The sequence below is a fragment of the Anser brachyrhynchus genome, assembly GCF_964034855.1.
Source record: "Anser brachyrhynchus genome assembly, chromosome: 10".
NCBI lineage: Eukaryota > Metazoa > Chordata > Aves > Anseriformes > Anatidae > Anser > Anser brachyrhynchus.
This window is the reverse complement of record NC_137705.1, coordinates 10,356,069-10,428,157: the sequence shown is the minus strand read 5'-3', so window position 1 is coordinate 10,428,157 and position 72,089 is coordinate 10,356,069. Positions and strand designations below refer to the sequence as shown.

At 43.1% G+C, this 72,089-nt stretch overlaps 2 long non-coding RNA genes across 4 annotated transcripts; one reads left to right on the top strand and one right to left on the bottom strand.

Moving 5' to 3' along the window:
* Positions 1-32,616: 32,616 nt before the first annotated feature.
* LOC308200735 lies at positions 32,617-39,505 on the bottom strand. Of its 3 annotated transcripts, XR_013955761.1 has the most exons (4): positions 38,639-39,505; positions 35,292-35,426; positions 34,845-34,959; positions 32,617-33,749 (listed from the first exon to the last, which is right to left on the bottom strand). It is a non-coding gene; the product is annotated as an uncharacterized lncRNA (long non-coding RNA). The 3 variants fall into 3 exon arrangements; XR_013955762.1 differs by lacking the exon at positions 38,639-39,505 and having other exon boundaries at positions 35,292-36,557; XR_013955763.1 differs by lacking the exon at positions 38,639-39,505 and having other exon boundaries at positions 35,353-36,557.
* Positions 39,506-49,636: 10,131 nt separating this feature from the next.
* Positions 49,637-62,079, top strand: LOC308200734. The gene is made up of 2 exons (XR_013955760.1): positions 49,637-53,982; positions 54,505-62,079. It is a non-coding gene; the product is annotated as an uncharacterized lncRNA (long non-coding RNA).
* Positions 62,080-72,089: the final 10,010 nt, after the last annotated feature.

Genomic DNA, 72,089 nt, shown 5'->3' with positions numbered 1-72,089 from the left:
GTCACAGCTGCCCTCTTCACACTTAGCCTGGAGAGACCAGAGTTCACAGGCTGGGAGGCTAAACTTCTCTTGCCACTTTATTTCTGTCTCAGTTCAGGCAGATTCTTGCTGCCAGTGAAAGCTTTTTCTACCAAAAAGGAAGAAAAAAGCCATTTCTCTGTGCTCACCAGTATAAATGAGTGGAACTCATTTCATAGAAATCAGTGAGATTAAGTAAAGCTGACGAGACAGAATACAGGGGTGTAAACTTAGTTACTGAAGTGCTGCATTAAGTACCTGGATTAGGCACGAGAAGGATGTGCCTCTCGTGGGAAAATACTTCTTAGCCTGTCAGTCCTGGTGCTGAGAGTTCTCTAAATGGAGAATTTCTTTGGTGCCTGTGTGAATGAGTGCCACACACCCAAATTTTACTGAGTCACATCTGGACCAACCCCAAAATTTCCAAAGCTGAGCTGAACCAGCCAGCCTTTTCTTAGCTTCTCATCCCAATCCTGTAAAACTGCACTCCTCCCATAATCCCAGCATAGGTTTCCATGAAATCCTAGGTCCCAGCTTGTCTGATGGCGTTGGGCCATGCTCGAACCTTCAGCATGAGATATTGGTCATGTTTTCTGCTGACACGAAAGCCAGATGGAGAGCTCTAGAAGATGTATTTAACTGAACTACTTCAGTTCCTGACTCACTAACAATGCACACAGGCAGGCACTGGATACTCTCACTGTTTGCTTGCATGCATATAAACGATTTATATTAACCTATCTCACAAGGGTTTTGTGAGGATTAGTTAATATTTGCAAGGCATTCATGGACGTGCAGCATATTAAATATTGTGAGCCAGTTCCTACTTAACTTGCATGACCTGATGATTCTGAGAACCTTTGATTCTGGTTTTCCTCTTAAATCTACATATCGTAATCGAGCAACCTTCTCTTTGGCTTCTCATACCTTCAGCTGTTGGACAGGAATGGCAGAGCTTCAACTCTGCTCTTCACAAAGATTTGCCCCTTTTAAAAGAAAGGGAAAGGGAAACCTCTGCAGAAGAAGGTGTGTGATGCTGCTTCGGCTCTGAAATGAGCAGAAAGCTGCTGTACAGAGGAAAGTGGAAACAAGCCTTTTGTCAAAGTGCATTTCTGAGTGTAAATGTAAACCTGAGCAGCTTTCCCAGCCTCTGTGTAATGCTACGTTAGGGGCTTCTGTTTCAGACTGGTAGAAGGGCTGATCTCCTGTAGTTGTCATATAGTTGTTATCATAGAATCCTAGAATCATTAAGGAAAAGACCTCCAAGATCATCCGGTCCAACCATCACCGTACTACCAATGTCACCCACTAAACCATGTCCCTAAGCACCACATCCAACCTTTCCTTGAACACCCCCAGGGACGGTGACTCCACTGCTTCCCTGGGCAACCTGTTCCAATGCCTGACCACTCTTTCTGAGAAGAAATTTCTCCTAATTTCCAACCTGAAATTGTGTTCCTTATAAATCTGTTGCATTTCCAGTATCTCCTGAAATAACTATTTTGATAATGTCACTGAAACTGGGTCACTGAAGAGACCTGCCAGGGAAAACGGCTTGAGCAGGCCTTTTATTTCCTCGTACGCTATGTGATGCAGTGTCAAAGGGTGAACTTGCTCCCCAGTTTTGACCACGATCAATTTGTGCACTGCTGTATAAAGATGTTTACCTCTCCTTGTAATTCTTTCTATATACAAAGTTAAATGCTTCCTCTAATTAAGCTTCTGTTATCGTTCAAAAGCTGGGGTCTAATTTTTTTTTTCCTTCTCGGGAATGGAGTGGATGCCCAGGTCTGAGAGCTGTGGTCAGACCAGTCTCGTAGGACAGGATCCAACAGAATCGGACAAACCAAAGGGTCCTTCCAGCCCTGTGTTCCTGAAACACATAGTGAGTAACAACTATAAAGGGCAAGGGAACTCTGCTAGTTGCAGGCAGGGTAGGTTACTGTTTGTAACGCAGCCTATGAGCTGTGAGAGATATGCCAGACCTTGCCGGTGTAAATTGGCACAAGCTTCAGTGGAGTTGCAGTGGTCTTCATCAGCTGAGGACTTGCTTTTCGGTGCTTAAGAAGTTAGTAATTTTATGCAATGACAACAACAAAAAAATACAGTGATGTTTTTATGGGCCATTAGCTCATTCCTGACTTGTTAGCCATCAGTGTTACTTCACGGGGAATGTAATTCACATCAGCAGTTTTCTATGCTACACCATTTTCTGGATAATACTACCTTCCTTTTTTCCCCTCCCAGACCTTGATTCCTCCTTTTTTTTTTTTTTTTTCTCTCCAGATGAACCCCTTGAACTTTTTTGCAAATTCCTCTTTCATGGTAGTTTTTCTTAGCAAGCTTTTGCCAGCCTTTGTACTCCTCCCCCTTTCCATCTGGTTGTGCCACTCACATTTAGACCCTTATATCTTTCCTTATAAATCCTTAAACCTTTTGGGGTTTCCTTTCAGTCTTTGGGATTTTGGCTGTATTTCTGACCCATAGCATCCTGGGAGTAAATTGACCATAGAGGTGTGTCCTGCCTCTATAACAAGACTTAGTTTCTTTATCCATGCTTTTTTTTAATGCCATATTCTGCTCCAAGCTTTGATCTAACTTTCTACAGTCTATTTAACGTCAACACTTTGCAGTGATTCTGCTATTAAAATATGATTCTGCTATTAAAATATCTTTCATGTTATTCCCCTTTTCCCAAACACTTCTGTTTGCATTCTTAGAGATTTTTTTTCGATTCAGTCCCTAGGTTTATGAACTCCTTTTGAATTGTGTTCTCCCTGCCTTCCCTGGTGTTTGCAGCACCTCCTGATTTAGATTAAACATCTCTGAATTTAATTAGTGTGCTCTCTACTCTCATTCAGATCATTAAATTGGTCCACCAGGAGCAAAGCGAAGGATGAGCCCGGAGCAATATGTGCCTGTGCAGAGGATCAGACAAATGAACAGCAATAAGCATTAATAGAGAAATTGTTAATATCAATACGCTACTTTCCTGGGGAGAGTGTTGATGGGATCTAAAGCCAGGCAAAATGATACATGAATGTTTAGTCTCAGGTGGCATCTTTTGCAGATAAATTTGGATTAAGCTGCAATAAATTCATGGTCCTGCCTGTTAAAGCTGTCAGCAAAGTGCGAGGAGTCCAGCCAAGATGTAACACAAGAATGGATTAGCATCTCTCAGTCTCCCTGGGATAACACAAACTATAATGTAGCTGCATTCCTGGGATAGAAGCAGGACATCTGAATGACGGAATGCAGATGTCACCAAAGCGTAAGCCTCAATTAAAGACAACTCCGAGTCTCTGGAGCAACATACGTGGATGCACCGAAAACCCTCTGAGAATGACAGAAGAGAGAGAACCTGAAACATTTTTAGCTGAGTTTAGTTGTGTATTCTGGTCTCTTGGGCCATGGCCAGATTGCTGCTAAGAGATCTGTGTTTTGATTGAATTCTGTGACAATCAATAGATTACAAGGGCAAATTTTTATGTTCAGCAAAACAGCAAGTACCATTTGGAGATGGATTACCCTGTACCTTCTATCCACATATACCTGGTACATGTTCCATTATTAACATTCTTCACAGATAGATCAATAGACCTATCGATCTACTGAACAGGCTAATTTTTTCTTTATCATAGTAATGAGAGCTCACTGACATCTGAATTTCTTTGTTTTGCTGTGCAATGTTTTTAACTTTAACTTCACTCAAGAGTTAAAACAGTAGCTAATCCAAGCTCATCTGTTTTTCATTTGGAAGTTTTGGGCATCTATTTTGTGAATGAAAGCATATACCCTAACAGATAACCTTATGTGCCTCCTGAGGACTACAGGGAGTTATCTCAAGTGCAGCATGAACACCTAGATGTCAGTAGAATATAAAAATCCAGGCCACAGAGAAACATTAATAGGATGCATATCATGGCCTTGTCCTTCAAACAGACAAAAGCAGCGACTGAGAATATGAGGTCATGCAAGAAAACCCCAGTGCACCGTTCTGGTAGCCACCATCCACTATACCAAAGTCCCTGTTGCTTTGCTTTTTTTTTCTTCTTTTTTTTTTTCCCACCTGCTGTGGCTGAATTCAGATGGTGAGGCAGCAACCCCATGGCTCTGGGTTAGCAAAGGGGGGAAATGACTTGCTCTCTTGTGTGGGGCAGAGGAGTGGTGGCCTTCTGAAGGACCTAGAGGCTTGTCGAGGTAGCCAGTTAAAAAGGGGATTATTCGAGGTAATATCAGAGGTGATGTTATTGATACAAGTGGAAAAAAAATACACAGCCTGATTTAATTTTTTGTCTAGTGGGAATGATTGAGGACTGTTTTGTGTGCTTCTTCATGGAAGGTTGCAGTTAAGAAAACCGCTGAGGGTTGCTGGAGGTTCAAGTGAGGGAAGCAAAGAATTTTTGCACTCTGTGGTTGTGTTGAGGGAAGGATTTGGCAGCAGACTAGCATGCTGTAAAATTGCAAAGTGATGGAGACAGAGCTATAGTGGCAACATAGAATGAGTTGAAAACTTTTCTTTAGGCTCAGACTATAAAAAAAAAAAGGAAAGCAAGTTTGACATTTATGTCTCTTTCATTTTTCCTTTAAAATAGACTGCTTTTTCCTCCAGAGTTTCTGCAGATGTAGGCACAAGTAGCAAATGCTCCAGCTGCAGATTTAGAGTGCAAGCTGTCTAGGCAGACATTATGATTCGTATTCTAGAATCAGCACTACAAAGTACCCACCCTCAGAGAGAAATTGTTAGGTTTCAGCACATCTCGTTTTCTAATTTACTACCAGAGGAAACTTCCCAGGCTGGGAATTCAGTTTGCAGCACAACTGAGGAAGGGACTGAGAGCTAAGGGGGGGAAGTATGACGCGTGTAGACAAGATGAAGCAAGTTGCAGGCTTTCCACCTGCCCATTGTTAGCTTGCATACTTGAGCAAAACCAAACCACTACCAACAGCTAGAGACTTGTATCCTGCAACACTCCTTTTCTGTCTTCCCTAGAGTTTTTGAGAGCCTGCACCTGACCTGTGTATGAGCTGACCCTAGATGTGCCAAGCAAGCAGTTCAGTAACAAGTTAAGTGGAAATAATTATTTTAATTAGTGTAATTGGATTACACCAAAGTATTTGTGGGGACTGCTGTTCTGCTTCAGATAAATTGTTCAAATTGTCCTGGCTATATGTCACTCCTAAACCAACACATTATGGCTTAGGAAGGGAAAGGAGATTGGTTGGAAAAATGCTCGATTTACTTCAGATTTAATAACAGCATGAACACAGGATGGATTGCGATAGGTTTTAATAGGACAGCAGATTTTTTTTTTTGTAAGCTGTCATCACGTGCACCTTGCTTTCTCAGGGAGTCATAAGGTTATAGGTATTTTCTTAACCTTTGTTTCTTGCTTGTCATCAACAGCTGAAGTCCCATCACCATCAACTGTGGGCAAAGCAAAGCTGCCTTTTACAAGGGACCTTACCTTTTAGCAGGAACAAATTGATCATCTGTCTGAAATGCTGAAGGTCCTCAGTCAGCTTAAATTATAAATAGTGGAGATCAGAATGAAACATGCCTGAAAATTTGGGTGTTTTTCTTTTGTAGTTAAATAGTTGCATCTCAGAAGGTATTTGATTGCAAGTGATTACATCTGCTTTCAATTAGCAGAGGAAATAATGAGCAAATGATCAGTGTTGTTTCCCTCCACAGCAGTCTTTTGAGGCAGCTTTCCATAACCTATGTACTTGACAGCATATTGTAGCTCTAATACTTGGTATGACTGTTTCTTCTCCTGCGAGGAAATGTGATTGTCACTAAGGAAACCCACTGTATACAATTAATTAATTTACTGTAGCACGATCTGTTTTACAGATCAGAATTTGCCACTTGTCATTAGTGGCTGAGATCAGTCAGCATCAACTGTGAGCACACCCAAAGAGAATTTCAGCAATGGTTTCGATTCCTTGGCTTCTGTCTGTGCGTTGTTTAAGTTGGGACTGAATTTGACTCTCATGTGTGCTGTCCTTTTGTTCCTGTAAATCCCCTAACTGAGGTTATAATGGGTGACATAGCCAATGCCTCCTGACCTCTGTGATATCATAACAGGTTACTCGAATGCTACCTGAAAGTCTATTTGTGATGGCCAGAGTAAATGTTTGGTGAAGATAAATACCTGGATGGTAAAACTAAATGCCCGTTGGTTATCTAAGGATGTGCAACAGGGAAAACACTGGAGGAGTTGTAAGAATGGTGTATTCACATAGACATACGGTGTTTTATTAAACATGCTAAGTTTGGGGTATGATAGAGCCTTTCTTTTTATTACATCCTTAACAGTCAAGTGAACAGGGTTTTAGAAGAGTGGAATGTTTTAAGCAAACATTGCTGACCTAGATTTTCAAAATGGATGAGCTTGAGGACACTGTCTTCATTTTATGCCTCGTTAACTTAGCCTGTTCTTAGGAGTTTCTATGGAAACTATTTCTTCTTTAGTGATAGACAGAAACTTTTGATGGTTCAAGTAAGAAGACAGTAGCATGAGGCAGTAAGGCAGAGAATGTAGGGCCCTAACGGAAAAAGGCAATGAATGAACTTTGAACATAAACAAAAGAGTGATAGTAGACCATAAATGTCAGTGCACTGACAGCTAAATTGACTCAAGTTACTAACGGATGTGATAGTACAGACTTAACAGAACATGACCCCGTTCTGATGGTTAACGTAGTTAAGTTGGGCTCAGGATGGAATAACAGATCAGTCTGACTTTCTCATTATAGATGAAGAAGTAGGGCTCCAACCCAAAATTTCAAACATTGATGCTGAAGGAGTATTCATGTTGCACCAAGCCTGCTTCTTCTTTATGCGTAAGGCACCTGAATGCATACTTATGTTAAATAAAATGTGTTGTTTTTTTTTCTTACTGATTGTGTAAGCACACACTATTTTTACAGTTTCAGACTAAAACACTTCCAGTTTGCTTTGAGACATTTGGATGCATTCCCTATAGTTTTACATCTTCTTAATGTGATCTCATAGTTTATAGGCCAAAAGTGATATAAAGCATTTAGATGCTTGTCAAAACAAAATATTTCAGCAGAGCCAGACTGAAAATTATGCAGACAGCTGGGCATCAGTTAGAACAGAGTTGTGTAGGTGTGATTCTGGGTTTTACTATCATGGGATTCTGGACAAGCTATCTGATAAATTTCTGAAGCCTGTGTTTTCCAATCTCTAAAGCAATATGATCATATCTAACTTTTTATGCATAGTTCTTCTAAGGTCTGGGAGTTGAAAGGTCTGTATATGCACTGGGGTTTAAGTTTTTATTACTGGCCAAACAGTAGGGCTAACAGCAAGTCAAAGGCCCTTGAATAAGACTACGGGTTAGAAGTAAATTAGCCCTATTCTTTTGCTTTCCATCGTAAGAGCCTTTTATACCCTGAATATAGAACGCATTGCAAACAGAGCTGCATCAGGCTATTGAGAGGGGTGACAGGATGTCAGAGCTTGTCTTTCTGCTCGCAGGTTTAAGTTGTGGTCTTGTAGGTGGTACACGGGAGGTACAGAACAGCAGTGAGTCTGGCACAGCAGCCTCTGGTATACAAGCATCTGTCCCAGGAGGCACAGTTGGTGGCGTGAGGATGTGATGCTCATCCGGTTGAATTAAAAAGCTGGAATGTAAATCTGGCAAGCTTTGGATCGGTGTCCTAGAGTTTAAAAATGGCAACAGCCACCTGTCCCATTATTGCACCCTGGGAACCAGCAAATTGTAAGATGGACTGTAGGGGCTTTTAATGTGGTGCTGGTGGGACTTCGCTTGGAGCTCTTGACTAACGTTATTTAATGGATCATTCAGAGGTCATCTCTGCTTCCAGGGAGCCCTGCCCTCCACTGAAACAAAACCCACAAACCTGGAGGCTACTATGCAAAATGTCAGCAGGGAAGAATTTGGAGCTGGATGCCTGTTCTGCTCTCTTCTGTCAGTACCAGACTGTGAGGTCTTTGCGGGAGCTTGGCAGGTGCCTTCCAAAATCAATAGCCCATTTAGTCAGTTAAGCTGACTGTGGCTAGACTTTGTGCTTGTGCTGGTACATTCGCTTATAAAGTTGTCTGGGGCTTACTGAAAACATACAGTGATGGAACTAGGACCAGTCTGCCTGAGAGAGTGACATGCAAAAAGCATACTCGGGGCTAGCTTGCTTAAGGGAGAAGTTTCTTGCAGCCATTGACAGCTCATCTGGCCTCATATTGCAAGGGTTTTTCCCTCGCTGTTCTTTGATCTAGCGCAGACAGGTTATTTCAGGGGATTCTTGTTATTTTTGAGCTTTCAAAGGATTGTGAGAGCACAGAACAGTACAGAGATAAAAATAACTTCCATTTATTTAATGTTATGGAGTATATAAAACTGCAGTCACCTGGACTGTATGGGAAGGCCTCTGTTCATATTTTCATAATTGTGGGCCTGGTAATTTGTGAAACTCAGTTGCTGTATGCAGCCTCGAGGATCAAATGTTGTTCCTCATTTCCTTAAGCTTAATTAAAATATTGTTAGGCTGATACATGGAAAACATTGCTGAAGCTGCTCTAGTACTGTAGCAACGTGATGTAAAAAGGAGAGACGTGAAGGCCGATAAAGGGGATTGCTGGGCCAGGAGTGCTGCAAATGGCTTGGCAGTTGCTGTGCTCTGTGTATTTGTTGCCACATGTTTTCCCTATGTTCTGAATCAACCTTTCCATATAAAATCACTGAACTTGCTTCTTGTGTTTGAGCCTGAGCACAGCCTTGCCTTGACCGCAGGCCAGCCGGCCTCCTCTGCCTGGTCCTTCACCTTCAGCGTCCTGCAGCTGATTGCACAAGGCAGATGTTCCCGGGGAACATCCTTCTTCACATGGACGGGAACTGCCGTTACGCCGATTTCTTGGAAATCGGGCTTTAGGTGCATGAGGATTGTGAAACCGAGGCTGGAACATACTGTTTTACCAGATCTCCTCCTGTCAGCAGCCCCATCCATAGGCAGAAGAGCTCGTGCTGTGTTCTTCGCCCTCCCAAGTCCCCGTGGGTGGGGACAGTGGGATCTTTCAAGAGCAGGAATTGGTTAGCCCAAATTTCCCCACTTTGCTAGTGGTACAAACATCTACTACCCAAAGGCTATTTAGGAAGAAGCCTGTCATGATAATAAGTGAATATCAAAACCATTTTATGACCAAATATTATGAAACCAGCAGACCACAAGAAAAATAGCTGAAGTTGCTAGGGAAGATTCCTCCTTTGCTTTCATGTGACTGTATCTAATCTACCCTGGCCTGTCAAATTATTTCGAAGGATGTTATTACCTGAGCTCAGGACATAAATATTATAGCACCTCTGTACTTGCTAGCATAGGTACGGTAAGGAAATCGTATACCAACAGGAGACTGGTGCTGGGAATGTAATTCACTGTTATAGCTCTTTAGGGATAGAGCTTGCTGTAATGATCTCGTCTGAATTTTGAGAAGATTAAATTTAGGAAATCTTTAGGAACTAAATAAGGCTTTTAAAAATTATTAGTTCTGAGAAACAAGTACTTGCTATTAATGGGAGCTGCCTAACTTCATTGCATCTGACAAGGAAATAGTACCTGACCTTCTTTGTAAGACACCTAAAGCAGAGATTAGCCTTAATTATCCTTAATATTTGTCCTAGAAATTGTCGTGTTGGAAGCCCCAGGCATGCCCTAGGCTGTGGTGTTGGATGGGGTGCGGGGAGGAGTGCCCTGGAGGCACACTTCCCTTGGGCAGCCCTGGGAGGCAGTGTGTGCCCACGTCAGCTAAGATGCACCGTGGGGTCAAAATCCCTCTTGTGCTTTCCCCTTCTTCCCTGAGATTAGTAATCAAGTGCTGAGCTTTACCACAAATAACCTGTTGCCGTCTTGCTTGGGTCAAGCGCAGGGCAGAGGCCGAGTCCACCCTTCGCTCTCGTGTGCCACAGAGTACAAGGGCCGGTTCCTGCACCCGGCCCAAGGTGGATGAGTAGGGAGGAGAGAGGGAGTGCCAGGTTTCCCTATACCCTATAATACCTACGTGCGTGAGTGGAGAGTCCAAGTTACAACTGAGCAATTGCAGCCACCCCCAGATACCTCACTCCTTCCACAAAGCTCAGACAAAATGATTACATGGTAAGGGCAGAAAATGGGTCAGAAGGAAGAAATAGCAGGGAGAGGGAGGTGTTACCTGCATGTGCCCTTCGCATGGCCCAGTGTAACCCCGCTGATAACAGCGTAAGACAGATAGGCAGGGCCCTTCGAGATCTCAACTTTTGGACTTGGTGTTGTAATTCCCTGTAAGCACACTGAAACTTGCCTTTCTTTTTCAGGTCGTGGTGGTTTTAGAGCAGGGTTGTTCTCATCTGGCACCACCAAGGTTGGACTAGATGACCTTAGAGGTATTTCCCAACCTCAGTGATTCACTGAAATGCTCACTTGGTGCCCAAAGTGTATGGAAGGTGGGGACAGGCAACCCGAAGTGAATGTGTGACCACAGCGTAATGAGTTGTAATCATCAGGGTTATGTCATCATACTGGTTGTTAAGATTACGAAGATACACGGATTTGTTGTCTTCCTAAGTTTTCAGTCACTAAAGAGTCTGGCTTGGTGCATTTAATTTCTCTGAGGTAGTGTCTCACCTGACCACAGAAGTGCCCTGGTTAAACATCTGTCTTCTCATGTTGCTGTAGATGTTTTGGAAATGTTCTCTCATAAGCCTTCATGAAAGCATCTTCTCTTTCATGTCTGGAATTCAGCCCTGTCCTGATCAAGATGAATCCCATTCTCTGGAGCCAAGGAGGAAGAGTTTTATTATGACTTTATGTAACTTGAAATACTGAAAGGCCCTAAAATTGGCAGCGTGGAAAACTTTGCAGCGATATAAACCATCCAGGCTTCAGCACAGAACAATTTATCCTTGTCATATGACTCCGCAGGGCCAGCACACAAGGCACAGCTATTTCAGCTTTTCATGATCTTTCTGGTCAATGTGATGAGTTAATTAAGAAATAAAATATCCTCTCAAAAACCAGGAAGAGGTATTTTAGACCAGCTTTGACACAAACTTAATCAGAGTTTACTGAAAGTCTTTTCAAATAGAATTGTAGGGTAGGGAAAGCGACAGGTGCCACTGCTCTGTAAGCAAACTAAGTTTAACTGAAGTCTGTAATGTCTTAAAATATTCAGGTTGTCCTTTTCAGACCTAGAAATCAAAATCCAGCTGTCAACTTGCGCTTGAACTATAAGCTTTCAAGGGCAGAGGGAATTTCTTTGTCTTCATAAAAGCAATCATCATGTGCACCGAAGCATAATGTTTTTCTTATTGGGCTACTCAATTTTTATTAAGATCTAGTAATTATACCAGACTACACTGTTTTCCTTTTAAAGAGTTTATTGAGCCAAATAAACTTGCTTATACCCGCCAAGCTCACTGGGTAACTTTAATCAAGTTTTTTATGCCAAATTATTTTGCAAATCATCTCTGCATGAAAGATGTCATGAAGTCCACCTCTGCCAGGACACCTAAGAGTTGCCCACAGCTTTAATTTTTGGGAAGAATGTATAGAGTATAGGATTTTTGGAAGAAATGGGGATTGTACAGTTTTGCATTCAGGTATTCTAGGACAAACGGAGCTGAGGCTGGGATCAGGGTCCCACTCTCCTGAGTAGCCACAGGTTATGACATATGTTCTCTAAGTGCGAATGTTAGGAGAAATAAATACCATCTTGTAAGTTTTTTGGGAGGGAGATGAAAGCAAAAGGCCTAAGAAAGATAAATTCTTTTTCTCGTAGTGCAGGGAAATGGCAAGAGGGCCCAAGGACTCTAAGATCTTCTTTCAGGTCACCAGTTGAAATCCATCCCGAAACAGTACTTTATCATAATTTTCCACAAAATAAATCTGTTTACATACTATATTGCTGCGCAGCCCTCAAAAATCTGCTGGTGCTCATCGCTATGAGCTCAAAAGTCCCGTATCGGTGCCTGTTGCCTGTGAGAGCCCACCCCCTCAATGACCCCTCATCAACTGCCTCGTGGATGCCAGAGAACAGCTTCTCCCCATCAGCAGCATTGCTTCAAACTGAATAAATGTGAAGAGGAACGTGAGGGTCAACATGAGGAGTTACTCAGGAACAGGGACCATGCGTTAAATCCTCATTGTCCCTTGCTGTGCATTAGCTAACTCCTGGGACAAACCCCAAGTCCCTTCAGATCAGCCTGACGTGCGTGCGCTGGCAAAGCATCATGGATGCTTAGGCAACTGTTATCAGATCTCTGTTTATAAATATAAGATTTTGAATTTGGCTTGAGTGCTTAAGCTCACTAGCAGGCAGGCTCCCCACCACCACCAAACAAAAGCACAATAACAACCACCACGAACAATCACTGTTTCACCTCTCCCACATTAGCTATTAATAATGTTAATTTACTTCCTTTGAGGGATACCATATGTTCCCCTTCCTGATCCCTCTACAGGCATAAGAAAAAACTAAGGAAATTAGAGAGACTCCATAACACTGATGGCAACATCCAATGTCTTATCAGGCTTCCTGTTGTTGGGAGTATTGTTTTCCTTTAAAGATTAATATTTACAATGGTTACTTAGTTATCTTAGTTCATTTGGTGACCATTAAAGATTCCAGCCCTGAATGCGATGAATGAACCTCCTTTTATTTGTCCTTGATGACTTATTTGTCTTGTGCCTCGTCTGGCTGAAAATCAAGGAAAATAATTATTGGGTTGGGCTTTTACTGCCATTTCATATGAGGGCTCAAAGTGCATGTTTCTGTTTATTTTAGAATGGGAGCCCTTACCCACTGTTTCTGCTGATGTATGCATATTTAGGAATATGTTTTGCGATTAGCAGTAAGGTTAACATGGGTATTTTCCCCAATTTTTTACAAGCTGTATGCTTGGCTTTTGTACTCTTAGGGGAGAAAATGAGGGTATTTTGCATTTCATCCGTGACTGCAGCAGCTGCCAGGGAGGCTCACTGAAGCTGTCGGTGAGAGGACGGTGTGAGAAGGCACTGTGTGCCTGGCTGCTGTGCTTGGACTGGAGGAGTAACGGTCCAGGCCTGTCTGTCTCTAGTTTCCCCCGTGCATCAGCATCAGAGGGATTTCCCTGCAAGATGAAAAGAGACAAACTTTTTTTTTTTTTTTTAATAAAACCCCAAACACAGATCAGGAAGCGGTCATTCAGTGTGGCACAGATTGGAAGCAGGGGGTAGGGTGGAGACCCCAGAGCTGCGGAAGCATTTCTAGGCCTCTTCTAGGCAGAAGGGTTTTTGAAGTCACCTTGGGCTGTCCTCATCGCTGCTAAAGAGGAGCACTAAAATATCCTCGTATTCACAGGGGTATTGGACCCGGCCCTGGAGAACAGCAGCAGAGGCAAACACGGCCCACATTACAAATGATTGCATTTGAGACTCAGGCCCCGTGCAGCGTTACGGCAGGGATGAGTGTGGGTAAGGGAGCTGTTTTCAACCTGTCCTGTTTTTCTCTTCAGCATGGATTAAGGATGCACCTTGCCTTCCCCAGAGGTGGAAGTTCCTGTCAGCTCATTGTCACCTCCCCAGAAAAGGGATTCATTTCCATTTGTGCGCATGGAAGCCCCACAAGTACACTTCTACTGGTAACCCCCACAGTGACCACCCCCCTATGCAGCCTTTCTTCCCCAGCCCATTGCCGTTTTCTCAGCTGAAGCCCCCTGGGCCACGCAGACCAGGATTACGTGCAGGTCAGTCCGCAGCCTGCAGGAGCACAGGGCTCGGCGGGCGGTGTCGTGATGCTCATTTCGCAATGTCTGCGCGCTCCGCATGCGAACCACCAGACCCTCGCAAGCAAACCAAGCCCGTTCTCAGACACAGTTGGCTCCCAGAGAAGGGATAATTTATAATGGTGACATTTCCAAGGTTTCTCTCTTTTCCTTCTCCCCCTTTCCTCTCCAACTGCTCCCCCTCCTCCCAAATGGTAAAAATGGGCCAGACCATCCCAGCTTTTATAGGGGGAGGTTGTTTTTCTCATTTCTTTGCAGACTGCTGTCTCATCCTGAAACTGCACATTTGATGTGCTTTTATAATGAACTCATTTACACTGTGACAGATGTTTTTGATATGATAAGAAACGTGGCCCAGGGGCCAGTGGCGCTGTGGAGCCACTCATGTTTCTCACCTGAATTGCAAATGAGGTATCGCTTTCTTATCAGTTAAAAAACATGAGCAACTGCACGTATAAATAATATGCCACCAACTGCCAGCTGTTTGTGCCAATGACATTCTTCTGAAAAGAATAGATCCCCTCATCATCTGTTCTTTCCCGCTTGCAGAAAATCTGGAGCTCTTCTGCAAGTGCAGCAGAAGAGATTTGTCTTTTAGCTTCAGATACAGCAGTGAAAATGTCTCTAAAATAATTCTGTGTTAGCAAAAATAACTTCCATATTTGACACAGGTAATAGCTGATTTTTTTTTTGTGCTTCCTTGTCCTCTTTCTGCATATCTCTAGGCAAGAAAGAGTGCTGCTTTTTGTTTCTTAGGGATTCCTTTTTAAAGAATTCACGGTCTTTCAGTGGTTTCAGGGCTTCCATTCTGAATGCTCTGTTTACAAATACACTTTTTTTTTTAAAAAAAATTAATGTGAAAGATAACACTAAGTCACTTTTGTCTTGGATAAGGTTGGGCTTTTTGCTTCCCTGAATTCAGGGTGAAGTTAAAATGCCCCTGGAATCTCGGACACGGAAGCAAGCAGGTCTGCTTGCTCAGTGATCTTTATTAGTAAGTTTTGCAGTGAACAGAACTTAAAAATACTGCAAGGTGAAATTGTTTGGGTAATTGATCAGCTTGATGTTTTATTTGAGTAAAGTTGAAAAACGCTTTTCAGCGTTTTGCCAGCTACAGGCAGAGATGTATTTCTGTTGCAAATGACCTTCTGGGAGAGCTTGACTGCAGGGACATGATTCATTGGCAGCCTGCTGGTGACAGGCATGTTCCTATTGTTCTAAAACTCTGGTTTCACATTTCTCCTGTTAGATAAGCTGCAACCATTAACTACACAGTGAGCTACAAATAAAGTGTGATGTAAGAATTAAGCTTATTATCTGATTGGCAGCATGGGGCCACTCTTCCAGGTTAAGGGTTTGAGCAGATTTTTTTAACAAAACGATGCCTTTTCTTACAATTTGGAAAGCATTGTCCTCCCAAAAGATAAAATATGCTTTTGGAAGCTGCAGTGTATATATATAGTGTGAGCTATAAATAGTCTGGAGCTAGTTCTGCACAGTACCATGTGCAGAAATATTAAGGACAGATTCTGATCTTCAGGGCTACGCAGGAGGCTACTGAGAAACACCGTGTTAACGCTGTGGCTTTTGAATTTAATTTGGTGTTCAGATTCATATCAAGATCAAAATCTGGTCAGGGATTTTAAGTGTGTTTTGAGGAACAAAGGAGTTTGGTGGCCTCTGCTTAAACTTAGTTTTAGCTGGAGATTACATATCAATTTCTAGAGCTATTATTTGGGTCAAATACCAATGCAAATGGATTCACTCTTAAATGAGGGATGGCTTGATTATGATGCTAGCTGAAAAATAGGTCTATCCACTCCCACTGTTCAGCTGCTGTAAATGGATGTATGTAAGGATTTAGAAATGGTTGCTATTCAGATCCTTATGAGGGTAAGATGACTTTCAGCAATTGAATGATTTATGATAATGTTGATATTCACACAGGCTATTCATCTGGCAGGATAAAAGACCACAGTGGCTGATCGGTCTCTTTCCTTGGGCACAGGCTGGTTACAGGCTGATGCTGGAAACAAGCTCGCTGGCGGGAGTGTTATCTTCCCTGCTACAAAGGGGTGAGGGCCCAGAGGAGGGGGAGTGGAAAAATACCTGCTTGTATCGGCCTTGTGTTCTCCCTTCTGCTGTAAAATCATAGTGGGACAAAGCATGGTAGTTCTACTGAGGGTATATGAGGCAGGGTCAATGCCACGGTATTAACCTTACTTAGCAAACTAGTGATAAACATAACAGATCTCGTTTCCACAAGGAATTTTACAACAGCTTCAGGTCATGCATTACAATCTGCTGCCCTCCCTTGTATCCTCACGTTTTGACAGGGAGGTGAAGGGCTGTTTGCACCACTTGTTTGTGCCCCTTAATTTCAGTGCAGTTTGGAGGCCTAATTCTGGTTACCTAAATCCTCCCTAACGTCAGGAGAGTAGGTGCACCTAGGAGAATGAAGCAGGCCACTTGTGCTATAAGGCCTGAGGTGGAGGAGATGATCCAAAGCTCCTGGGCTTTGGTGGTACGTGGCCAGTGGCCCTGCTGAAGCATTTTGGGGTTCAGTTCTGTGCATCTTGCCACACAGGGGGTTGCAAGATTCAGCGGAGTAGCTTATACCTGAAGGCATGCAGTTGACTCCCAAGGATGGTGTTTCCTGTAAGATTCACACCCCTTTTAAAGGGAACAAACACATCAGCCTTTCCAGTCACCTTTCCAGTCACTGCCAGAGCAGGCAGTTTATTTAACAAAGCTCTTAGTCACTGCTGGGGCAGGACTTGACTCCTAATTGCGTTTAGTATCTGATATGCTGTCCCGACAGCTCTCAGGGGCTGTAGAAAGGGGGCAGAAGAGGCAAGAACAACTCATTTTGTACACTCATTACAGCTCATGAAGCACTGTAGAGGCGTCCTGCAAATAGGCAGCACTGAGATGCGTTGTGGTTGGGCCCATCGTTGGCACTGGGAATCAAAGCACGCCTCAGAGTTGCCTTCAAGGTGCTCTAATTCATGCCTGACAAAAAGAAGGGACCTACATGGATCCAAAAATCACTTTGTCCCTCTAAAACTGCAATGCCCCCCTTTCCATCCTTGTCATGCACGTGCAAGCTGGACTGCTGGGAACAGGGTGCTGCCTTTCCACAGGTACACTAACGCTTCCAGACCAGTGGTGTGTTATTGATTTCTGGTAATAAGCACAAGATCTGAAAGCAAACCAGTACAGCTCACTCAAATCCCATGCTGTGAGTTCCTTCCACAGCCACCAGGCATCAGCCAGGGGCAATGAGAGTCCCCGTTGCTCTTTCCTGCAAGGTGGCTGAGCCCATCCAGTCTGTGCCACCCTCTTGGCTTTCACTCTGGCTGTCTGTGCCTGTGGGATGTGGCCTAACCCCTGGCTGTCTCTGTTGCCTCTTCTGCAGAGATGCATTTCTTGAAAGAGTAGGAGCTGATCACATACAATCCCAGCACTTCCTTCCACTTGTAAATGTTTTACGTGGTCAGTGGATTGAAACAAGTTGTTCAGGCTGTTCTGCTCCTTAGCTGTAGCCGTCAAGTCCGAGCTTACAGGTGAGCACCTTTCCCTACTCAGTGGTAGCTCTGGTGCTGACTGTGGAAACATCTCCCCCTGTCTTCAGTTTGTTCCAGGCAGAGAAGGGAGCTTTGGTGACAGACATAGCTCTGTTATTTATCTAGACATGCCTCAGTATTTTCCCAGAGACTTTATGAAATGAATTTCTGAATGATCAGTGGCATAAGCATGTGACTCCAAGTCACTGGACAGCAAACAATTTAAAAAAGCTTCCACTAAAGAAGCAAGTCTGAAAGATTATGTGGTGTTAGAAAGCACTCAATTTAGAGAAGTGCCTAGCTCACGAGTAAATATCATGTCATAAGGCAATATTGCAGCATTCCTCAAGGGTAATGGACAGAAACAGATTCTGCCTTTGTTTGTGACAAATATGGATGATGCTGTGCTGAAAGTAAACATGTTGGGATGCAGGTTCAAATACCCATGCCCTGTTTTCTTTTTTTCCCTGGCTGCTTCACCCCATTATCAGTTGGCTATCTTGATTTATCCTCTTGTACACTTCTACTTTCGGGTTCCCTGGTCTTATTTTGACATTCATGCCTGTCAGCACCTTCACTGAAAATTGTCTCAATTCAGGCATCAGCATCCAAGTTTGCAGGATCATTGTCATTTCCCAGAGGTAGATAAAATGTTTCTATCTTTGAGACTGAAATCTTTGAGACTGAAACTTTGGTGTCTCAAAATTGATCTGCTACAATCATATAACTAAGTTGGTTTTGACAAATGCTGGAATAAGACTTGCTCTCATGTTGATATCTAGTAGCACTTGTTTTCCACCTCTCTGTTTTCTGCTGAGCTGGTTTAGGGCATAATGTGCCACTGAAGGTCAAAAGGTAACAAACTGTGGTAAGTTATTCCTTTTGTATCCTTCCTTTTTTTTTTTTTTTTTAAAGAGTTCATTCCAACCTTTCAATGACTACATGTATTTTTCAGTTTTCACCGGTGGGATCTGGATCCTTTCTCTATGGTGGGTACAAGATCCCATAGGAGACTCCTTGAACTTTGTTAACCATTCTTAATCAGAATTACAGCTTTTCAGTGAATTCTCTTTGATACTTTGCCAGATTCTCTCACCAGCTGTTTCCCTCCCACCACTATACAGCTTATACCACTATACAGCTTATAGTTCATGGGCACAGATTCAGAACAGATATGAGTAAAATGAGCAAAGATGGTTATCTTTCCTGTAATAAATTGAACAGAATAGGTCCCTTTTATGGGACTTAGTGTCATTTTATATACAGTCCTTGGCATTGGGAGCCTTACCAAGAAATGCCAGCTCAATTCTCATTTCTTTGGAAGTGCAGTCAGAGTAGCCAGCAGAATTCACTTTTAGACTTTCTCTTCATTCCTTGCTTTGCTGCTGTTACATGATTGCACGGAAGATTTGTATGGTTTATAATTTTTTTTCCAAAAGCACTCTAATCTTTCCCATGCTGCTAAAATGAAATCCCGAATGTCTTTGGCAAGATGAAATCTACCACCTTCTAAAACTTCCATGTACTGTTTGGTTTCTTTGGACCAGTAGAAAGACCCCAAATATTAGCTGAATTGTCCTGTAAACTTTGAGAGAAGACCCTCTATTCTAAGCTAGGAGAGTCTTTCTCATAACAGTACAGGTTTTCCTTTATGCAGAGCGTTATTCACAAAGGTGCCTGTTTTCTGACCGTGAGGTAGGATTATTATCTGCAGATTCAGGATCTGTCTGATGCTCCATCCTCTCTGGCAAAAAATAAAATTAAAAAAAGATGGAAATTCCATCCCAGCTGAACTAAATCCAAATATATTTAATAAATAATAATAAAAAAGGCAAAGCTAACCACAACCAGACAAATCTCACAAACCTGAAATCTCCTGTCTGTCTGAACCCTCCCTGGCTGAAATTGGATGAGTTTCTGGCAGAGACTTTCCAGAGTAGGCTCAGCTCTGCAGCAGTAATCACACCAGCTTCTTCAGCCTGATTCCTTTGACATCTCCGCTAGTTTTCCATTTCATAAACGCACAGAGGAAGCCAAACCTGACCTTGATGCGCTCTTATAAGCAGCATGTCAACAAAACAAAGGAAGAAAGAGAAAACCATTCCCAATTCAGTAGAGATCTGCAACCCTTCTGTGAAAGTGCTGTGCATTAGCAGAGGAGTGATGGTCTCATGCAAATCACTGCAGGCTCCAACAGGAACTTGCCGCTGTTGTGTTCTGGCTCTCAACAAGTTTAATCCTAACAAAGCAGGAGTTGGTTTTCATCGTTTGCTGACCTTCACTACTAGGCTGTGGGACTCTGCCCTCATATTTGAGGGAAAGAAGCCCTAATGTTGGCTTCAGTGGTTGTCTTTCATGATGAAACATTTTCAACCTAATATCTTTTATTGGCAGCAACTGAAGTCAGATGCTTAAATCTCATATGGAGGCTGAATATTTGCAGGAAGGGGTTCTGTCCAACTGCCTCATGTATTCAGACATGCCTGAGTGACCCCAAACATATTTCTCCTCTGTCTTCTCTACTGGTCTTCGGCAACTAGATCCCCCTCAGCTGCATGGATGGTGGTAGGTCCTTTCAGATGCTCATATTAACTGGTCCCCATTGGACGTGAGAGTTATTTTGTGTTTTTTCAAGGCAGGTATGAAGGCTAGCTGCTCCCAGGTGCTGTCGGTACTCTAGCTCCCACTTTACATTCCTCACATTCCATCCTGGTGTGTCTAGGCAGATATCTCTTGGCTGTTTAAATTGAAAAATAGTAACATTGAAGTAAATACACTGGGGTCAAACAGAAAGTCAAGCAACTGCTTTGAGCTTAGACTAAGAGAACCAAGTGAGAGATTCTACGGACAGCAAAGCAAAGGAACTAGCCTTTAATGCAGTAGTGCAGGAGCAGAATGAGCCCTACAGGGAGACAAATAGACTGAGCACAGACATGATGTGAAAATATGAGAAACAGCTAGTTGAAAAGTTCCCAATAATTTTAACCTTGAGGAATTCCGAAGCAGGATTAGCTGTAGTACATCCAAACTGCAAATGCTCTGAAAGCTTAGCATTTTTGGTAGTGTTTTAAAAATCCTTGTCTGCTTTGCCATTGTGTTTTCCCACCCTTTTACCAGTGAGCAAAGATGACAGAGCAGAGCTAGAAATCTGAACATTAAATTCTTCACTAACCACACATTCTCCATGACCATAAAGAGAGGCAAACTGATGTGAAGAGAAGAGGCCATTAGAGTTCATCCAATAGCATGCATTTGTGAGGCAGTCAGGAGACACGGTGTATTAAATGAAACCATGTTACTGTATAAGGAAAGATTTGGGTATAGCAACCATTACATCCGAATGGTCATGACATGCAAGTATAGAAAACAAGGATCCTTCCAGACTTCGCAGAGAAGCAAAATCCCTGCTTCATCTAGGCATAGTTGAACTGTGCAGCCAAGTGCATTAATGCCACACCAGGTCAGTTGGGCTATAATTGTCTCTAACCAGAACAGTCAAAAGTTACAGAGTTCACTTTCTGCTGGGTGAGTGACACCCAGAAATTCTTTCCAGACTTACAAACAAGCAAAGAGACAAGTTTGAACCTGAACTTCAGTGTAATCACGCCACTCAGCAGCATAAACAAACATGGCATCGATTGGAAAACTATTCTTCAGGCGTCAGTTTTGACTGATCCAGATGAGAAGTTTCCAAAGTTAGGGTCGTGCCCCGTGGAGTGCTGATGGAAGAGAGGTCACAAGCCCGGAAATGAGGTTGCGAGCTGAAAAGCTTGGGAACCGTTGATCTAGACAGATGAATGGACATGTCAAGGGGGTCCCTTAGAATATCCTTTTTCCTCTCTCCTGCTTCACAGGCAGTGACTGGAGTGAGTTTTAAATCTGACAAGACTGGCCTGGTTATAGCATGCTGCTGTATTTTTAAAAGTAGATCTCTGGAAATGAGTCCAAGATGACCAGGGAGATGGGAGCAAGGGAGGCTCTTGAGGGGAGGATGTGGGACAAAGAAGTGGAGTAGAGGCAGGTCTGTGGGAAACAGAATCTGCCAAGAAAATCAAGATTCAACAGTGTCGAGTAGAAGAGATGGAAGCTTTTTAAGGTTGTAAGAAAGATTGAGAGTCTAACTTGGAAGGTCAAATTCATCTCCCGAGAGGTTTGAGGGACATAGCTTTACTCCTCTGTGAGGAGTCTGGGCTGCTGAACTGTATTCCTTACTGTGAAAACAAACCTGATTTTTGGTGCTATTAATGTTTGGCCAGAATAAGGTACGTACAGCTGATGCATATACAGAAATAAGGTAGTACATCTCTGAGTCTCTGAATGGCCTTCTTTACTGTCCTTGTGTTTCAAAAACTACCAAAGCCAGGCCCCGAATTTATGTATGTTAAAAGAAAACCACTGTTACTGGGAACTTCTGCAGGCTACTTTATAATATTCATAGTATGAAAAAGGTGGAAAATATGAGTAGACCAGATAATTAGCCTTGCTTATACTACTAACTCTGTTTTGTCATTGTTAAACATAAAAAATAAAATAAAATACAGCTTTAGCAGTGTTTGGTAAAAGTCTGTGAACACTGAATATTGGTGATTCTTTGTGCCAGAAGCAGTAAGTGGTTGTTTGTGGTGTAGGTACTCAGCCCAGGGACTCAGAGAACCACCCAGTGAGCATCGGTTTGCTGTCGAAACTCCAGTGTTGGAGTCTCAGCAGTCTGAGTCCTCTTGCAGCCATGCCTCTGGAGGTTTGTGGGAACCTGCTGAACTCTCTCCTGAGCATCACAGAAAACAAACAGAGCACCTGCAAGTCATGTGGGTTTTTATAATACTGAATTAGCGTCAGTAGAAGAGGAGTGTCAGCACCGTGCAATGGATATCTTGAACAATGTCTATAGCACCCTATTTGCTATCCAAGGGCATGGAGGAGGAAAGCAGTAGATTTGGGGCAATTAGGAGGGAGTATAGTGACAGTGCAGGTTCAAGTCAGGGACGTGAAATAGGCCTGGAGGTTAATAAGACAACGCAGGTCATCATCATAAAGCAAATATCAGGTCTGTGTGGTGCAATACCTAGCTGTGGCTACGTGCTAGGAACAATGCAGAGGTAAAGTCAGTAATGTCGTGTGGTATTTATTTAGTAGCATTATGCTGAGAGGAATTAATGGCCAGGGAGGTCTTTGCATCCAACTGCAGCGGGGGAGTTTCCTGGCTGCTGTGTTTCAGGCTCTAGGACGGAGCTGGTGGGTCCCATTCCAGCACTGATCACAGCGCTGTGAGCCAGCGCTGGAGGTACTAGGCCGCAGGGCAAGGCGGAGCCAAGTTGCCCGGTTATCCCAATTCCTGTTACAGGGACTAAAATATTGACCTGGAGCCATAGGTGCTGGAGAGAGAGAAAGCCAGAAGAAGGTATCGTGTCCAAGATCCTGAGAGCAAGCAAAGGCAGGCCTTCTAGAGCCTTAACCCCACCGGTGGGGTGGGCTTAGGGATTTCTGAGCAAGGAAACACTCTGCTGCTGATTGTTTCTAGCAAGATAAAGACTCCGTGAGCCTTTTTGTGAGTAAACGAACTTATGCCAAGCCTGTACCTGTTTTGAACCACTAATCCTGTACAACGTCAAATAGCAGCTAATTGGTCAAGCGAGTGACGCCTAATCTTCAGGCCTCCGTGTCAAGGGCCATGGAAGCTTTGCTCTTGAAGGTACCTCATTTTTCAGGATGCTCCAGACTGAATTTGTAGGTAAGACCCAATTAAGACTTATATATGCATATCTCTCAAGTGCAGGAATAGTTTTACTGAAGCCATAGAGATCATTCATATATAAAGTTACAGGCGTGTTTCAGACATGACCAGATTGGTGCAGAACCAGCCCTTATCTCCTGTTCTGGTGATCCAGTCTGGACTGGTCTCTACAAGTTTCTCTTCAGAGTTTAAACCAAGCCTTTGGTTTGAGAAATGTGAGGTTTTATTTTCATAATTACCTTTAGTTTTGGAGCTGCCCTTGAGGCTATTTGGAATCCATTGAAACACGTTGAACTCTAAATCGGAGGTTTCTGTATTTCATGTCAAATGCACAAATGCCAAATAAGAGATTTTTTGCCCCAGTTGTGTGGATGTTTAACTTCCAAAGCATAGTGTTTTCTTGTAAGAAGCTCATAACTGGTATTTAATGCTGTACTCAGAATTTATCACTTCAGCTCAGCTGATTTTACATATGAAGGCATATGACTTTAGTTTCCCAAGTATTTCCCCATATACCTTTTCCAGTCTGCAAAATAACTTGTGGGGAAAATTATGCTATCCATAAACATCTCAAGATACGTGGCATCCTCTTTGCAGGGGAAGTTTTCTAGAGGACTGGCAGGAATTTTTGATTCTCATATGCAGTGTAAATATTCCCATTCTTAATTTTTTCTATTACTGCAGATTATAGAGTTCATCTCTGTAGTGCCACCCTTAAAATAAACTGTTCACAGGTTCACATGTCATTTGTCGATAAATAACATAAGGGCTCATTCCTACCTTTCTAATGGAGCTCCTTGATACTGAAGGGAACTTTTCTTTGACAAAATATGTGTTCAGCCTATCCAAAATCTGTAAGTCTTTGGAATAAGTCATTTACGTGAAATGTAATGCTCCCATGTGAAAGCCAGGTACGATAAAAATAAGAGATTAAAAAACATGGGAAAAAGAAAATAAACAGGAGGCTCTTCTTGCTGCAGGCTATTAGGGAGTATAGCTGTAGAAACAGACAGATGATTTCATCTAATGAAGCACCTTCGGAGTATGTGTTCTACCTGTAAACAGAAGACTTTTTTTTTATTTATTTCAGTATTAACAGGGCGTCTTCTAAGGAGCTGTGACCTTTAATCTCATTATGTATGGATTTGTGTATGTGAATGTGACATATGCATTTGTTACCAAGGTACTATTTGAAGCAAACATCCTAGGGCCTTCCAAGTTGGCAAGTTGATGCAAATTTCTGAGTCACCTCAGCTGAAAACATTATTTTTTATTTCTACAACATTTTGGGATGCAAAGGGAACATCAGCTATCTTATCTGACTGATGCTATCAGGTGCTTTCCGTTAAATTTCCTAACATATATCCTAGAGACAGCCAGACACACACATAAGTCTGGATATGAATGGCACTGAAATTAAGCAGGATTTATTCTAATTTATCAGAAAGGTGGAGCAGCTCAGCTAACTACAGCGATTGATCTATAGCAGGATAAGGTCTCAACAAGTTCTTTCAGGCTTCAATTAGTTTGCATCGTCTCATTCATTGCATTCCTGATCTCTCTTCCTTCCTCTTCTCTTATGTTGTCATCTATTCTTAGTTTATACAAACACGTACTGCTGCATATAGACTTTTCTGCCACAGCTGGACCAGTGGTGGAACCAGGCAGACTCCTGGCAGATCCAAGCATGGACAGGAATCTCAACACAGAGACCATTTACAAAATGGTCTGGGTGGGGTCTAATATTATAGTTACTCTTGAATTGTTTTTCCCTTATTTCTAATCCTATATAACAGTGACTATTAATTAACAATCTGTTAGCTATTTCTGAGAGTTATTCTGGAACATGGTCTTTAATAATAGGGAATTGAAAAACGGCAGGGGAGTGACTTCCAGCCCTGCATTCCTTCAAAGAATCCTTTAACAATGCACAGTATTTCTCGGTGCTGCACAATATCTATTTCTGAATTCCAGCTGCAGCTAAGGCTTTCTTTTTGTTCCTGGTGGAGTTGCCGGCATTGTTTCATCTAATGGGCGAGTATATTCCAAGAAGAAAAGACCCACAAAAGTGTGTTTAAAGTATTTTCACCTAATCTGAAGCATGATTTTTCAAGATTTTTCAGAGTGCCTGTAGCATAGACAGCTACACTATTAATGACACTTTACTAACAACATACCAGGTCCCTGTAGCTCTAATATAATAAATGGATTGTAGATCCCACTCTCAGCACAGATATAATTAGCAGGATTTATTTCATTCTCCTTATAAAGACTGAGTCAGTTCCCCCATGCTCTGAGCATGCTGAAATTCTCAGAGAAAATGCAGGTGAGTGCATTTATTATCACTGGAGTTAAGTAATTTTTTGTTGTTGATGACAATGTCATCGTAAATAATGAAACTTAAGAAATTTCATACCTTCGTGCCAGTGCATCCAAGCTTTATAAAGGCTGTCAGTGGCCAAAAAGTGCATTTTTAAAATTTAGCATAAATTAAGGATTATTTACATGAACACCAGTTTTTATAGGCCAAAAATTTACCGAGAAGCACCTCACGTATATTTTCAAGCAATCAGAAAGTGAAATTTTTGTACATGTTTACAAGAAGGGGAAACCAAACTTCAGGAAGTCACATGATTTCCAGTAAGAGCCCATATATAGACATGTAGATGATGAAAGCATTAAAAAAAAACTTGCTGTTACCAGTCTCCTGGAGCTGACAGGTATTATCTCTGTGTAGCCATGCTCCCATATGTATGGCATAAGGCTCCTTCCCCCCGTGTTCCAAGAATTTACATCACTAGATATTTCGGAGAATTCACAGTTCCAAACTGAATGTGCAGTGGGTGATACAGCTTCTCTGGAAGCTCACAATGACAGTGTCCAGCAGAAAGAATAGTACAACCCCTTGAGTACCTGACTGTCAATAGCTAAGTAAATAAATCCCAGGCAAATAATAGTGTACTAGAGGGAAAAATTTTTTCCAAATCAGAAAGCAGAAGCCAAAAAAGGAGGGGTCTGCTGTTAGCTAATAACACATAGGTGGGCATTTTCTACCAACTCTTCCCAAATGACTACAAGCTCTGCTTTTTCCATCTCCCATAGAGAATGTTATGGTTAAGAAGAGAGATCTTGAAGTGATGTGACATGACCATGTCATCGGATAAATAATGTAAAAATAAACTTCTTGTTAATTTTGCTTGCACGGGTTGAGGTCCTTGTTCACCTCCAATAAAACAAGCTAATTCCCCAGGCCTGGGGTATTCCTGGTGCCTCATCTGATTCTTCCAAGCTCTGAGTCAGATCTTTCTTTCCCGTCCCTGTTCCTCAGATGTGTGTGCTCTCTATCCCTCTGGATACCCGTGAATGCAGTATAGAAAAAGTGTTTGCACAGCTCAGGGTAACTTATCCCTTTGCTGACTCCCTGGGCTATGGTTAAAGGAGAGTTCAGAAATTGGGAACAGAATCATTATATTAGATACAGTCCAAAAGTTCCGTGTATTTTTCCTTCAGAGAAGGAAGCTAAGTTGCAATAAAAGAATTGTGGGATATTCGGAAGAGAGTAGATGGCATAAGGAGAAAGCAATGTGTTGCAAATGGGTAGATCCATCCCATGGGTACCATATGTTTTGAAATCCTTGCGGTTTGGATAGTGACCAGTTAGTTTCTTAGCCAGAGGCTGCCAGCTCCACCCCAGCAAGCAGGGAGTTCCTGCTGCCACAGAGTCCTAAAAGTGCCTTAGCACCCTGGAAGCCCCTCAGTCGCTTATCAACATGGATAACAAACAAGGACCTCTGCAACAGGATGTTTGCAAAGAGAACTGGAGCTCACTGCTTGCTGTCCATACCCTACTTTTCTGCAGGCAGCTGCTTTGATATATTTCTCCATCACCAAACTCGACCAAAATTCATGTTTGAAGTGCAGATTTCCTCCAGACAAACCTTGTGCTGCTGAACTCTGTGGAGGAGGGACCCTGGCCTGTGTAGAGGTGTCAGCACTGACTGCAGGATGCAGAATAGAATCTGAAATACAGGGGTCTGGAAGATAGAAACTTTGTGTGATCAGGCCTTTCTGTTCCTATAATTAAGATATTTGCACGGTTGAGCTCCTGCTTTCATAATACACCCCTGTGATGACTACCAAAACCACTCCTTCAGAGAAGGTCTGCAGCCAGTTATCCAGATAATGAAGAAGGGCAGGGAGAGGGAGGGGGAAGTTAGCCACAGTTAATAGAAAACATATGTCAGTAAGCCTGTGACTATTCAGTGTGTTCATCTTTTAAAATGTGGTAAGTGCATTTCCTTAGAGCACAGGGATAACCTTAGGCACCAGGAAACAGCTCACAGTTGTGTTATGAGATCCTGTGTCATAGCTGCGGTGCAGTTGAGGCTGTAAGGGGAAGGCCAGTGGGTTGATCCAGTACCCAGATAATCCATCTGTGGATAATCAACCACTGACTATGTTCAAGATGTGATTTTGCTTTTTTCTTCATTAAAGCATCTGTTGTCAACAGGCATAATCAAAAGTGCTGCCACATTGATGTTCTTGCATATTCTAATTCTGAACTGCACTTGGAGGTGCTCTTAAGATCAGTTAAGGTATATAATGTAACATAGTGTAGGTTTGTTTTTTTTTTTTTAATATAAAATGCAAGGATAATGTTGACCGGGAAGTGGAGAGACTGTACAAAATTCTGTACAGTGCATGGAAATACAGCTCACAGTCATCTTTTGAAGATTACTCGACTTCAGTGGAAAACACTTAGCTTCCTATAACTAGAGGCACTCCTCTGCTGCAACCGAATCTCACTTTTTGTATTGTCTCTATTATTCTTTCTAGAGAGAATATATAGAGAAGGAGAAAATACCTTATAGTGGCCCCTACATCTCAAGAGTCCTTAATGCTATGAGTCTTTCATGATGGGTAACTTTCTAAGAAGTGTTTCTGGAGGAGCTTCACAGTTCTCTTTACAACTGCATGTTGGCTTTAGGACTTTAGTCCACAAGTTGAAGTCTCTCACACTTGAAGATGCAGACCCTTCAAGAAGCACTCAGCAGTACCTTCAGGATCAGTTCCTTCCTGCCTGACACCAGTGGAAGTTCCACCCTTGATTTCAAAAGGCTCCTAATTAGGCCTGAGGACAGTGGTCCTTTCTTTCCTTCATCCCTTTGTACAGTTAATGCGCTTATACTTATGTAAGGTGTGCCGAGCCTGTGCGAGGGGGGATTCATGCCACACATGACAGGAGCTTTGTCCCAAAGTGCTGACACCCTAAGTTTAGATTTGGCATAATGAGGGCAAGTAATAAAGAAAACATATAACGGCAGTGAGATCAAGGGTTACTCTGGTTTAGTAGTTGAATGTCCTGATGGCCACGCTGATTGGAGTGACTCACCAGCTGCAAGCTGGAAGGAAGAAGTGGGGCATCAGAAGGATGTGGCTGCGTGGAGACCTGGTGAGCAGAGATTAAGAGGACAGTTCATGCCCAGAGAATAACTTGTCCACTAATTTCATTGTTTTAAGCATTTAAGGCAGACAGGGCTAATCACTAACAAAGATGCCCAAGGGAGTAATGTTGTATCAGTTATCTTCCTGAGAGTTTGACTGTTTTGGTTCTATTTATTCTAGACAAAAGAGCTTATTTGTGATGTTTCATCTTTAGTCTGAATGTCTCTAATTTGGACATCCATTTAATTTGGAAGGTTTCCACCCGACACCAGTGAGACTGATTAAAGTCATGACTTATAACCAAACGTCTTTCTCGCTCCATGTTGCTGACCGCAGCTTTGGTTATGAATTGTGAAAGAATGTTAAAATCCAGTGTATTTTTCTCTTTGTGGGCTCTGTTTATTTTTATTTTTAACATTTTGATTGGGCAATGAAAAATGTCAGTGATGCCAGTTGCAAGTCTTTAGGTACAAATTTGCCTTTCAGCCATTGCATGGGAGTGATTATTTGCTTTTAAAAACTGACATCTGGGGATTTTTAGTTCCTTAAGTCTCTGGAAAAATATGGCATTGCACAAAAGCCTGCAGTATGAAAGGTAGAAGCAGGGCCAATAAGAGGACAGCAACATTTTTTTCATGTCTCTAACTTCCAGAGAGCAGTAGCAACAAGCTGAGCAGAGGTTGAAAGAAGCAGCATTATTGCTGCTGTTTCCCCTTGAATTCCTTTCATCAGTCCAGTGACTACATGTGTCCTGATGACACATTTCTGGGTCACATGTCCCCGAAAGATGGGCTATATGGAGACGCATAGCATGGAAAGTATGCTAACTAGAGACTAGTTATGTTGACAGGTTCCACGTGTGACGTAAATTTCTATATTCCTCACATGGACTTTATTAATAGCACAGGACTGAGTCAGGGAGAGCCAGTTATTATTCTTTATGTAAATAAATCAACAGAAATAAATACTCTCTTGTTCCTTATCGTATTAAACCTGCAAATAGCTTATTACCCTACAAGGCAGCTTAGGCTAGCACACGAAACCACTGGGAAATGCAGAGCAAGTGCAAGTCAGCGCTGAGATTTCCCCAAGCCAGGCTGCGTGGCCGTAGGAGAGGAGTGAAGGCACAAGGCTGCAGCTCACAGAGTCCAGAACTGGAGAAAGAAGACCCAGATAATTATTTTAAAAGTCAGTCTCAAGCGTAACCAAACTGAATTCTTGTTTTGTTTTTGGTCCAGTGGAAACTTTGCAATGGAAAAGTTAGATAGATTTTTTTCCTTGGCTCTGTCATCAGAGATGTCACTGTTTTTCCCAGTCAACTTTCTCCAGTTTTTCCCAGTCAACTTTTCTCAGTGGGATCTGGATTACCCTTTCTGCAGGATACTGCTCTGATTAGGAGGTCGGAGGGAGAAAATTCTATAAGTGTAGGGTGTTCTTACTCAGATTCTTCTCAGACTCATCAGCCACTTCCATGAGGGAGTAATTCTTTCTAGTAGTAGTAGCAAACTGTTGCTCTGGTGTATGAGTTAAATATAGCTGGAGGCACAAAGCAAAGCATTAGAGATTGCATATCCAGTCCTCTGTGTTCCCACTAACAGGAAAAACAGAAATGCATCTAGAGAGGCCCAATCCAAGTATTAGTATCTCCTTCCAAACACTGAATAAAAACACCTGGATGGAAAGGACTTTTATTAGTTGGGACTCTTCTATATTAATCACAACCAATTCATTTTATCTTCAGCAACGTGGAGAAGTATGGAAAAGTTGTTGTAGTTTGACAGAGCATGAAGGTGTTGCTCACCTGTGATGAGTATGAACTAAACTCAGAATTCTCAAATATTCAGAGCCTGGGCCATGCTCTGAGCTCATCTTTGATATATTTAAAAAGGGGATGCATTTTTACAGGTTCACTCTAAGAAAGATTTGTCATGTGTAAAATTCAGAACATTCATCTGTGCTCTATCATTCATATGATGGAAATAAATTAGAAAAATGGTGTTTATGTATTGAGCAGGATATGGCAACAGGACTATTGCATTTATATCTGCACTGTCAGCAAGGAATTCATCATAAATGCATGAGGCCAATGTGGTTTTCAACCGTGCTTACGAGGATGATTTACCTCCTGTGCAATCAAAATAAAGACACATTAGTGGCTAGGAATATTTACAAAGTCTTCCAAGCTGACAGGTTTTAGTTGTAAGGGAGGAATGAATTTTAAATTCTACTGATTTCTTTTCCTCTATGTCTCAGTTAAACACTTCACAATAAATTCCTGAAAATTTTCCTGCTGCTGTTACTTGTAACAGTCCAGAAATTTTAGGGTATCCTTGAAGTGGCGCAGTCTTCTCCAAGGCATTTTACATGGCTTAATTAGCGCAGCTATTTCTTTCCCCATGCGTTCTCTGAGGGATTTCTTTATGCCAGATGCTTCCTAGGTATTGAGAATCAGAGCCAGAGGTCAACTGATGAGCTGCTGATTGCTCAGGCTGAATGTGATTTAATGCAACAGTTTGTATGAGCAGTTTGCAAAACCCCTCTGGGTAGCGTACGTGCAGGGGTGTTCTTGCATGCATGCATCCAAGTCTCTGTTCAGTGTCACAGATGTGCATTAAAGGACTTGGCGTGGCTGAAGGTCGTCATCACAAGACCTCTGCAGCTATCTTTATAACATTTTCTTCACTCTGCTGTAACAGGCAAGCTTTAAAACTGATAAAAATTAGCCTTTTTTTTTTTTCCTAAGCAGCAATGAAGGATGTCCCTAGTGTTTTCAACCAGCTTTATTGACTTGAATCCCAAACCTCGGCTGTATAATTGTTACAGTTGGGCAGTGTAGCAAATGTTAATCATTTTAAGGCCTGGAGCCAGTTCATGTCTTGAAACCACTGGTTGAATGTTTTTTTGTCCTAAGTAGAGCTAGTTCTGATTCTGGCTAGTGATATGTCATTAATATGAATCCTCTAAAATGTTTACCCATGAAAAGTGAGACTTAACCCTGAGATACCAGAAATCATTCAAACTAGACTAAAAATAAAAGTTCACATAGTTCAGAATATGGTATCATCTCTTACCAGATCTTTTCTGAACATAGCCATTATGTGAATGTCAGCTGCAGGACTGCATTTTGTGCTGGGATTTTCCACTTGGCCTTTATTCTTTACCAGTCTGATAATGGGATGAAAAGTGGACTTGAGGAATGTGGTTCAAAGGATTTGCACTATTGATCTTGTGTCCCAAGCCTGGCTATGTAATGCATAGTAAGGACTTTTGAAGATACCGTAAAATGGAGACAGCCCATGCAGGGCCATGAAACAAGATACAGAGCTTAAATGTGGGACAACTGAGGAGGAGGAGGCAGGCAAAAGGCAGTTAAGGGGTGGAAGACAGTCAAAGGATGCTGTAAGAAACAACAACAGTCCTGAGAACACTACTGTGGGCTTTCTTCCTCTGTCTGCCTGTGGTGGTCTTGCCAAGTTAAAATTTTTAATGGGGTTATTTCTGTCCCTGAAAAGATGGGGATACCTTTTTAAAGTCTGGATAACAATTCTGAACCCTAAAGGAGTAAGAAGTCACTCCAGTAAAAATAAATAAATAAATCTGTCAACATTGCTGCATCTTATTTTATGAGAAAGGATGGGAAGATGTAGATAGTATCTGAGTGCTACTGCAGTAACATGCACTGAAATTCAGGCTCGTGTAGCTGAACATGTTTGGTCCATGTTTATTGCTGTGTTTGGTGCAGACACTGAAATACAGAAGCTCTGTGAAGAACAGACACGTCTTGGGTGCTGTTAGTTGGTGTATTTTACACTGCACCTAACAATGCAGTAAAACATTGTTACTGGCAAACATCATATTCAAAAAATGTCCCCCTTTCAAAGAAACTTAATCTCTCTTACAGGGGTGCTGTAGACTACCCCTTTTTACCAAAGGAAACCTGATAGCCATGTGTTTCAATTTAGATTCAAGATACCACACAGTCTCTCCATCTGCCTGCATTTTCTGTTCACAGCAGCTTTCCCTTTATCAGATCCCACATATACATGCTGTAGGACCCCAAAAGTTGCAGTGCTTTTGAATCCTTTCTATTTAGTTTGCTTCCTAGTTGTGTTCTACACGTGTTCCTGTTGAGCTGCCTCGAACAGCTCATGGCACTTTCAGCTGCTGTGCATTTAGGGATTTCAAAGGCCTTCCTGGACCTAGTGAAGGAGAGAGACGTTTCGTGGCTTCTTCATCAGGTCAAACTCTGGAGGAAAAAGCAGGGAAGAACTTGTTCTACTGCCTTCATTGTATATATTGACAAATTGAGGTTTACACATGGCAACGTTTTGACCCAGTAATAAGGAAGTAACCTAGAAAATACCCAGGAAATTCTCCAAGTGCAATAAAATGATAAAGTTCAAGTCTGAGTCTTCATACTATGAGCTGTCTGCAGGGCCTCCCCACACTTGTTGGGTGTACGCAGAGCTGGATTTGTCACTTAATGCTATTTGGAAAGATCAATTTTAAAAATAGCCCTTTGGGTGAGTTTATGAGGAAAGGCAATTGCTCCTGTGCCGGGAGTTTTGTTTTGGACGGGCTCTGGGTTGCTGTCTGACGTGGCGCGTGGCGTTACGTGCAGCGCGGGTGAAGGGGGGTGCGGCTGCGGCCTGCGCTGCCTGGGCCCTGCCGTGGCTTGTCAGGAGGCTTGTTGCCATTCCTACCCGCTTCTTTCTGTGGTCTCTTTCTGACACAACACCAGCTGTAAGCAGTGGTTCTGTTATGTAATTCATTTAAGAGGGAAAACTCGCTCGTAAAGTTTATGGTCCCGCTCTCCCTGAGACAACCCAAGCGATGGGGCCGGACGGCGGAGAGAAGGGAAATTTCCCCAGGCAAAGGAAATACTTATCTGCCGGGGCCTGCTATTGAAAAACGGATCTCTGCTCACATAAGCAGGAAAAAGACATTGAGGCTTATTTGTATTTCTGCCCCTGAGCACAAAGGGGCTAGAAAGCAGGCGTCTCCCACCGATTGTGTGTTCCTCCTGTTTGGAGATGTAATCGGAGTCCACATACTGTGCCACAGCCTTTCCTCAGCTCCAGGGGTTGGGGCTGGGAAGAGTGCGCAGGGATAGAGGACCTTCAGCATCGGGACAGGGGTAGAGCTGGCCCCAGCAAAGCATCTCTCCCCCATCTGACGTGCAACTTGGTGCTAGCAGCAATGTTCCTGGGGGAGGGAAGAAAACAGAGTCACCCTGTTCACTCAATCCCAACTCACCAACTAGAGAAACAGGCTCTCTGTAAACAGTACAAATGAAACGGATGTTTCACTCCGCTACTGATAAGTTTATCAGCAAAGCCAACGTGCACTTCAGACCCCTAGGAAAATATAGAAGTTGAGGGTCCTCAGCTAACCCCCAGCTTACCACACCCTGGGTGTCAGCATTTATGCTTTGGGACATGCAGTCATTGCTCCAGTCACAGTGACACCAAGGCTGGGACGTTGGCGCTGTAACCACAAGGCCCAATCTTACCTGGGCTGTAGCTGTCATAAGTGCTATCACAGCATATGGAAAGGGACTGCAAAGGTGTTAGGGAAGATGAGAGCAGTTGCTGGTGGGGAGCACCATGGCAAGGCTGTGCTGGATTTGGGGTGTGATGTGAGGCAGTGACCTCTCCAGCTGGTATTGTCCGTGAATAGACCATTGTCCTTTGCAAGGAAGGAAAGAAAACCCTGCCTCATCTGCAGGGGCATGGAGCCAGTATTGCCTCACTCAGGGCTCAGCCTCCAGCTTGGAGGTCTCACAGCTCCCAAATGCCTCACCCACATTGCCTCAAGCTCCTGCTCTAGCATCCTGTTACACACAGAGTGTTTTGACCAGCTGGATTTTGTTCCCTGCAAGTGAGTGGCTGGGAAGTAGGTGTGTTCCACAGAGCTTATAATAGAAAGCTTGCTTTGACCTCCATGATAGAGAGATTAGCACCATTCCAGAATGATATAGTACATGTTTTTTTAAGGGTCCAAAGGTAATTCCTGTTTACAGAACTACTGTCTGCAGAACTGAAAGAGCCTCGTAGCATTCACTCTAGGGCAGCGGCTGTCAGGCCACGGAGATTCCTTCCCCATTGCTTCTTTTTCAGGTGGACTTTTGCCCTGCTGAGGGAGAACTTGAAACGCCCTATGGTTGGCTGAGCTGGGCTGTTGTGGTTGTGCAAAATCACACTGCTCGTCTCTGAGATGAGAGAATGAGGAAATTCTTACACCTACCCCTGCTCTCCACCATGTGCCATCTCCTCTAGCTTATGAGGATGTCAGTCTTACCAAAGGTCATTTGGAAACCGCACCAGAGCCTCTCTGAGGTGATTCTTCACGTCTTGGAATTTTTAAGTTTCTTTTAGAAACTCTTTGGCTGAGATCCACATGAAGTTTGCTAATCCTTATGAAAAAAAAAAAATGTCATTGAGAGTAAAGTTCTATTTGCAATAATCTCAGACTTCCTCTGGTTATTCAGCTCTGCAGATGCAGTCTCAAACGCTTTGATCCACAGTGGTCCAGCCTGCTAATCCTGTTTGTATTCTCATGCCCAGCACTGTTACCATTATCAGTGTACAGACACCAAGAACTGGGCCTGTGGTTCTGCTCCCACCAAGCCTGCTTTTTCAAGTATGAAAGACCAAAAGCACACTGAACAAGGACCACATCAATCTGCTAATAGCATCAGCCTTTGCATTTTTAGTCTTTCTGGAAACCAGAAAGTACAAGATCTACCTTTCTGTGTAGATATATCCTTGCATCTATGAGGAGTTTCATGTAAGTCAGTCATACGAACCTTGGTAAGCCTGTGGAAAGTCAGAAGTGGCATCACCCTGGAGTCCCCTGTCCAGCACATTTACTGGTGCGGTCCTGGAGAGAAAACACGCAAAGGTCATAAACCCAATGGAGTAAATTCATCATTTCACTGGTGGTTGGATTTACCCAACTCTGCTGTATTATTACTTGCCTTCCACACGTTCCTCTGAATTTTATTCACTAGTTCTTGACTGATACCCTATTGAAAATGTTTGTGTTTCTCCAAACGGAAACACCTGATCAGAGTTACATGCCTTTAGTGAAAAAGGTACATCATTATGTATGAAAATTTAAGGTTCTTTTTGGAAAAGTAGCCTTTAATAAACTGTTGTGTTTTCTTATATAGTTACATAGTCTGACACTCAATGGCCTGTGGTTGCCCCTCTACGTTGGCACATATTTAGCTCATTATTAGCTATTACCTTCTAGAAAGATATTCGCATTCATATATGAGAAGGTATATGACCATGGAAATCCAGCATCTAGTATATTAACAGCAGATAATAATTCTAACTAATTCTTAATAATTCCTAATGAATTTCCTTCAGCTCTCCCTGAAGGAAAGAGAGGGACACGCTTAGCATACACAAAACTGTTTTATTTACTCCAGAAAGATCGTGAGATCATGCTGCTAGTTGATGAGACACCTTCCTTCCCCTCTCTACTTCTTGTTTTCTCTCTGTATCTAGGCCCTCTGATCTCGGAAATGATTTACATGTCCTTTGCAAACTACAACTATCCTTTTCTTTCTGTCATGCTCTTTTTTGCACAATCCTTCTGCTGCGCTTCGTCCTGTTGACTTCAACACTCTCCCACCAACGCACAAAACTGATGATGGTGCAAATCACCGCTGCTTTTGTTGGTACCTACAATAATACGATACAGCTGCTGTCTGCTGTCCTGGGATTTTCCAAGGGCTCCTGCAACCGAGCAGGTTGCAGACTGATTGAGACACGTTTGGTGGTTCAGCCAGGTTTGCCACAAGGGGGGGTGAAGAACAGAAACCAGCTGTGGAAATTTACTGACTCTCTGAAGATCTCATGACTTCTTGCTAAATCTGAAAATTCCCAGTAAAACAAGAACAATTTTGTTTCTAAACCTCCTGTGCTGCCTTTCATCATTCTGTGATTACCTGAATATTGCACGGTCAGTGGCATTTTTTGTCAGTTATAGAAAACAGTCCATCATTTGCTGAAAGGGCAGAAGATAAGGGATTCATTGGTGAAAACACTAGTTGCTGGTACAAAGAACTTCCACACAGATGGTGAATTAAATATATATATATTCAACAAATTAGCAAACAGTGTGCCAACTTTTCTGAAATATATGCACATTAGGAGTATGAGTGGGAGCAAATAAGGTTGTGAAGAATCTTTCTGCAGCTTCTGTTTTCAAACAGTGATCTTGCAAAGAAGTCTTTTTCTTGCTTATTTTTCAAAGGTAAATATGTGCGAATCTCCTTAAATCATCTGAAGTGGATCATGGTTATGACTAAGAGATAAGGAGGGATTTGTCTGTCTGACAAACTTCCCCTCTGTTTTCAGAGAAGACTGGTATTTTCAGAAGCAGTGAAATACCGCTCAGTGCAAAAAGCAGGGCATATTGTAAATTGGAGATCTGCCAGCTCATGGGCTGAGCAAAAACTGTTGAAATGCAAGATGCTTCAAGGCTCCGCTCTGTTTCCTGCACTAGAAAAGCCCCTGGTGATGTCTCTAAGTAAAGGTTTCAGTCTCCAGTCCACAGGAGATCAATGTAATGCCTACTACAAAGTCAATAGGAATTTTCCATTAGTACAGTCAATTGTTCTTAGTCATCTTTATACTAGACCATATCATCTGCCCATCAGAATTAATCGTGTTTATTTAAAAAATTGAGGGAGGGAGAGTGGAAGAAGCCAGGAGCATTAAAACCAGAGAAAAATGCCTTGAGTCTGGCTTATGCCTTTGGGCGGGGCATAAAATGAATCTGAAATAATGTAATTTCTAAACAAGCCATGGCTAGAAGTAGAAGCAGCAACGGTGACAAGAGATGACCAGCGCAGTCACTGGCACCACTGGAGGTGACAGCCAGCAGAGCCACAAAGCTCATTCTGGGCATGGTGCAAGGCCCCGATACCGCCAGTAATGTTGTGCAGTCCCGTTTTGCTTTAATATTACTAATAAGGCTTCATAAAGAAAAGCAACTAGCTCACACAGCTGTACTGAAGACATGCAGACCAGGAGATCTGCCTGCTTAGGACTGCTTTTAGACTTGGGGATGAACAGGGAAAGCAGCTGTATGTATTCCATGTGGCACCCACTATAGTGAGGTCCTTTTTCTCAGCCTTTATTGAAATATCAACGTATTGGAATACCAAGTCAAATACTAAAAAAAAATGTAGCAACTTAAGGTGGGAGCAGGACATTTGCAGCTAGATAATTAGCTAATTAGATAATGACAATCTCTTGCTATGCATAGCCAAAAACTTTGTACAGTACAGCATTTAGGTCAAGATACAACGTATTGAAAATTTACATATTGAAATTTCTCTGGATCTGTCTAGGAAAGGGTAAAGATGATGATCCCAAAGACTCCAAGAAAAATTATTTAAAAAAATTAAGATCAGAAAATGAAACCCATAGAGAAAAGCAGACACACTGAAGGCAGCAAGACTGCAGCCCTGTACGTCATATAAAATGAATGCAATTCACCATGCTGAATTGTTCATGCTCAGACCATATATGTTCAGTTCTTGACAAAGTAATCTCTTTGCAAAGCTACATAATGCAGCGGAGTCAGCTATGAATGAGTTATAAACAAAGAAGCTATTCAGCTGTCAAAGCAATTTTCAGCTATATTAAAACAGAATAGGATGGGATGGATTCTGCAGAGCTCTCTGCTGCGTGCTGTCCCGTGAAGGCAGTGGCATCGCATGTGTGTAAACCATGCGGGGAGAGGGAGTGTGTGCGTGCACGGGCAGCTGCCCACGCAAACACATGTACACACACGTGCACGGGATAATCGCCTGTTGCCTTTCTGAGCTCACGTTATACATTGCAAAATCCGTATTTAAATTGCATTTTCACTCTGCACTTGGGGATGTCACCGAGTTCTGGCCATGGCGATGATGTGCTTGGTTTCCATAGAAACCAATGTACTTTGGAGGGGAAAAGCAGAAGGAGACTGAGAAAAGCAGAAAAATTGAGCAGAAAAATTGAGCAGAATAAGGGAAGTGTGTGGTGTGAACAGATCGTTTGGGTACTGGAGCTGCTAACAAAGTGACTTACCTTGTCAGCAGGGAGACACCTTATTCGTGGGTATGTCACTTCAGAATATTCACAGCAATTCAAATTTATGCCAATTAAATGAACACACCATCCTATCGCTCCATATATACTAACCACCATTAGGTGGACTGAATCTGGATTAGAGAGGCCAGGCTTCCAGTGTGATTTCTGCTGACACACGACTTTTGCTGTTTGCTCTGTCTCTGGTGTCATTAGCAGGTGTTTCCTATCTTCATCCCCAGACTGGGGAAGGAGGCAGGGCCTGGGAAACTACAGATTTCAACTAAGGTTCAATGAAATACCTGTCAAGTCTCCCATAAAAAAGCTGTGTATGATCTGTACCTCCCAAGGGGTAGGCGGGGCAGGGAGAGGCATGCTGGAGCTATTTTATGATTTTTTTCCTTCTTAAAACAGCCAACTTGCCATTGAATCATTTAATCACTAATTAAAAATCCTGGATAAAACAAGCTGTCTACAGCTTTCTGGCAAACATCCCACTGACTTTGGTAGGGCCAAGATTTTACCCTTTCCTTGACTGCAGAGCTTGTTTGTTGTCACTTCTTTTTCTTTAGCTGTTCTATGTGTTTTATGCCAGATTTTTTTTCTCTTAGCTACTTAATTTCTTTTCTTTTTCTCAAATATTATCTCATTTTAGCTCCAGAAAATAGTGCTTTAACATGATCACCCCAACAAGTAGTCCATGACCAGGCTAGCTGTGTTTTGCCCACATTCTTTCTGCTGTGGTCTAGGAGAGGACAAGGAGTATATGCGAGGGCAGTAAGAATTCCTGCAGCTATAGACTTCATCAAGTATCTCAGTGGTCAGGCACCTAGATTTGCAGGTTCTTATTGCCAGAGCTATTTGCCGCTTCTGGGAGTCCCTCAGCAGGTATCTGACCTGCTGGAAAAACGATGGACCGCTGCAGCCTGGAGCACCCAGCCATTTCATCTACCAGGGCTGAATGCTGGGAGGAGAAACAGAGTCTTACGTATAAGAATGCTGTTAGTTACCAAGTGAAATTCCTGTTCTGTCCATGAACATACTTTGGTACGTATTTTTCCTGTCTTACCTTTTTGTATTTACCAATCCTATTTTCTGTAATTTTGCTTTCAGAGCCTGCATTAGAAGAGACCTATTCCATTTCTGCCTGGAGCTGAATAACTCTAAGATGCACCCCTGCTGTCACCCCCGCTGGCTGCGTGCTTTAAGGTAGGGATGTGCCAACAAACCCTGGTTCCAGGAGGCTTTCTGGCAGAGTGCAATTGAGTTTCTGCTGTGTTCTTCATGAGAAGCTACTGTTGGTCACACAGGGCTCATGTACAAGGGACTTGAGCCAATTCAAGTTGCCAGGACCTACTACTGCATTCTTCAAAGCTTAGGGCACCAGAGTACAAAAAGACAGCCAACACCCTAATCCCTTACCAACACATTGGGTGACAAAACCCACAGCAGTTACCTGTTATGTTGATGTGATTCAAGCCCATACTCGTCAATTTATCTTTATTCACCCAAATCCATATCTAACCCCCAGTGCTGACAGGTAAGAGTCTTGTTTGATGGCTCATCAACAAATTATACAAGTAAAACAAAATTAAGTGAAGGAAGATACCACTTTGCTGATTAGCTCTTACCTTGGTTGTTTTCCTTAGCTCTAAACTTTGAATTTTACAAGTTATGCGTTAAATGCTCTGCTTCACTTTCTGGTACATGGACAGAAAGAAGCAGTTTGTAAACCATGTGCTTTGGAGGTAATATAGATTTTTTTCCTCTGGGGAATCCATCAGTGTGGATGCTTACTATGTATTTATGAGACCCCTTGCAGATCTTTACGGTGGGCTCTCACAGGTTCATTCTCTTGGACTTCTTATTGTTAACATTTATTCTTCTTTTAATGGCAAGCTTTTATAACTATGCAGAGGGTTTAGTTCAAACTTCAGGTAACTCTCACATCACTTTATTTGCTACTGGGCTTCATGCAGGACTCAGCAAGATTTCATTCAGCCCTTTCTATAGTGTTGGTTGCAATGCTGGGGAGGTGGGGGCAAGCAGGGAAAATTGCTTTTGGCTTTAGTGTTCTGTATTAGTTAGTCAGTGTTGTGTTTTGCTTGTTCCAGAGGCTGGATATTATCTATGATAGTGTGTCATTCTGTGCAGCAATGCTGAGCACGGGAGAGACAGAGCATCTCTTACATGTGCTACCGCTGATTCACTGCATGTATTTCCTGTGAGAATACCTCAGTCACGTCAAAACTGCTCATTTATAGATAGCAACCAATATGTAAACACTAGATATCATGTGACAAGTTTGAAGGCCAGATCAAGAAGGTAATGTTCAAGGGTGATGTCTGCACAAAAAAATAAACTTCTGGAAGCCACTGTAACTTCATGCATGAGTGAGGAGGATTTGCATGACTGTAAGCTCAGGACTGGGTTTTTCCTGTTATTCAAGTACCAGGATGAACAAGAAAGGTTAAAAACAAAGCAAGCAAGCAAACAAACAATAACAAGTCTGTGCAACCCAAACGTACTGCTTATCATCGTGTCATACCAAAACAAAATTTGTAATGTACTTTGCCTTGAACAAACAATGGGATTTTCCAGAGTTATCAGTGTAGTGTTGGTTTTCATCCTCTTTAGTATTGCTGTTTCCTTACTTACCTTCCCAGGCTTTGGAATTTTCATCCTAATTTTCCTCTTTCGCTTTTAATGAAATAGCAAACTTAGCTTTATTATCTCAGATTATTCTCCCACACCAGAGGATTTAAAATTCCTAAATGAAAGTCAGCAGGAGATGATAGTTGATCTAATTTCCTTAGATATTTTATAGCTGAAGTATTAATAATAATAAGGCTTTGTTGCTGGAACCTTTGAATGCCAAGAGTCTGAAAGAGGTATCTGAACCAGCAGGTTCTGAGAATGTTTCCTAGATAGAAACCCACGAGGAAGAAGAGGAGTAGGGGAACAAAAGCCATGTAATTGTATAACTGAGCATGTAATTTTCAGCTAAAGAATTTCTTTTTCAGTTTAGTTTTTTTTTTTTTTGATAAATTGTTTGTGTAGAAAGTGAATTTTTTCAGTCTCTGTACTGTTCCAAATTTTAGGCTTTTGGTTTTCTTGATGTGTTTTTTTTTTTTTTGACATCACTTAGTGGTGATGAGTTTGTGTTCACATTGTATGATTGGATGGCTTGGTCATGCTTAATGACTTCAGCCTTATAAGCTACATTTGACTCAGAAAAGTATCATTTGCTTGTTGGAAGTAGAGTCTGCCTCATTAATCAGTCAGTGAAATTTACTTCTCTTCAAAAGATTTTGTCATGGTAGGATTCAACAAGACTTAAATGGTACATGATACTTCTTCATATCTGCTTTACAGGGCTGAGTCCCACACATAGCATGTCTTTTTTGAGTATGACATCTATGAGCAAATTTTCAGTCACAGAGTGGTTCTCAAAAATAACTGAAATTGGATGCAAGGGAAGATCTGTCTGATGATGATCCAACATAGTCATAAATATTTTCTCATTTTTTCTTTAGTGTTTGTGAGCCCTCCCTACTTATACTCTATTCTCTTTTATATCTTCTTGGCTTTGTGTTTTGGTTATGCCTGTTCTTGTTCTCAAAACTAATTTTTGAATTTACGGGAGATGGTCTTGAGTATTGATGAATCCATGTAAACTAATACAGACGTACAAAGTGTTAGCTTTTTTTACACGGGTTGTTTTCTCCTTCTAAGTAAGAGAGAAGATCTGGATAGATTGGAGGTATGCTTTATGATCAGTCAATCTGTATAGCTGAGCCAAGCTACCTTATAGTATGATTAGTGCTGTGATGTGCCACTTGAGACTTGGCCTGAGTTCTTGCTGGATGATGGTTGCCTTTATGTTGTGATGGTGAGATGTTTCCCTACTCCTAATATAATCTGAGGTATATTCATGGATTTTTTTTGTTGTTGTTGATGTTGAAAAGTTAGAGTTTTCCACCAGGTAGCTCCTTCTTCAAAATCTTTGTGCCATCTCCCACAGTATTACCTCACAAGTATCTGGCAGTTAGATTAAAATCAGGTTGCAGTATAGTTTGTTTTGTATGAACATTTGTAAGTCAGCTGTTTACAGGAGTTTCCCTGAACATACAAAACCTGTGAGTTACATATCATTTGTCATCAGGAGTTTGTTGTTGTTAAAGAATTGCCAGACAGAGCCTTATTCTCTTTCCTTAATACTAAAATTAATCTTCGTTTTAATGGAATCCTGGTACAAAATGCATCCTTTTGCATTGGCAAATCAAGTGCTTGGCATCAGCAATATTTACATTTGCATTGTTTTTGAACTGCAGTGTGTGCTGGAAGGTAGAGTGAAATATTTCCTAGATGGCTAGATTATTTCTAAGAAAAGATGTATCCTGGTGCAGAAATTCAGAAACCTTCTGTTTCAGAGGAGGCTTCATGGTCAACACAATTACAGTGGGGTTTTACTAGATGTCCGTGGCCCTTCTTGCATTGCCTTCACATAGGTTACGCCTTGATTTCAGAGCTTTCCAATTTTCTATTGTACAAGCAGCTGCATGAGCAACCTTTCTTTGTGCTCCTGCTTTGACTTGTTAATATCCATCCATGTTCTCAAGAGATTTGTTCTCTGTGCAAAAGTGACAGAAGTCACTTCTGGTTATCTTATCGCACTCTGATGCTCACGATCTTAGCTCAAATCACTAAATAAATACAAATAATGTTTATATATCATATTTCTTCATAAGTATATGTTGTTTCCACTCTTCCTACGTTCCTGGGGCTTGAGCAAGGGGAAATCAGAAAACACTGAGAGAATGCTAGGATACATGGAAAAACTTGCAGAGACCTTGATTACAGGAAGGAGATACACACGTACTGATAAACAATTCCTTATCTAAGAAATACTCAAGAAAGTGTTCCTTAAATAAGAGTGCTTCTCTGAAACTGAGCATTTGGTTGTGTGGTGGTTTTTCAGTATTTCAACACCCTGCTGATAGTGTTGTGAAATTCTTGCTGGGCCTTAGCCAATTAACTGAATAAACTTTTACTTGCTTAATGATTTTATAACTCTTCTATAGGAGTTAAACTTGCCATTTTTTCATTTGATTTCTCTCCTGCATTTTGTGTAAGAATACTGTCTAATCTCACAGAAATTACAAGTCTTTGAGACTTAAATTCTTGCAAAGTTATTAAATACATCAATCAGAACACGTTTGGACACTTAACAAAGTTCCCATAATGTTTTTCTGTGATATTTTTAGTATTATTACAGATAACTACTGTTGTATTATTAAATACATTGAGTTCTCTTATATGCTGTAATTTTCCACTTCACTTCCCCTATATTTACATGTATTCATACACCTTCCAGTTAAGGTCATCTTTCATTGCTCTGCAGTGTCACACTTCAGAGAAGAACTGAGACCTTCCAAATCTGAATCCCATAAACTGTCTGTAAAACAGTCCTTCTTTCTAACGTCCATCCAGCCCCTAGAATTCAACAGAAAGGTTATGATCAGAAGTATGATAATGTCACCAAAGACATCGAATTAATGAGGAGGTCTTTGTAATTATAAAAGGATTGAATAGGAACAAAAAATATTCCCTACAAACTGCAGATTTTATCACTCTATGATTGTTGGTAGTATATTTCATATTTTCAAGCATTCAAGTAATGTATACAAAATTGAAAGCATGAGAAAAGGTATAGAAATCATATCTGGAGGCTACCTTAGCAGAGAGAGAATAGGAAAATTCTCATTCAGTGCAGGTAAAATAAATTTCTGTCCACGGGGCATAGGCATTGAGAGGAAAATAACTTATATGAAACCAAGGGCTGTAACAGCCTAATTTTGTTCTCTGGACCCAGGTAAATTTCATCCTAACACAATAAATAAATACATAATATAAAGTGCAATGCCATTTCCTGATTCATTATCTTGTTAGACTCCAAATAAACATATATCATGCTGGAATTGCAATAACACAGACTTAGTACATATAGAGGGAATTGCATCCAGCTACTAAATATGAAAAAAATGTACCAAAAGCAAATGATTTAGAGGAGAATGAAATTCTCCTTTAGACTCAGTGATGATCCTGTTACGTTCTCCTAGGGAAGATGGCCCTTCTCATCTGCAAACATTTTTTACAATATTTTCTTTCCTAAGCAAAAAAAATAAGAAAAAAAATCTACTGGTGTGTATAAACAAATTTATGATATTTTACTACACACTATCATCATTCGCTAAGCTGAAAAGCAACAAATCAGAATGTTCAGCAAAATAATTTATATCACTGTGCAATAATATATAATCATATTAGCTACATATGCATAGGTAATAGTATAAAGCTGTTTTCTCCATTCTTTGTATTCTGCATCACCTAAAAATATTTCTTGAGGCTCAGAAGCTGCCTGGAGCCCACATATGTCAAGTGTTGAGGAATGGGAGAAGGAATAACAACAGCAACAAACGATGTAATTATTGATACAATTATTGTTGCTGCTATTATTGTGAGTGTTTGCTGTAACACCCACTATGTGGCTGGTGATTTTTGGACACTTCAGTGCTTTCCCTTCACTCCACAGAGTCCGTAATCCAAGGACAGAAGTTGGGGAAGAAAATATCAATAAGCAATTTATGAAAAACTTATCCCCAAATCAGCAAGCTCCTCTATAGCAGTAGAAGCACACCCTTAGCAGGGTTTATATGGAGGGGACTTAGAAGATGAGCCATGGGTGGCTGGACAGGGTTTAGGGTTTGGACCATGGCGTGGTGGCCTTGGAGGTTGTGGACACCAGTGAAATACAAGGCTGGAGGCAGGCAGCTTGAAGTGTCTTAGGGCATGACCGTGCCAGCACAGAGCACGTGAGGGCATGGAGCAAGCACCAGGGCTTTGAGGGTGGTGCTGGAGGCCAGAATTTGCTCCGTGCAGGTTGGGAGGCTGGTTGAGGAATTAAAAAATTTAGCATGGGAAGTTCTTTGTGAGCCTTTGTCAGTAGAGAAATGCTCTGAGGAGACAGTAGTGGGACAACATTGGTGTAAATCCATCTGGTTGTATAGATTTCAGCACTGCCCAGCTGAGAATTTGGCTAGCAGTTTACAAATCCCCTGTGTTTCGCACATTTGAGTACAAAACAACTTTTCTTTCAGACTATAGTGTAATCATGAGTCATGAGCCTCTGCTTGATGATGATCCAGCCACTTTGTCAAGGCACTGAAATAAAACTGTGTGTCTCAGGTGACTTAGCTGTGCAACATGGAAAAACAAATATCCATATCTCATGGACAGTGCCTTGCACATCCACAGGGAGATGTTTGGTGCCACAGCCTGAGCTTCTCCCCAGAAAGGGCAGATCTGTAAAACAGCTTCTCACCCAGCCTTCAATCCCATTTAAGTCCCCCAAATAGATTCAGGCGTATTGTGCTAATGGTGATTTTCACACTTGATGGCCACATCTAAAAAGAATGACTGTGACATCCGTGTTGAGTTATGGGAGGGCTCACACACTGAAGATGAAGATAAGAAATAAACGGCCAATACCTCTTTAAGAATCCACAAGAGCAAAGCAATAAAAAAAGAAATACAATAACTCCGATAATAGAATCATTATCTTATAGATTTCATACAAACTTTGCCTTAGGGAGGCCACCTGGTTTGTGCTTTACTGACACAGCTGTTTGGACTTTTTTTTCCTTTGCTACATAAAAACCAGAGGAATCTGAACAGCTGTTTGGGTTAATTTTTTTAATGCCTTCAGTAAGTAAAAATAAGGGCAAGTGACATGAATAAGTGATGTGAGATTGCCCCCAAAGATGCTTTAAAAACTTTCCAGAATATTTCCTGAACCTCGTCCACAGTGAATAAAGTTCTGTTGTCCAGAAGGAGCTGAGCCAGAAGGGGCATTTCCACTTGTGGCTGACCAGGTGTAGCATTACCTGTCCTATATCTCTTCATGTAGCAAAGACTCACTTAGATTGGGGCAAACTGGCAAACTCAGCTATATTGGAATCAGCCCAAGGTAACCCCACTGACTTCACTGAAGTCACTTAGAATTTACATAACTGAAACTGAAAACAAAAACTAATTTTGCTTAAAACCATCCATAATTTGTTCCGTTGCCCTCCAGGGAAGTATTCCTCATTTTGAAGGGAGACAGTGAACAGAATTGGTCAGGATGCCTGGATAGATATCATTTCCCAAAGAAAAATGACATTTTTGCTATTTTCAAAACCACAGTGTTGCAGGGGGGAAGAGCTGGTGCCGATTAGTGCTGCCCTTCCTGACACAGAGCACACTAATAATGTCCCAGCAGGTCGAAAACGGGTCTGGTTTAAGTGGGTGATGGAATGAAGTAAGTAGGAGTCGCTTTGCTTTTTGTTGCCCAGTGCTTCACACACCTCTAGCGGCAACCCTCTTTGTTGCCAAGACAACCCTGAAGAAATACGAAATCCAGAACAATACCCTGTGCACGAGAAGCCTCGTATTCTTTAGTGCACACGTTCGTTTTGAATGTCAAGAGAAACACTGCCCTCCAGATCATCCCAGGTAAGTCCAGGTAAAGGTATAGGTGATGTCTGTGAGATGATAATGACTTGCATTTATAGATTGTCTTTTGTCCTAACGGCTCCCAAAGCTTGAGGGGACGGCACTGAGAGCCTGATCAATGTTATTTCTGCAGTGCAGCATTACCTGCAGCTGCCCAGGCAGTACCAGGAGGGTTCCTGAGCACTGCTGTGAAAATATGCCAGGGCTGGGGCACTGACTGCTCTCCCCAGCCTGTGCTGCATGTGGAGGTGTCTGCAGTGAGCAGTGAACACCAGGCTGTGATGACCTGCCTTTACAGTGGTTTCTAAAGGTTTCTCAGGCAGCTGAATGCAAGTTAGTGCAGCCATAAAGGTCTTTTAATTTAATAATAGGGACTGGACCAAGCTGTGCTTGGTCTCCAGGTCAAAGGAAATATACGCGTGACTTAAGCCTCTTTACTTAAGGTCTTGGCTCAATGCTGGACAGTGGAAGGTCTAGAGCTTTGGGTTTTTTTAATGCTTATTTATTTAACCCCAATGAATGTAAATTGGATAAAGGTCCAAGAGGTCACAATAAACACCTCCATAGACTTTTAGGGTATCCTCTTGCAAAGACTAACCTCAGGAAATTTTCTGTTTCTAAGAGAAATGCTATGTACAGTTTGCAAATATAAGCCTCGCTTTTCCAAAATATCTCCAGATCGTCTTTGAGCTTCCCATTTTATTCTGGAATACTGTTTTTGCCACATTTGAAGTTCATTTTGACCTCCTCACCAGGAATGGCTGTGCTAGGACGAATTAACCTCCAGTCAGTCAAAGCTCTTTGATAAATAGAGCAGCAGCAGTTGGAGCAGGGAGCATTGGTTTCTGCATAGACAGAGACTTGGGGTTTTTAACTTGAGACTGGCACTAGGTTAGTCCTATAGGCTGAGCTCCAAAACTGTGCCACTCATGAACCGTAGCACGGTAAATCAGGGTATCACTTCCAAGCATGCTCCTGATCCAGGCTAAAACTCAGATGTAAATTAGCATTTTAGGAGGAGAGGATCAAACTACCCAGTTCTGAAATGGGAGTGTTGCATACTTGACCGTCACGGTGAGGAGCTCCAAAGCAGAGCTGGTTCTGTTTTGCTGAGTCCATCAGCGTGCCCAGAGCTTCAGCTTTCTTTTATGTGACGGTCTCTCCCTGGCTGTGGGAGGAGTCCTGAAAATGAGACGTGGGGCTGTACTTCAGGCAACAACCCTGGAAGCAACAGTTCTGCTCTTGTTTGTCTGCGTGAAGTACAAACTCTACAGCATACTGAGAACCATCTCACCTACATCCTACTGGAAGCCACATCCCGTTGGTTTCGGGTGAGGCATCCCTGAGCTCAGGCCACTGTCTGCTCCCGTTTTAACACCTTATAAACAAATTGAAACCTCCTTGCAGCTCAGGAACAAAGGAGGCATGTGAAAGAACTGCAGTTTCATAAACTGTTGAGTGGGAGTTGGAGCTATTATAGAACATCCCGTTCCAAAAGGAAACAAATGACAGTCTGACGCTGCCGGGGAATAGTGACGTATGTGGCCGTGGTGTGAGTCAGTCCATGCGAGATTCAGATACGGACCTAGGGGGAAAACATTTGTGGCAGCAGAGCCAATCACATGCTCATAGATGGAATTACCTCAGCTCATTTTTCATTTGGGTATTAATATATTTGCTGCACTTCTTGAGCAAAAGGCAAATAGCAGCACAGACAAAAAGGCACGTGTAGGGGCCGTTCTATCTGTCTCTTCTTGCAGCCTCCTGCTTCCCACCCACACTCCTGCACAGACAGATAATGTATCATGAGCCTTTTGGTATATCACTGTTTTGTTCAGAAAAATGGAATGTGTTGTTGTTGTTGTTATTTGTATTCTCTGGAATCCCAGAGCATTCCCATTGCAAAGGCACAGGCCCATGAATGGAACAACTAAGTGAATTACTGGGGAAACATTTTGTTTATCTCCAAAGTGGTGTCTTGCTTTTTAATAACTTACAGCTCAGTTGAATGCTTGTGTTCATTTAAAAATGAAAACTGAAGCCTAAGGATCCTTTTAAGGCCCTAAAGGAGTCTGTAGAGCTAATTCTCTGGTATGTGGGGGATGTGTAACGATGCATAAATTGTGAAATGAATTGGCTGTTTACTGGAAAGTTACAGTGATCTCGTGGATAATGTCAGTCTGAGATAAGAACCCCTCAAGAAACCTTGAGGACAAGGAGGCTTTAGTAGTAATACTACCTTGAGGTGTTCCCATCCCTGACGTTTTTCCCATCATTTTGCCCCAGCACAGCCCTCTTCCAGTTGTGCTCAAATAGCTCTTCATGTGACTCTGCAGCAAACCATATCAGGAACTGATGGAAATTAAAAACCGTGACAAAACACCCTGTAAAATAGGAAGGATCTTGTTTTCTTTCTTTCTCTCTCTGCCCCCCCCCCCCCCCCCCCCCAATTCATTTCATTTAGCTCAGTTCCCTGACCAGCATGGCCCCAAGGAACAACTGCCCAGGCCAACTGCTGAAAGGCCCAAATGTTTTGTGGCAGAGAGAGGGGAAACGCTGGCTGGGGCTGATGGTGGGAACTCCGTGACAGTGCTGCCACCAAAATCTGCAAATCGGTAAACCGTAGCGGGTGAAACGTTACTTCATTCAGCAGCAAAACAGAACAGCTGCTTTGTGTTTCCAGAAAGAACAAATAAGGGGGATGTTGTTTGGCCACAGATTGTGTCTTTGCCAGGGTTGGAGGACACAGTGGGGGAAGGATTTGGGTTCAGGCAAGTGAAGTCTCGTGAACAAAAAAGGCCTCAGAAAGCCACAGCAGCCATCAGGTATTTCCCAGCTCCGGTGCTGGAATCTCAAAAACGTATTTTACCTTTTCATGGAGGTTCAGTCAAATCTAAAGCAGAACTGCAGGTTGGAGTTGTATTCTAACCCACAAACAGGACCAAAAAAGTGGGCCCAGATCAGCATTTCAGAACAAAAGCAGAACTCTCCTCACAGGAACTGAGAACTTTGGTTTGTGCCTCTCTATCTGTAATTGCCTCATTGCCTGACTTATGTTTTAAAGCAATGTTAGACTGAAGGAGCTCACCCAGCACCCTTCAACACCAGACGTGGAGAAGGCTTTGTTGATGTAGCTCGAAGCAAGTCCATGGGTGGGCAAACCACTCTGGGCCAGCTCTGATGTCAGAAGCAAATGGGTAAAAAAAATGCCTTATTACAAATTTTGTCTGTAGCAAAGATCTGTCAGAGCAGGGTGGCTGCTTCTGCAGCTGAGGCCTGAAGCCTGTGCAGCTCATATCTCCCCGAAACGGCAAGCCCAGAGCCGGAGCAGGCTCCCCAGCTCATCATTATCTGCAGCATCCTTCCTTCCCCCTCCTCTGCCCTGGCATGGGCACCCTCCCCTCTTATCACTGAGGTGGCAATATTTTGTTTGCACAGCTGACAGCTCTTGAACTGCCTCTGTGTGACCGTCAAGGTCACAAAGTCATTTGATCCCTTGACCGAAATACCTGTAGTAGCCTCTGGTCAGAGCTATACGATGCACTGCTGCTGGCGTAGCTTGCGACGCGGAAGGGCTAGTTTTCTGGCGGCACTACAAAGCAGCTTTCCTGGAAAAGGGAATGGTTTGCCAGTATTGCAGAACGGTAATTTCATGCCCATAAAGAGCTCTTTATTGTAGTCTTGAAATCCAGCCGCGCCCTCTCTGTCCTGGCCTCAGGTGTCGTGCCAGCCCCATGGAAGGACGAGGTGTCAGCAGCGTGTGCCGCCGCCGCGGGCCGCCTGCCTCAGGCAGCGGGCAAGGTCTTCGTGTGCCTCAGCCCTGGGGAGGCCCGGAGAGGGGCTGCCTGCTAGCAGGTGTGAAAACCAGCCCCGCTGCGGCTGCTCCTCCTGCAGCTCGCTTTCCATCAACTCCTCACCCTCCCTGCCGAGCGGTCCCGGCCCTCGTACACGGCACAAAGCTCCAAACAACCCCCGGCGTGCTGGGCCCCGCCGAGGGGCTGATGTCACCATCCCACAGCCTGCTGGCATGAGTCACGCCGGGCTGCCGCCGGGCACGGGGGAACACAGAGGGCTCTTCATGGGCCCCGAGAAGGCAGGAGCCGCGTGGGAGGGCGTTGCTGCAGGAGGGGATGAGGCAAAGGTGCCGAAATGACCCTGGGTGCTGGGGAGGGGGGGGGGGGGCGCACCTCGGCCCCCGGCACCCAGGGTTGGAAGGAGGTCACCTCCTGTTTGGATTTCTTCCCTTGGGTTGTTTTGGACAATTCTGCACTTGTTTCAAGAAAGGATCGGGGTGGGGTAGGAATGGTTTTATTTTAGAGGAGTTCCCTGTGACTTGAGCTGCCTGAATTAGTCAGGAGCAGGGGAGGGTAGTACGTGTCCAGAAACGGTGCATAGGCAGGGAGCCCAGGCTCCCTGACAGCACGAACAGCCGTGGCTGAGGCACGTCGCAGCGTTAAGGCACCTTTCTGGGGTGTCCCGCTGCCCCTAGCCTGTGGATGGCTGTTTTATGTCAGCGAAGTGTTGCAGCATTGATGGGCACCAGGGTGTTTTTAGCAAGGACAAGGTGACGCAAATTACACAAGTGAGCGCAAGTAGAGTCGAAGCTGCTGTCACCAGGGAAGGGAGGCATCTCCCAGTGCCTGCCAGCAGTGCTAAGATGGAGGGGCTGGGGGATGCTCGGGGTCTGCGTGCGGCACTGATACTGACTGCCTCCTGGGGAGGGGGCTCTCGGCACCGCTTCTCTGTCTGCAAAGTCCAGTTCCTAAAAGCGATGGCACCTGTGACATGCTGACATGAATAGTAGTTTCTGAGCATTTCCAAAAACCTCTGAGCTTGCCTAAGAAAAAGCATCAAGTACTGATGATGATAGAGTGTATTATATCTAATTATATGAACCCTGGAATCGGCTATTTCCCCTTTCTTCCATCATTCTGATATAATTGGAAGCAGGAAGACACTCACAAAAGAAATACTGTTTCTGTGAGCCAATCCAACCCATTTTTGCAGATTTTTGCTGAAGGTTCAGAACCAGCAAATTGAAATAATCCTACAGACTTTGGCTTGCTTACATAAAGTCCTAACTGGCCACTGCAACTGATTTTTCTAAATGGTTCTTTTATGTCCGCAAGGAAACAAACAAAACCTCCAGATTTAAATATCACTGAACTGTAGGACTTCGGAAATCCAGATTCAGCTGTGGATCAGCTGTAGAGCATGAAGTTAAGATTTTATGTGAGCGCAAATGCTGGGAATCGGGATGAATAGCAAACATGCAAATGCAGTATTTAATTAGGAGTCACATGGAATCAAAACAGACAGCTAGTTACATTAAGAGAGAAGCAGACAGAAGCACTGAGCATGTTTTCCTATAGATGTGAGGTCACACTTGAATAAGTTGATATGGCTGTCAGGATTTTATGAAAATGCTCACAAATTGCCAAGTTTCATGAATTTTCTCATGACCAGAGATCCACGCTGTGTTTACTATTTGCTATTCACTACTGTCACTCTCCACTAATACAGGCAGGAAAACAACGTCAGGTGACTGGTGCGATCGAACACCTAATGAATAGCCAGCGCTGAATAGTGGGAGCAAAGGGACGCTGAAAGCCTTAGAGTTAGAAAGTGATGGGCCATGATTTTTTGCGGATAACAACTGAAGTTTGAAAAATACCAACTTTGGTTTTTGAATGATTCGCTAACTAAGATAGGGATGTGTGCTAAATTTGCAATTAATATTATTTTAAAGAATAGATCAAACAGCTCTAGCAGATTTCCTCTAACTGACAAGTTCCATTAAACAAGAAAGCTCATTCTTAGTAGGAGATTTTAATATAACACTGAGAACAGAGAACAAAACAATGAATGGAAACATATCAGCAGTCAATTTCCTGCGTATTCAAGCCTGCATTATACTTTGTTCTTTGCTACAGCCACAGCTCTGTAATTATCAAGCGTATTCATGGGACTTTTTCCTATTGACACTCAGCATGAGTGTGGCTGGAAAGAGATTAAGCTTTTGTGGCAGCCATTTGAATTTGTCTAACTAAAAACAACCTGCAAGGCTGTGGGGAACTGTGTGTCTCGGGGGATTTGTGATGGTCTGCAGAACCTATGGGTCACAGGTTCAAACCGTGCGCGTTGGTAGCGCTGGGCTTGTAGCTCCATAACGACTGCTCGTCTGCTAGCTGTGGGTGGTGCTTGCTGCCTGGCCTGCCACGGTCACGAAGCTAGGACCGATGATGGGGCAGATGCTTGAAGTTGTTTCTCTGTTGTATGACAGACGGACTTGTTGGGCAATGGACGGGATTGCTGGGCAAACCACTGCCCATCACCTTTTCCTTGGAAAAGGAGCTTTGTTGTGCCGGGACTTCATCTAGCAGTTCCCATAGACAAAAGAGCCGCTTCTCAACTAACACAAGGTCACAGCAGGCCAGGTTATCCCTTACCATACAGTCAGTGGAGGTTTTTTTTTTTTTTTTTTTGCTATTAACCATTGGCTTCGTGTTTTTCACGCGCCCTGTGGCTGGGAATCCCCTGCAGCAGAGGAAATGAGCTTTCTGAGAACTGGCCTCTGGATAGCTTTCCGTGCAGGCTTGCCTCTCCTCGCAGACAGTGCACAGAGAAGGCGATGGGGAGTCGGGAGCAGGGCCTGGGGTCTGCTGGTGATGGCTGTGAGGAAGGCCTAGGGGTAGGCATGGAGCGATCCTGCAGAGCTGCAGGAGAGCAAGCTGGCAGCTGGGAGCACCTCCAGCCTGAGGATGTCCAGAAGGTTCACATTTACTCAGGTAAACAGATTTCATGTGTGCTAACATGGCATTTTCTTTCCGTAGCTGGACGGTGTTGTGCCCGTGGACAGTGCTGTGCCCATGCACAGCTCCACCATGCAGGCAGGAGACATTTCTACCAGGCATTTCTGCATCTCTTTGCCATGCAGTGCAAGTATGGGTGGAAATTCAGCTGCTCAGCATGCAGCGCCTGTTCATTCCTCAGAATTGAGCGCACACCATGTCTTTTTACACAGTTCTCTGTTTCTGTGTAAACAACCATTTTAGCCAAAGATGGAAAACCAAAATCCTGTTTACTTAGGCTCTCTCACAGTCCCAAAGAGCAGGAGCGTTAGTGTTGGTGTACTGGCCCCGCTCCAACTCAGGTAATTGCCGTGCATTCTGCCCTACTTACACACCCCCTGTAGTTTCAATTAGAGCAATTGTTTTCATTTTTCTTTCCTGCCCTGTCAAGTATTAATACAGTTGCTGTTAAGCTGCTCGTGTGGTCCCTTGCTTAGGTGTTGTGTTTCCATGGTAAAGGCAGGCATCCTTGTATGTATACCTGGACCGACCCCTCACTGGCAGAGCCTAATGTAATGCTGTAGTGGAGCTGTGCTGATCTGCGCTGCGTGAAGGTATGGCCTTCCTGCATAGAAAGCCACATTCTTCTTTCTATGTAAATGCTCTATATGTACATGTATGATTTATTTATTTTTATTTTTCTACTCACTCTTCAGCTAGGTTTGCAAATAACCTGAGGTTCGTAGAGTCGTTTACACTTATGGTCACGGCGGTAGTGTGTAGAGAATACAGCATGCAACTCTTGTATGTGCTGCTCTCCAGCTGTTCAAGAAATGGATCTATAGGGATATCTGAGCTCTTTCACTTTTGGATGTAGTCTGGTAGAGTTCACAACGTGTGATGCTTTATGTTGTGAATTGCTGGAAAATGTGTTCTCTGGAAAAAAAAAAAACAAGTTTACTAAGAGAATGATACACATGGAAGGATGCCTGAAAGCTCTGCAGCTACAGGAGATTACATGTTTGCAGCTTAAGCTACCTGGTGTATTGAGTATTAATGTTCAGAGCTGGGGTCTGCAGCACTCACTATGCTGTTTATCTTATCAAGAGAGCCTTCCTTTCATCTGGTAAAGAACATGGCTTGAAATGGCATGTATTTGTGCTGGTGGGCTATGTGACACACATTGGAGTGAGTTTTGCCGTCTGATTCTCCAGTCTGTCACGTGGCCCATCAGATGGGCATCACCATCACATGCACGTGCTGAATGGATTGATGTTTGGGTGCGTGGAGCCTTGCGTAGCTCGTGGCTCTGGCTGCTCAGCTGCTTAAGGCAGTGGTAGCTGGAGTCACGGAGACCTTTTCAGGGACTTCTCTGAACAGTAGGCCCACATGCAGAGATACAAGTAGTCCGTCTGTGATTTTCTTCCTAAAATGAGCACACTTTACACTTCCCTGTGCTCCTGTTGGACAGTTTTCTGAAATGCACAAAATGCATTTGTGGCTCAGTTCTCAGCAACAAAAAGAAACTGGGACCAGATTTTTTTGGGGAATATCTGGTTAATTCACATAGAATGCCTACCCATATGTGTCTGGCACTGTATAAGACACTGTGATATACTACAGGGCCTCCCTCTGTCCCACATAAGCTCCATCCTCCTGTAGGTCTTGCACTTTACCTGCCAGCCACATGCAGGTGTCTCAGGTGGCCACAGTTATTTAAAATAGCTCTAGGTGTCTGTATATAGACATGTCAAGTCCACCCACTGTTGAAGTGATTCAGCTGAACAAATACTGATAAAGTTCGCCTTTAAAATGAGATGTTGGTAAACTCAAAGATCCTTTGTAAAATGAGTCGCATTTTCATTCCAGAGTAAAGCTAAGGCTGCACCCCCAGCACTGATGGGAGATGGGCTGGCACCTTCGCTCACAGCTGAACCTTCTCCTGGTTGGAGAAACCTTTGAATGGGACGGACGGATACCTGAGTCTGCCAGATGTGGTTGGCACATAGCACAGGTGGCATCATGCTATAGGCAGCACTGAGGCAGATGTGTTTTAGATTGTTGTACATCCTGCCCTGGATGCTGTTCTCAAAGTGGTACAAGCTACAGTAATGCAATTCCCACTGACCCTCTTTATTAAGGTGGCCAGACATCTGGTCCAGCGTGACTTGCTGTGTGTATGGAAGTGGTACAAGCGGTCCCTGTATACCTCCTGGACCCATGGCAAGTGCAGGTCAGCCGAGCTCAGGGGTCAGAGACCAACCTGTGTCTCATTTTAGTTGAACTCCAAATTGTCTTGATTTCAGATAAGCCATCCTGACTTCACCTGTTCTCTCACAATGCTGGTTTTTTTCATAATAATGCCTTTTTATCCACATGGGGGAACATTTTGTCTCTTTAACACCTTCCCCAGGTTTCTGAATTTCTAAAGTGAAGGTGGCACTGTAGGTTCAGAACAGCAGGCAGCGTGACCCCAGAGCTGACTGCTGCTCTCCCTGATGCAGTAGCTGTTTGCAGAGTCAGTGCAATTCTTTATATACAATTCCCCCCCCCCATCCCCCCCATGCTAATCGAAAGGGTTCAGTTGTTTTTCCAAAGCAGCCTGTGTCAGCTGTCACGCACACGCACACACGCACAAAAGCACCATCTTTTATACCCACAGCCATGAGTGGCAGGTCACAGGTTCCCTGCAGAAGTGACGGGGAAGGTAAACAGCTCAGAGTGCACCGTGTTTACCATTTGCCATTCCACAGCACAGCAAAAGCTGTCCCCAGCCTTCCCTGCTCTCATGCAGCAAATCACATACTGCTTTGTAAATAGCAGTTAATAAAAACAAACCAAATGATCATTCCTTACTGGGCTTATATTACAGCCCGCCCAGGGCCTTTCCCTTGCTTGAAAGGCCTGTAGGAATTCACCCATTGTGAGCTAAATCAGGGGCAGTTTTAACTCTTGGGCTCGGTTTGAAAACAGATCAACTCTGAAGGAATACACCTTTAGCACTGTGCTAAAAGAAAAGTTCCAGGGAGACCGACGCACAAAACACCTGAAGGTTTTATTTGTGCTCTTCTGTATGAAGGTAGTTATTATCCTACCAATTGTTTGCGTAGCCACTGTTTACACAAGCAAAAGATGGCACAGAGCAGCACGCACCAGCAGTCTGTGTCTTCTGCTGTGGCCCCGCAGTGCTGAAAGCAAGGTTGGGGAGCCTGGGCCCTACCTGAGTGCCCGGCGGTGGCTCACGCTGCGCTGAGGAGGGGTGAGATGGGCCACCTGCAATGGAGAAGAGCACCGGGGACATGCCGCATTGAAATGGCCGCCCCTGTGGCATCAGGGACCAGGTGAGGACGGCAGGCAGGCACCCTCCACGTGGCATCGCCGTCTCCCCAGCCATGCCCGGAGGAGGGCCGTGTTTTGCTGCCTGACACCGGAGGCAGCTGCGGGCTCGCAGGGGCTTCTTCAGGCCACAGCCCAGGAGCAGTAAGAGCAGCAGCACCCATCGCTGCCTGACGCTCTCGTCTCATGTTTGCAAAGGGTGTAATTGCTGTATCCCGCCCAGCTTTTGTGCAGGCCTTAGAGTAGAGCAAGCAGATGGAAATCGGGTTTAAGCTACCCTCAACCTCCTTGAAATCACTCTTCAGAGAATTATTTACCAGGTAGCGGGTAACGCGCTCAGGACCATAACGAATTAAAAGATTGCTGACAAAGCCCTGACCCCAGCCGTGCACAGAGGGAAAAGGGACTGTTCTGAAATCAGTCTGATGGCTAACCAGTTGCCAAGGTAGAGGTTTTAACAGAATGGATGAGACCGTCCCTTCTTAACTCAAATCCTGCCGGCCACATTTCACACCATCTGGAGTTTGTGCAGAGCCTGGTTTGGGAAGCCAGCCAATAAAGAATTACAATAATCTAATCTTGCCACGATAAAAGTGTGAATAACCATTTCAGAGTCTGCCTGGAAAATTACCACAACCTGTCAATGCGCCTTAGGTGGTGGCGAGAGAGGATCTGATGACACACTGAAAAGCGCTTCTTAGAAGATAAACAGGAATTGGCTCGTACCAGCCACTGAACTGAAAACAGGCAGGTTTTCATCAGCCCAAACAAAAGGCAGAAGGAGAACATAATTGCTGGGCTTGGGAGAGGTAACAGCCCCCATCTATGCTGAGCCCCACAGACACCAAGGCACTCAGCACTTTCGGGGAGGGCCAGCTATGTTTTTGCAGCAATTGCTCTAGAGCCGCGGTACCAGTTAAGCCTCTGCAGCAGTCTCTGCTGGAAACCTTTGGTTTCACACTTTTAATTGTTCCTCAGATGGGATGAGAGTTGGTCTGGCCTCTGTTTTCCAGCCTTGTGGTGTTCCTAGTGGCAGATTTTTTCTCCTGCCATGAAAAAGGATTGCCACATCATTTTCCCCATATTGTTTGCATTTGGTGAAATGGATGATTTCACTGTGACAGCCACTAAAATTTTATATGACATCTTTGGGGACTCATTGGCACCTGGGAGGTGAGACATTTGTTTTAGTGTTGTTTGTGGCTTGAACTAAATTTGATTCTTAGCATCACCTTAGAAAGAATCCCGCAACTCACTAATGTGAGCATGTGCTTCGCCACCTCTGAATCTCTCCTTGCACTCTGCTTTATCTTTGCTCAGTCTGGTACATCAGAGATGCTTTCTGTTTCCATCATGTCTCCTCTGTCAGTCTGGCTGCTATAGAAAATCAAGGATAACTGCGGAAACCTGTGTCAAACTGCCTGAATAAGAAATCTGCACTTCACAATGCTTACAGAAAAATTTTACCTCGTTTTCCAAGGGATCTTCCCAGAATAGACACCATTTGAGGCAAAAAGGAGAGACTCTCACTGACACACAGGAGCCTTTATACTGCTCTGCAGCACAGAAGAACGATGTTCTGAGACCCTTTTACACCAACCTACAGGTCAAAAAGTGGTCAGCAACCTGCCCAAACATCCAGTTATCAAAAGCTCCATCGCTAAGAAAGTGTTTCATTTTATTTTTAATTCCCCAGCAGCCCACAGCTGCTGCTGGATACTTACTGTAAAAGGGTCCCAAAGCAGGGCTCACCGTTCGTCTCTGTTTAGGTTAAGGGTTTTTCCCTGTTGTTACTGGCATTGAGCTGCATGGATTTTTCCAAGGCAGGTTGCTCTGCACACATGGAGAAATGATGCAAACTGTGGACTAACGGAGAGACTTAGACCCTCTAAGCACAGGAAAGGGACCATGTGGGGGTAAATCACTCAGTTCCAGCCCACGTAACCAGAGGCCTGGTTTTTGCTTTCTGCCTGAATTTGGTGTTTCAGCTGCCTGGAAACTGCTGTGGGGTGAGGTACAAGGACACTGATAGGAGTAAATTACTGACCTCAATGATTTAAGAATTATTCTGCACCTCTCCCATTTTTACTTCCATTCCCATGGCCTATCAGAGCCGTCTTTTAGGCAGTAAGTTTGCTAGGGCAGGGACTCAACTTTTACAAACCTCACTGTCTGGTTCAAACCAGAACTAACTCCACTTTTTCTAGTTCAGATCAGCAGAATTACATCCCTAAATCACGGGGAATCGGGATGAGAATAGCCCCTGTAGCATGCACTCTCTGCAGTACCTCACACAAAGACAAGAGTTATAAAATAATTCAGTTTCCCATAGTGTTTATCATCATCATGTACTGAAGGGCTGATCGTTTAAATTGATTTTAAAACATGGCCTTCAGAGGACACAGCCCCAGAATTACTGGCCAAGGCTCTTAAAAAATGTCATCGTTTGATACCCAAAAGCCCAGAGGCAAACTGCTTGGTGTCTTTATGTAAGAGTGTGCAGAGCAACCACCATCGTTTAAATCACCCATCTTGGATTGCTCAGTGCATCAGAAAAGGGCAGTTTACATGCATTGCCTGGAGATAGAAGATGAGCCCTGATGCGCCATTCAAAACCATTGGTCTGGCCTTTCTGGACCCAGCTGTAGGCAAGAGCTGGGGTGAAACATGTCGTGGGAAGGCAGATAACACAAACATGAAAGCAGCACAAAATATGAGAGCCTATAAATAGCAGGAAATAAAGAACAATACTGTGATAAAATCCATAAGACAATAAAGACCAATGTGGCAGAGACTGTTTCCCCCCCACCCTTCTCCAGAGTTTCTCTTATTTCCCAAAGCTGCACAGATCATCTGGCTGCTGTGTGGTGAAGTCCCGTCGGTTAAGCACCATCTCAAGGGCTTGAAGCCTTACACAAAATATTTCAAAATGCTGTTTCTTTTTCTTTCTTGATGTCCTGCCATGGCTATTGTGGTATTTTAAACCATTCCCAACTCACCAGCTCGTCAGAGCAAGGAGAAAAGAGGGAAGAGGAAGGGAGAAAAAAAGTCTTATGGAGATTTAGAGTCATTAACAGCCTTTATAGGGTTTCAGACATTTTTGTGGTAATTCTTTGGAAAGGACATGTCCATGATGAGCTGGGGTTTATTTTGCCACTGGCATAAGAAGTGAGACTGTTTCCAAGAAAATGTTTGCTGTTTACCAAGAAGAGGGCAAACGTAACTAGAAAATGGCAATGGATGTGAATTAGGAACCTGGTTTAAAGTTAGGGTAATTACCAGCTCCAGACCTGGTCCCTTTGAACTGGATTGAGAACCAAACAAGTCTCTGGCATCTACTCTGTGGAGGTAATCTATGGCTGCGCAGTGGTCACTGCAAAGCTCCCTCCCTTCTCTGGCAGCAGCAACTGAGGGCGGTTAATTATCCTGAGAGATATCCATCACAGAGGAACATGTCCTGTCAGGAGGTAACTGCTCTGTGGGCCTAAAATATCATGAGAACAGCTCACAATTACACGTCTTGCTGTTGTGGAGCGTAAACAGCTCTGGGGATGAGATTTTGCTGCGTATTTCTATAGGGCGCTCCAATTTCTGTATTAAATCTTCCAACGGTGTAGCACTACCTTATGTGGAAGGAGCTAGGGTGATTCATGGCAGTGGAGTATTGAGGCCTTGCAGTAGGAAACGAGAGGATTATATTGGCCTCAGAGTTCATGTCAGAGCTGGGACTGGAGCTCAGGAGTTACTGGACAGGCCTCTAAATTGCTTTTGTTAGCTTAAAAGAGGGAGTTGGACTGAGGAAAACCTCCAAGAATATCCGCTTTAATGGCAAATCCACTCATTTTTTTTCCATGACTGGTTATAAGATGCCTGCCTGCTAATGAACACGGCTTTTTGTGCTCAAATAATGGAGTTGCTCCCTCCTGGCCCACCCAATCCTCTTACGGGATCCCACGAGGGAGACACAAGGACAAGGTCAGGGGTGATGCAAGAAAGAAGTATGTTATGAAGGTGAGTGAGATCACAGAGATCAGAAATGATCAGAAATGATCTCAGGTTCACAGAGATCAGAAATGACAGCAAGGTCTGAGCAGGTCTACCTGAAAGGTTGACTGACCATCACCAGGGCTATGGCATGCTTCATTGCGAGGCATGGCTAACAAATGGGGATCCGTGTCCCTCTGTAGCTGGGGGCTGGATTCCTGCAGCCCTCCTGACACTGGAGGACAGGCAGGAAGGCGTCCACAGGAGTGTGTCCTGTGTTATGCTCTTCAGCTTTGTCCCCTCGTTCTCTGTTACGTTGTTTTCAACTGTTTTGTGGAGGCAGACAGCCTTGGAGGATCTCCTTTCAATCCCATGAGTTGCTTCTTCCTCCCAAGGCAGTATTTTGATCCTAACTAATGTTTACAGTTTTCTCCTGTAGGGTAGTGGGGCAGATATTTCTGTTCCACTTCTTATTTTTGGGCAGATAAAATTTTGAGCAGGGAAATAAAGCTGATCATCTAATTCATGTCTTCTGACTCTGACTCAGTGCTTTAACTCATGACAACCCTCTCTCCAGGACTACTGCAATGTTTGTAAGGGGTCTTGGTGTCTAGACATTTGACTTCATCTGATTTATGAAATTTTGCTTGTTCTGCCTTTCTTGATCATTAGCCCATAAAGCAGCTTGAGTGCTTTTCTGTATCCCACACTTCTTTCTGCCTTTTTTTTTTTTTTAATGTTTCCAGAAGGACTTGTTCCTTAGAACAGATGAACCACATACTGAGAAAATGAACAGGCCAGATTGTCTAGTGCTCAGCACCCACCATTGAGGACAGATTTTCCGGAGAGCTCAGTTTCCAAGAGGCATCTAAATAAGTGACAGATACTAAAAAGTGGAAATGTGCCCACTTATTTTGGTGCTCAACTAGTGCTAGAGCTGCTTCAAAAAACTTGCTCTCCTATGGCTGTTCCCCTTTCGCTTACCCTACAAGACTTCCAAATTCCCTTCTTATGTACCCTGTTTATGTCCTCCTTTCATGCTTACCCTCCCGGCATGCTCCATTCCAGAGGTCTGGGCTGTCCTCCTCCTGCTTGCTGCCATGTCCTTCTGCCATCATCAAAAGGTCAGCATGTTCATACACTCACATTTCCTCCAAGGGGCCCTTCAGGGCTAATGCCCCCAAATGCAGAACATATGTGCAACATAAATTAATTGTTAAGACCAATGCTGATTGAAGTTTGGTAATTCAGCCTGCAGGATATAGCATATGTTTGAAGTGTATTGTCCAAGTTTAGATTTTGAACTCCCAAGGGCAGGGACCACTCCTTCTTCTATGTTTACATAGCATCAATAAGACCAACAGTGCCTGGGTCTGAAATACATTAACCTTAGCCAATGCATTGTTAAGTTTAATAATGACTAGTTAACATTAAAGCACAATGGATAAAATATATAGACAAAGACATATTTTGGCAGAGATTTTGTCCTGTTTTTGATGCCAGATTCCTACCCAAGTAAATTGTTCCTGGTCATCTGAATCACGGACATTGTCTTGGAAAATTCACCCTTCGTATTGCGCCATCCTGGTTTTCCCTTGCTCATCAATTGACACTAAGCCATGGACCAGTATTTAGGATAACTTAGCCAAAGTCCACCTAAGTGAGAAGTCTGGAATAAGAAGGCACCTAAATGAGATGCCAGACACTAAGCTCTGGGAATCACAGAGCCAGGGTGTAGATGGGCAAAGGAAAATAAAGATTTTGAATACAGGAACTTAATGTCATTTCTTATTATTTATCTCATTAATTTGTAGTCCTCAGAAACCACACTCAAAGGTTACTGTGTGCAGGCCCTCCAGCGGGAGGATAAGAGAACTATAGGAATAAATCCAGAGCCTATCTGAGCTGACAGGCTGTTTTTCAGTGCGAGTTATGCAACATGTTAGTACCTCTAGGTATAGGACCAGTGGGATTTAAACTTGTACAGCAGATGGTCCGTGCATCATTGCTGGAATGCGCCTGCTGACCCTAGGGCAGAGCCTGAATGGACTTCAAAAGAGAGACTGAGCATGCTTCAAAGTGTTATTGTTTAAATGTTCCACTAAATGGGGACTCCGGAACAACATATCTAGCAGAGGTCAGTCTGAAAAATGTCAACACACATAATGAGAAAACAGCATGTTTTGTGAGAAAGAATATTTCATAGGGGTATTCTGACTATTTTGAGTTGTAAAAACACTTTTATCATGTGTGTCAGCAGGTTGTCATAATCTAAGTGTCTTTCCTCGTGAGCTGGAAGCTGCATTTGCTTTTGTTGGAAAGAGCAAGGCTTGTACACGAAGGTTGTAAAACGCGTCAGAAAGTGGGGTTTGTAAACAGGCAGGTACACTGGGAGAACCATCAGCAGAAGTTATGGCACAGGTGTGTTGCAATTCAGCATTGACTTAGCCTTGACAGCCTCCCTCCCACTCATTCTCAAGGCGAAGTTTGTAAGGACCCAGTGTTTGGTTTAAGAGCATGATCCTGTGTTTTATAATGGTGTACTGTACTCTGTTCTGTTCCTTCCAAAGCCTGTAATGCCCGCTCATAGCATATTCTTTCACTTCTGTAATGCTCAAGTTTTGGCTTCTCTTAACTCTATTCAGTGGGAATTTTTGTAGGAAAAGGATTGGGCTCATGTTCAAATCAATAGGACTAATACCATGAAGGAAGATTTCTCACATGAGGCAAGCTTAACAAGATCAAGCCTTCAGTGAGAAGCTCAAGATTTTGCCTTTGATTCCCTCGTTTGGCTGGACTGCATTTTGGGCATTGTAAATAGCAATGGTCCAGTAGCTTTTGTTTGACAAAAGGCTTCTGTGTTGGCCACTGGCAATTCAACATGGGTGGCTGAAAAATAATTTCCTTTGCTGGAAGCTAACAGCAACAACCTGAACTTTCACAGCACCTTGTCCTGCTGGGGCATGCCTCTATCTTGATGGAGACATGTTACAATAACATGCAGATTAAAAGCTAACCCTCCCTGCAGACGTAATACTCGTCCAGTGCCAGGAAGAGCAAACAAGACCCATGTTAAGTAAAGGGAATACTTGTTTGTTTCACATATCGATATTCAATGAGATCAGCTGACTTGGAGGCTGAGGTGAAAAGAATGCCACCAAGCAAGGTAAAAAACTAAACGGCTCTGGAAACATATAAGAAAGCAAGGTGTCCTTAAATCAAGAAGATAACTTGGGTCTGTTTGTAGAGTCTCTGTATCATGGTAACGTGTTGTAACTGACACAAAATGTGAATAGCAATCACTTTAAGTGGGTCAAAAATAGCATCCACACCCTCCCTGGAGCCCTGGTTGTTACGCTCAGTATCACTAGTCAGCTGTTAGCTGTGGGCCAGATTAAGAAAAACTGCAGAAACGTACCTAACCAAGTATGAATTCAGCAAAGCATTCAGGCTTATGCTTATCTTCAGCGTATGCTTAGCCTTAGCTAGTATAGAAACTCTTTGTTAAGTAAGACCTTCAGACCTGCAAAGAACTGGTAAAAAAATCATTCAGAGTTTCACCTTCTTTATTCTGTTTGCTGAGCACTACAAATAGCTGATACCAACGTGTAAATTGTTGCAAGTATTCAGCAGTCGAAATTCAAAGTGTGTCAGTAAGTTAAAGGTAACCTGTTATCTCAGTGTTCCCAAAGGGAACACTGCAGGGGAGTTGCACCACATTTCTGATTAACATAATTGGTTTTAGGAATCCTGGTTCCCTGGAAATATTTTCTAGATCACTCCAAAGCAGATGCGTTCTGCAAACTGTCCAAACTCTAGCTTGTTAAACTGTTCATGGAGAATAAAAAGCATGAGTCAAGACAAAGTGAATTTGTTTAAAAATCTGGAAAAAACTTTGCACAACAGGGAAATAAACTCAAGTAAACCAAAGGAAAAGATATTACATCCATTACTCAGTTCGCATTTTTTACTCGAGTATAATAGGACTATAAACATTTTCTGTCAACAGCTTACAAAGAAACTTGTTCTAAAAGTGATGCATGGTGAGAACTTGCATCTAAATTGGGTACATCTAAATTAGACTCTGAATACAGAACATTCCCAAAGGTAGCTTTTGGTTAGAGCTAGTCAAATAACACAGAAAAGAATTCACGAGTATTGAAAGAGAAAACACCCCCAAACCTCACAGAAGTCCTCCCCGCTTATGTTCATTGTGCAGGAGTATTTGGGGGACAGCAGGTTTATTTGGGAGGCTGCGGGGAAGTGGCCTGCAATTCTTACAGAAAACACATTACTTGGTATTCTCCTGTTGGCGTGCAAAATGTGGCCAAGTGTTTTGCTGAACAAGGAAGAACTTATAAATGCACTGGGTGAGGCCTACAACATTGCAGTTCTCGGCTTCAGTAGGTGGCAGGGATTCTTTAAATTCTCTTTCTCATTTACATTAAACAAACAAACAGAATTCCCAAACCACAAAGCCCACAAATTATGTATGTAGCTAGTCTATGTAATCACAAGTTCCCTTTATGGTTACTTTTATCTTCCCTCTCTCTCAAGCTTTCCTCTGCCTGTACTGCTGCTGGTCTTTATGAAGCCCCGCATTCTACAAACATTTATGCGCATGATTTAGTTTATGCTTTTAAGCAGTTGCAGAGAGTTCAATAGGTGTTAAATAGATAATGAACTAGAACACAATAGAAGTGCATATCTGCACAGATCAGACTGAACCAAGTGAAGTTACAGCTGTACAAAAAGTTCAGCAGATAGGTAAGAGTTTGCAGGGCCTGAGCTCATATAATCTACCACAACTGGCATTGGTGCTCGTGCAGCAACTGGCACAACTGGGCTCCAAGTCTGACTGGGATCCCTGGATCCCCATCTTCTGTAAGTAATGAACTGCTATAATGGATACAATTAGGCACCAAACATCAAGTACCCAAAGTTCAGGAAGACTTTAACACAAGGTTTTGTGAATAAATCTGCTGACGTTTGCATCTGTAGATTGTTCATTCAAACCCTGCCTGTTTTGGGAATGCTAAAAGATTCCCACCACCCATCAGCTGCTACCTGACCTCTTTAAAATAAACTTGTCTTAATGGACATGTGTCTGGATCACCAAAGAGACTATCAAATTTGGCACCGTGCTGCAGTGGGGAAGCCAAGTGCGGGTGGTAGCGATTGCTCTCCATTCTTACTCAGATACCCTATCATCAGGTCAAGGTTGTGGCATGGTGATGTAAGGCAACAAGCCCTCCATCTCCACGTGGCCCGTCCAGTGTCTAAATCATCATTATTCCAGACATCTGTTGCACGCCCACCATCATTATATGGGGATACACTTAATATCACGTAAAGGTGAGTGACTGCAAGCATGTTGTCAAGGCTTTAAAGGATATTCTGCAGCTACAGCAGCATGCCAGGCTGAGAGGCACAGCCAGCAGCTGGCAAGGCATGTTTTATGTAGCCTTGTGAACACAGACTATGCAAATGTATTCAAAGGATGTTCCAGAGGCAAATTGGTTGCAGCTAAATTTGCCCTCATGCTCTTGAGTATGCTTATTAAAGCCCTTAGCTTGAAAATTATCTGGAACTGATGAGTTGAGTTGGAGCTGGCTTAAGGATCTTTGCATATTAAGAAAACCACAACCCGATTTAAATGTGTGTACGTCTATGTGGCATGGAAATTCCTCTCTCAGTGCCTCCTCCTGCTACTCCCAAAATGAGGGTTTCACAGTGCTTAACCTGTAGAGAGCCCCTGTAGGGGGCTGGGGAACTGAATTTTTGAGCTAAGAAAGAGTGAAAAAATGCATCTTTCATCATTGTTTTTGATTTTTGTACCTGCATTTCATTTTTCCTGGGGAGGCATTCCGTGGCAGTGACCTCACACCTTCCCTCACCTGTTACATATTCCATTACCAAAGGTGAATAATCAAGACAGATATGAAGAATGAGAGAACTATGTGCTTGCTTATTCAGATAATGAGTGTAAAGGATGAAATCACCTCAGTCCTGAATTAAAAACAACCACTTCAGGATCCTGTTATGGTGGCAAAAGATACTGGAAGAAGGAGGGGTGTGTCGTGTCAATGGCAGCGATACTTTTGCTTCCTTGGACTTTTTCCCCTTATAAGGGCACCTGGTGAAACCTTTCTTTCCCTCGAGTGTTGACTTTACACTCCAAGAAAGAAAACTGTGGCTTGAGCAGTGGTTTAAGCCAGTTTGTCCCAGACGACTGGTGGAGCGGGCCTGCTCAGCCACAGGGCCTGTTCGCAGACTGACCGCACGTTTGCCTCATTTGCGGCCTGCCTCTGTCACCCCACGCCAGACATCAGCTTGGATCAGGCTTGCCCTTATGGCAGCTACACTGCCGCTGACCCCTGCATGGGTGTACAAAGGTGGGAAAAGGGTGGGCCGTTTCCTGCTCTTAAACAACTGTGCACTGTAAGCTCAGGGACAATTGAGCCTCTGGTGTTTATACTGTCTTTGTCTGGACAGACTGTAGGGACACAGTCCCAGTGAAGTCACTAGGAGATTTTCTTGCTGATTTTCATGGTACTGGCATTTCATCCTTGTGTATTTTAGGCATCCCCTTCTTGAAGCAGTATCTCAAGCCTCTTAAAACTGTACTGTGGTTATATTTGGCTTTATTTTTTATTACTTTTTTTTTTCCTGAGGAAACATAAATTGGACAGTCTTATAAAATGTCCTCTTGGTGCCCTAAGGAAGGTAAATGTCACCTCCCTGTAACACATTAAGCAATCTCTTTGCATAGTCCACTCAAGTATCCTCAAAGAATTTGATACCAAGGATGTCCCAAGGGATTGGCCTCCCTTGCAAGCCTCTAGGATCTGAGCTCTCAGCTCAATGCAAAGCTCAAAATATTGCTGAGACAGTCAGAGATGGCCAGTATCTTGCACTTCAACAGAGCCCAGCCATGTTTCGCACACACCAGCTATAATATAAGCAATTTGTGCCAAATCAGAGAATTTCTCTTTTTCAATCTCCAGCTTTTCTAATTGTGTTACAATAATTGATCGCCAGCTGTGATGAAATACAGGAAGCTTCTTATTAAGTAACTTTTCAATAATCCTAAAGAAACAATTTGCCCCCACTGGCAGGGCACAGTTTGTGTGTCTTCAGAAACATCTTCATAAATAACACAAGACATTGAAAATGCCTTTCCAGGCCTGTACTCTAGAATACAGCTCATGCTATAGTTGCACTGATATTCTGTCAACACGCTCACTGTTTATGGATTCCTCTTTGCCTTATTCCTGATGGTGTCTTAGATCTGCTAACACAGGAGAAGGTCTTGTAGAGGTGAGACCATCTTGTACTCAAGAGATACTGAGGGATAGACCTATCTGGATATCTTGCTTGCCTTTGCATTCAATTTGTACATCATCCTGAGTCTGCTTGCAATTCTTCAGCCTGAAAAACATCCGGGAAAAGTGTTTAGGAAAAACTGCAGATTTAAAATAAAAACAAAAATAAGCCCTACCAAACAAACAAAAGCCTGTATTTGTCCGTAGAGCTTAGTGACTAAAAGATGATGGTGTAGAAGGTTCCTGGGTTTATCCATCCTCAAACATCCTTTTCTTCCTCAATGACAATTATACTCCTGAGAAAGAGTCAGAACTGGTCAGATCTAGCCCTGGCATCTTTCAGTAGACAATTCCTAAAATAAAGAGGCTTTTCCAAGCCTGGTGGTTTCAGATGTTATGATCAATGTTTATTCATTTGTCCTCTCTTTCCATGGAACTGGCAATTGCTGCTATTTCTGTATCCAATACCACTGTTATGTCTGTTGCTCTAATCTAGCTACTTATATGGTCTCCACCATCGTAATGTTTGAGCACATCCCAAGAAATAAAAAAAGAAAAGAAGAAAAATCCTAGAACAATAACAAACTCTCTCTTTCTTCCTTCGTAGCCTGAATTTAAGTCATGAGTCTTCATACTTGCATGTGTGTGAGGAACTCACTGGGGAAAAGCTGAGTTGAAAAAATGGGTTCTACCTTCAGCTGTGAAAATAGTGTGGGAAAGGCTGGCACAGGAGGGGCCACGCTGGTGACCTGGGCTGCTACAGGAGCCTGCCAGTACTAGCTGTGCTTCCCCTAGTTTTTCCACTCCTTGGCCCCTGGCTCAGTAGTGTTTTCCATGATTCCTGGAATTTGGCAAGTCATAAAAGTTATGAGGGGCAGAGGGTAGACGTGGGTTTTTCTTTTGACAGGGAAAACTATTATTTCTGCCTGGAGACGAGTTGCCCTGACCGGCTCTCGGTGGAGGTGTTCCTTCTGTTTATTCTGACCACGTTTGGATCAAGATCAGAGTTTCTGTGTGTCTCTTCTCCATGTTTGCTTGAGGATTGTTGTCTACTATTCCTGTGGCACTGAAATTACCCAAGATGAAATTTTCCTCAACTTCAGTCTGTTTTAGATAGCTTTCTCTCTAGAAGGTTGTGACTAGCTTTTAATGGGTTGTTGGGAGCCTGGTCTTATCTGCTCACCTATTACCCAGTTTCGGCGCTCTGGACTTGCAGATTATGGCAAGGAGAGGCTGCTGAGCCTTCAGGTCCATCAGCTTTGGGCCTGACCCGTGGGGAGGAAAGCAAATCCTTGTTCATTAGATGGGCTAGGTCTGTGGTGAAGATTTAAGAGCGATAAATCCTACCTGAATAAAAACAAGCTAAAGCTCTCGCCATGTGCTTTGAATCCAAGAGCAGCAAATGGAAGAATTACCAATGTATAAAAATACAAGTAAACACATGCCAACATTAATTGGAGGAACATGTCCTTCTCCCTGACCTTAGCCCATGTGACTGCACCTCTGCTGTAAGGGACGTGAACACTTGCTTTCCCCTCTGTAAGCAATAGATAGAAACCTCATTTCCAGCTGTGGCATTAAACTGCACGTGAGGAAGTGATTGAGTACATTCTTGACACACCTTTTTTAGACCTGGATCAATAAAAGAAGTATCATTATGTCTCATATTTGGTCTGGAAACTAAGCAATTTGCGTACTTGCAGGAATGAGGTACAGTCGTCTCCAAAGCTTTTGTTGGCAAAAGGACAGGCAGCTGTCAGCGCTTCAGTCTAGAAGTAGATGCAGCTCATTAGGACAGTTGGATATCATCAGATTAGCTGGGCTTGGAGATAGGGTGAGACAGGAAAACACATGACAAGAACTGGCACCTCAAACCCTCTCCCTCCAGAAATACTACCTCAAAACCAAGGAATGTTGTGGTCGATTGTAGCCAATATCAATAGAGTATATCCTAATTTATGGGCAGACTTGCCAAGTATTTCAGCGTGGGTTTCAGTGCCCCTCGTACACATAAAAGTTATGGCATCGGTTCTGGATTAGTTACTGGGACTCTGGTAATGATGTTCCTGGCATAGCACTCCTTGCAAACACATACTTTGGAGGAGTTCCCACACATTTTTTTATTGTCCACTAGAGCTGTGGTGGCAAGCTGTGTGAAATCTATCCAGAAAACTGGAAAAAAATCAAAACTAAAGGGGGAAAAAAAAAATCAAACCCAGGCAAAGATGGCAAAGCCTTTCTGGTGTAGACCTAAAACAAGGTCAAAAATCAAAAGGATATGGGTTGACGGTATAAAAGTCACGAAGGAGGGAGTTTTAGTCTTTCGTTTCATGCCCTTAGACTTCCTGAAGTATTCTGTTCAGTTCTGGTACCAGAAATGCTTGCTGACTGGAAACAGTTCAAAGGTGAACGGCAACAAAAGCAACAAAAACAACACAAAATACCTGAGTTGCAGCAGGGACCAATTTTGAAGAAAAATTAAACTGGTTTGGCTCATTGACAGACAAAGGTAGCCAAGGTCCCCGACAGTACTCCATGTGTATTTGAAAAACATAATCAGCAGCAGGCAGATGAAGTGTTTGTCAGCATGCATTGCCATGGTTTGGTTTTGTGTTCAAAACCTCTTTGTTCTAAGCACACTTCTCTTTTCAGAGCTTGCACTTCAGTTTTGCAACCCAAGCAGCAGGAATACCTTGTGTTTCTGCAGAACTTTTCATTACATGACCCCCAAATGATTAACAAAGTTGAATTAATGGAGCCTCAATTAAATATATATATATATACACACACACACTATATATACTATACATATATATACTGAAGTATGTAATGCATATATATTTCTTCCAAAATGCAGTCAGCTGTAGGGTTAAGTAAAAGAGGACCTGGATTCTCCCTCCAGTGGGTGAGAGTCTTCTCTCTTTACGTTACCACAGAGTTGCAGAGGATGTGGTATCCACGCTTGGTTTATTTTGGGGGACACTGCAAGCAAAGGAAAGAAAGGTTCCCCAGACATCAAGAGTGCATGGCAACAAGCAGCATTCCAACTAGAAACCTTATCAAACTGGAACAGAGGGAGGAATAAAAAAGACGGAATTGCAATTTCTTTTCTTGAAGGGTATTTGGCTTGATCATCCTAACTGCTGACTTCGTTCTTAACCACTGTGAGGATGTGCAGACAAGAGTTTGATGTTGTTTCTCAGCTGAGCAGCACCTCTGCTTACTCAGTACTGATTTAAGGTTGCTATCGCAACATTAAAACCACTTCCTGTAAAGTCTAGATGTGCTTTGTAGGCCTCCCAGGCCTACATAGTTAGCAGAAGTTATGAAACTTCATGGAGGAAATACAACGTGAAGTACTAAGTGGTGTGGAAATCGTAAATGGGGATGTAACTTCAACAACTTTGTAGTCAATACTAAGGGAAAATAGGAGTGTGATGGTTTTAGATTTTAAAAATC